General features: G+C 38.8%; 6 protein-coding genes across 10 annotated transcripts in view; 3 read left to right on the top strand and 3 right to left on the bottom strand.

Moving 5' to 3' along the window:
- The window catches only part of kcnc2 (potassium voltage-gated channel, Shaw-related subfamily, member 2), a 46,033-nt gene extending 38,555 nt beyond the window's left edge, over positions 1–7,478 (bottom strand). For all 4 annotated transcript variants that reach the window (XM_030778899.1, XM_030778914.1, XM_030778891.1 and 1 more), the window contains exon 1: positions 6,924–7,478. In XM_030778899.1, the coding sequence (XP_030634759.1) occupies positions 6,924–7,478 (555 nt within the window). The remainder of the gene's footprint in view (positions 1–6,923) is intronic.
- Positions 7,479–15,736: 8,258 nt separating this feature from the next.
- Positions 15,737–18,486, bottom strand: LOC115822948 (uncharacterized). Of its 2 annotated transcripts, XM_030786925.1 has the most exons (7): positions 18,300–18,486; positions 17,848–18,080; positions 17,590–17,662; positions 17,230–17,320; positions 16,659–16,768; positions 16,183–16,229; positions 15,737–16,131 (listed from the first exon to the last, which is right to left on the bottom strand). In XM_030786925.1, the coding sequence occupies exons 1-7, from the start codon at positions 18,436–18,438 to the stop codon at positions 15,877–15,879; spliced, it is 948 nt and encodes a 315-aa protein (XP_030642785.1). In that variant the 5' UTR covers positions 18,439–18,486; the 3' UTR covers positions 15,737–15,876. The 2 variants fall into 2 exon arrangements, with proteins under 2 accessions (XP_030642785.1, XP_030642777.1); XM_030786917.1 differs by having other exon boundaries at positions 15,737–16,229.
- An 11,320-nt stretch (positions 18,487–29,806) lies between these two features.
- On the top strand, positions 29,807–40,878 carry cmah (cytidine monophospho-N-acetylneuraminic acid hydroxylase). Its single transcript, XM_030789612.1, has 14 exons — positions 29,807–30,012; positions 30,121–30,212; positions 30,347–30,462; positions 31,367–31,557; positions 31,649–31,729; positions 31,817–31,883; positions 32,586–32,667; positions 32,960–33,097; positions 35,518–35,653; positions 36,135–36,278; positions 36,445–36,619; positions 37,694–37,810; positions 38,160–38,275; positions 40,770–40,878. The coding sequence occupies exons 1-14, from the start codon at positions 29,807–29,809 to the stop codon at positions 40,876–40,878; spliced, it is 1,770 nt and encodes a 589-aa protein (XP_030645472.1).
- An 8,660-nt stretch (positions 40,879–49,538) lies between these two features.
- On the top strand, positions 49,539–51,357 carry glipr1a (GLI pathogenesis-related 1a). Its single transcript, XM_030778168.1, has 7 exons — positions 49,539–49,542; positions 49,798–49,931; positions 50,213–50,461; positions 50,626–50,744; positions 50,889–50,974; positions 51,065–51,091; positions 51,203–51,357. Exons 1-7 carry the CDS (start codon positions 49,539–49,541, stop codon positions 51,355–51,357), a joined length of 774 nt encoding a protein of 257 aa, XP_030634028.1.
- Positions 51,358–51,667: 310 nt separating this feature from the next.
- krr1 (KRR1 small subunit processome component homolog) lies at positions 51,668–61,161 on the bottom strand. Its single transcript, XM_030780946.1, has 10 exons — positions 61,089–61,161; positions 60,048–60,223; positions 59,778–59,912; positions 59,513–59,638; positions 55,211–55,294; positions 54,878–54,934; positions 53,776–53,946; positions 52,720–52,797; positions 52,454–52,550; positions 51,668–52,034 (listed from the first exon to the last, which is right to left on the bottom strand). The coding sequence occupies exons 1-10, from the start codon at positions 61,159–61,161 to the stop codon at positions 51,886–51,888; spliced, it is 1,146 nt and encodes a 381-aa protein (XP_030636806.1). The 3' UTR covers positions 51,668–51,885.
- Positions 61,162–70,916: 9,755 nt separating this feature from the next.
- Positions 70,917–71,675, top strand: part of LOC115815066 (cAMP-regulated D2 protein) — a 6,366-nt gene continuing 5,607 nt past the window's right edge. Inside the window, exon 1 of the mRNA XM_030778068.1 lies at positions 70,917–71,402. Within this exon, the coding sequence (XP_030633928.1) occupies positions 70,917–71,402 (486 nt within the window). The remainder of the gene's footprint in view (positions 71,403–71,675) is intronic.

The raw sequence follows: 71,675 nt of genomic DNA, 5'->3' as shown, positions 1-71,675 counted from the left end.
AGACTGACACTGACATAAAACAATCCCCTACATCATAACAAGTCTTTTTATTGTACATTTGTACAGCTTAATTGACAAGTACTTCAATTATGTTAGTAGTAGGGTATTATTTAGTATTTGAAATTCTGAGGTCAATTATGATTTGAGATATGTTAGCATGGGGTTAAACTCATTTTAATGATGATGTGTAATGATTAAGTTCTGCCAGATTTTGATTGCTGAGTAAATCAGACCTGAAAATGCTATAATTTCCCCACCATGGTCAGGAAAGCAGGAAGTACTGCACACTTTCATGTACTTTAAATCAGTTTGAAGTGGCACATGGTCAATACATATGTATTCATTTTCCCCTCAGTTTCTCAGATCTACAAAGAGAAAAGTCTGGTTTTGATACATCAATTCTTAGTATATTCTTGTTGGGTGTTCAAAAAGCAAATGTAACAGTGTGTATGTCTATATAATGATTATCAGCAAGAAATTCACTCACTAACTGCACTAAATGCTTTGAAGAAGCTTTGTTTACCTCCATGCTCTGAACTAGCACACATTTATCCTGTCTGGTCAGCACAGGACTTCAGAGTTTGTTTTCATTTTAAACATGCCCAGAAGCTACCACATAAACTCTAATTGGGCCATGCAGCCTGAATGGCTGCATTAAACAGTTCACATTCTTTTTAAGTTGTGCCTTTGAGCTCCACTGAAATGATCAGCAGGCAAGTTGAAAGCAATAGGGGTTCAGATAGGGGAATAACCAGCAGTGCAATTAGCATTTGACAAAAGCAGAAGCCAGAGAGGAAACAGTAACCTCCCACGACAGGAGGCCAGCATTTCAGATCAGACAGATGAATTCACTTCTTTATGTTTGCGGCCTCAAATGATCAGTTCATCTAATAATGAGACCCACTCCCACTAAGCAAGGACATAAAATATCAACTTTAACTGCTGAAGCTACAAGGAGGCCTTAACCACCATAAAATGTTCACATCGCCTTTTCTGGATCCTCAAATTAAACTTCCACTTCCACAAATTCAAATGATGTAGTAGATATGCAGATTTAAGGCAGCTCACAGTGGCAGAATGGGAGCAAGGATCATAAATATCATCCATCCTAAAAATGACCCCACAGAACAATCGTTACTGAAGATGACAGGTACAGAGACTGACTGAAATTACTGAAACAAATTGCCTGGCCCAATTTTAATCCTGTCCAAAGATAGCCAGTTGGAAAGCATTGCTGAAAGACTATCAACTTGTAACAAGTTTAAAAATCACATTCTAATACATGTATGCAAGAGCTAAGGAAGTCTTGGTTTGATAAGGTGTGTTTAAATCAGTCCACTGTACTGTGAGCAAATAGTCTTGTCTTTACAATGAATTAAAGAGCATCCAGAATGCAGAATTCCTCCCAGACAAATAGCATAAAGGCACTTGTGTAAAATGCAGTGTAGCTCAAAATATGAGGTCCTACCTGGAAGGTCTGATATGTCACATGGAAGTTTAAGTGCATTCTGTGCCAACAAACTGTACGTGCATATCAGGCACCTAGTGGAGTGCAAGCTTATATAGTCCAAATTACACATTTTACCCTTCAGGGTGTCGAGACTGGGATGCAGGTAGTGAGATGGGGTGATCAAAGGGTGCTAGTGTAAACCTGGCATAAGTTCACAAATCAAGTCAGTGAGGTCAATTCTGTTCCTAGTACTAGATATGCTACTGGAACAGTCTTCAGCCATGATACCTGATACTATATGGCTTATGTATCTGAACACATTAGTGTGAGGATAGATACAATTCTACAGAATATAAAAAATCAACCAGCAATATTTAGCCCTCATCTCAGCAGTAAGAATAAGCAGGATTAGCCCAAATGCACTCTCCTCTCCTACTGTTTCATTTACATTAATGCTGTCTGGATTTGGTTGTCATGTATTCATGTGGCTAAATGAAGTGGCATTGTTTAGTGCTTTTTGAGATCCTCTCCAAAGGAATTGGTCTGACTCTTTCTCACCCCAAACACATGATCTCATGCCAAGACTGGGCACTCTGATTTCCAAACATTCAACTGATGTGAATCTATTAAGGTGTGCATGCGTTACTACATTCATACATATTCAAAATGCATAACATGCTCAAATCATACGTAAAAATAAATTAGAAACTGTCAGTAATTAAATGACCCTACCCTGAGTTTCAGATTGTCTGACTTTGCTTTGATAGGCTCCAGTTTCACGTGGATGCCAGCAGTGAACCAGCCATTTCCCAGCAGCCATCACTTGTCATGTCCTTCTGATGTGATGATGGCCCTCATTATTTTAATTCTCACGGTGGCTGTCAGGATGTGCCATCCTGTGTGAGTGTGTTGGGCTTATTTAAACTGTGATGAGCTAAGTGATATTTACGGTCGAAGCCGAGAGGCGTAGGATGACTGAAAACATGAGCAGGATGAATCAGTAAATTGCATCTTTGTTCCTCACCCTCACATGTCTGCTGTCTCACTGACACCTGTGAGACTCTTACATGCTTTTGCTGCTACTTCCCTTTCACTGACGACTGGCTGCAATGATGCTCAGATACATCCTTCTGTCACTACCATAACAAACTATGACCCACATGTCAAACTACACAGAACATTTGGATATTTAAATACATCAGTGACACACTATATAGACACTGTAATATGTTTCTTGCCTGTACAATGCAGTATGACACTGTGCATACAAATTTATCAGCAGTTACACTGTATCATAATTTTAAACATAAGACATTGTAAGAGAACTTGCACAACACTTTATGCACTTTGTATACACATAGTCTGTTCCAAGCTTTCTAAGAATGTACTGCATAATTCCATTTGTATATTTCCTGAACATAACATATAGCACCTTTCCAGCGAACAGGAAAACATTTTAATTTGTCTATTTTTGCCCTGCTAGTTAATGTAGCTAGCATGGTGTTAGGGGTACTTTCATTGTGGGAATGTAATTAATGTAATGTAATTGACACGTTAACATAATGAAACATGTGTGTGCCTTAAATAATAGAGTTGCTTGTTAAATGTTAAGCTGCTAATAGGCATGTGATGGCAGAATACTTATTTTTCCTCAAATTAAAGAACTGGACCAAATACTGTGTTTGTGTGTCTCGTTCACCCTATACGAATGAGAGGAAAGTGTAGCATTATACATGCCAGCTAATCTTATAACAGCATACAAGCATTGTTATAACTTTTCAAGTGATGTTACTTCATTTGAACCTGCAAAAAGGCCTGGTTAACGCATTTCAAGCAGTGATGATCAATGTCAGTACCAGTTATAACTGACGTTACAATAAGAGCAAATGAATGCAAGATAATAACACAAAATATTTGTTATGAAGACCTCATAATGCCTTATAGCAATTCTACCATAACTTGATTTAAAAGCACTTTGCTATAAGTTGTTATGACGTATGCAGTGGTGTGTGTTTCTTGCATGTTTGTTACAAAACACTAAGTATGAAGAGTTCATAATGAATTACACAGGTTCTGTTACAATGTCCTGTGGATATAGTTATGAAAAAAGTACGACTGCTGATAAATTCCTGTATCAAACGTTGTAATGCTTTATTTATGCATTACATGGTGAAGGTCTTAAAATACCTAAACAAAGCTTATTGTCTTGAAAATACATCTATCAATTTATTGTGCATATGGTATTCATAGAAATATTCCTATAATATGGTATAGTCATAAAATATGGTATTAAATATTCTGTATTAACAAAACTTTCATCTGTGAGTAAACAACTATAATTTACTAGATACTGTGAGATCCGTGTGTTAAGATTACGGACTGTTTTTTAAACCATTGGATGTTGTGCAGAAAGGGAAAGCAGGAGTGACTGACAGGAGAGATTAGAGTGACTGGTAGTGGCCAAACATGCCCAGTGGTGTACTATCTCTGCCCACACATGTGTAGCCATTGCCCTGCTCAGTGGCTCTTAATGGGGCTGGTGGGAGGTGGGGGGGGGGGGCTGCATGTGCTTAAGACTTCGTTACTGTGCAGCCCTCTTTTTTTTTTTTTTTTTTTTCACCACATTCAAATGTAACACGTCACCCTTGCATGTCTATGTGGCAGAAATCCCCCACTGAAAACAAAGATCAGCCCTTGATCCTACTAACAAGAGCTCCATCAAACTCCCCACACAACACAAACATCTCAAAACATCTACACTGCTGCTCAAGAGAGCAAGTAAAACTTGGATGAGCATGCAAAGGGAAATGGCCTTCACTGCATGTATCTGTAAACACCTTCTCACCCTCACCCCCTACTCTTGTTTTGTAGCACACTATAAGGTTATGTTACAAGGTAGACATGGATGGAGGAGGTGGGAGTGTCATGGTTGAGCAATTCTGAGATCAATCGGTTTTCATGGACCAGGCAGTGTTCAATGAACGAGGCAAGGCATGAGCAATGGAGTTGCCATGACAACAGGCTCTGCTCTGCCTGCTTTGGGTAACATCTTCAGGCGTGTGGTGGTGCCCAGACGGCGTGGGTTTAACCTCTTAAGTGGCAGAAGCAAGCTCAGTCTCAGATGGGCTAATGGATATTTAAACTAGGCCTTGAGAATCAGAAGCTGTGAGACCACAAACATGGAAAACTAAATAATTTGTTAGGTTTACCATCACAGTCCCAGTCTCGTAAACTACAGACACAAAAGGAAAGAAAGAATAAAACGCACATTAACAAAGGACTTCCATTGTTGTTAACATTAAGAGAAGCAGTGTTTTTTCAGGGAACAGTAAATGGATTTCTGTATACAGATCAAATCAGACACATACATACGCCTAATAACTCATATTTCCCCCACTATATTGCTAAATTGCACATCCAGGTCACTAACATAGAGGAGTTCAACTTCTGCGGTATCCTCAATGATCAACCACCCACCTCAGAACAACTCACTGAGAGAGCAAGTTAAGAAGACCAGATCACAGCAAACATGTCCTAACACAGACTGAGTAAAATCCAGGCAGACACTGAGAGCCAACACTGAATCCCCTCCTGAAAGACAGTAATTAACTACATACTTTATATGACACAGCTGACACATCTTTAACTCTCCATCAGTAGACAGAGTGTTTTAGGGATTTTCAGCTCATGAGGCTTTGACCACATGAAACACATTCAGACTCAGTGTCTTTCTCTGTCTTAAAAATGCGAAAGTTGTGTGCCATGGTTAAGTATGCTGTAAAAATCTTCCATGCTTCTTCTGTACTACCGTGACAGGAAGACTAGAGGACGTATGGGAAAGGAGCCCAAACAGGTAAGAGTTGAGCATTGTCTAACGTACGTGAAGGTGAGTAAAGTGGTCTGAGAAGGTGAGCTGAGTTTATTTTGCCATAGCCCTGGTAATGGGAGGTAGTATGTTCAATGTTCCATTAACTGTTTTAACGCTTGGATTATGGATAATTACAGGATTTCTTATCCCATAACACAAAGGTAACCATGAGCTCCTCTGACACCCATAAACTGAGTGGGACTCTTTTGGCATTTGCACTTCACTTTGTCAGAATGATTGAAAAACACTGTGGTGAGGCTGGAACAAAAGGGGCCCTGTGTCTCTCTTTCTGTATGTGTATTTGTATGTGTGTGCATACACATGTGCAAATACGTGTGTTTATGTGTGCGGCACAAGGTCAAACTGCACTACCTCCACAGCCTTGTTAAAAATGTAGATGGCAGACAAAGCCCTGGATTACATGGCTGGGGAACAATTAATAATTGATTAGATCAACAGCCAATACAGAGACTCCCTGTCTCCTCTCTTGATTTGTCTCTCTAGGTGTGAATGAATCAAAATTCGTTTACCATTATGCCAAGACTTGCATGCAATTTTCTGGTACGCACAGACTAAAATAGTCTATTCTTTTTCAGATTTCACAGTCTGTAAAGGAAATGAATGAACTTGTTTTGTTTAGTCCCTACGCTAAGGCAAAATGTACTGCTTTTCTTCAAATAAGATCTGTCAGACTGAGTCTTGCAACCCTCAGAAAAGCTATTTTGAGGCCTAATATTGAGAGATAGGTGAATGGCTATGCAGAATATAAGAAAGTTAGACAAATGGAAGATGTTACTTGGAGACATTTAATTCTTGGGCAGTGATTAGATGCACAGTGACATCAGAGCTGCAGAGCTGCAATCCTCCAATCCTATGTACATGTACTCCATTATTCACAGTCAAACCTCATAAACGAAATACCCAGGGGTATTTCACACTATTATGTTATGCGTGGTATGTTGAATACATCATTCTTGTAAGATTTTGGTATCTGTAGTGGGCTCATTTTATTGGAGAAATGTATAGGATTTTAGGTCATGTCATTAATGCTGCAACTGGAAGTGTGGAGAAAATGCAGACATAAAGACAATACTTACTCATTGCCTCCAGGAACTTCAGCTTATAGCCTACTCCTTTTAGTTATTGCTAACGCGAGGATTGTAATTATGTTATTGTATGGTTAATGCGAATTTCTTAAACGCAGATTTCTTAACCTGAAGGAAAATGAACTTAATGAACTGCGCATGATCACTGTTTCGTGTATTTTACCCAGATTAATATCAAATTTAACAAGCTAACTGACAAACCAACTCAATAAATGAACGAATGAACAAATGAATAAGAACAGGACCAAAGAATGAAAGAATTTACAAATGTAATAGCTGTAAACGTAAGTGATAAATAGAGTATTATCCTGAAATTTTAAGACATGTCCAAACAGGTAGGCCTACGCAGAACTAAGATTCTCTGTTTCCTTTGATCATGAATGGAAGGCACACACTCTTCAGACCAACAAGCGCCCATATTAATCTGAACAGGGAAGCAAAGAAAAACTTTTGGGGGGAGCTTGAGAAAATCGGCTCTGACGCGGCAGAGCGCCCTTACCCTCGCAGCTCTGGAGGAGTAGGGATCCTCGAATAGATTCCATATCACTGGTTGCCACTTTTTCCAACGGCTTAAACTGCCGTCGGCTGAGACTACGTCTTCTATGCCCAATCTTTTGCCTATCTCGTCGTCCTCGTCATTGTCCACATTCATCTCAAACACGTCAAGCGCTTCCTCTGCGTCTCTGTGCTGCCTGTAGGTCATCCAACAGCAGGGCTCCACGTCCGTCTCATCGATACCCCAGAAGGACAGTTCTTCCTCGAAAAGCGGACCACAGACATCTGCCGGGCAGTGAAGTTTCCCGGTCCTGTAGTAGTTGAGCACATAGGCAAAGACGCCTGGATGGCGGTCGAAAAAGTATTCGTTGTTTCGTGCGTTGTATTCGATGAAGCCAGGAACTTGTTGCAGCTGATCCAAAACCGACTCGATATCAGATTCCGAGGCAAGGAGGGCAAGTCGCGTTCCCGGCAAAGTCTTCAGAGTGGTCCGATAGGTTTCGTGCCTGGTTCCCCCAACGTTGAGGATTATCCTCTCGTTGTCATCAAACTTGCCCATCGCTCTGGGTAAGACATGACTTGAAGAAAGTATCGAGAGCGTGGAGAGTTAACTGCAAGCACAGTGCACACCCAGTCCGCTCAAAATGTCACAAGAGACCGCTTTAGAGGGAATGGAGCGAAGTTACCCCGCGTTAAATCGAAGGCTGTCCTTTTAAGTGGCTATGCTATGGCAGAAGTGTAGAACCTACTTTAAGCGGGGAAAGCGTGCCAAACCCGCCGCGCTCTTCGAGCGAGTAATCTAGTCTAGCTCCACATAAAGGCGGCACTGGTGTGTGTGCCTTTATTAGTCTCTCTCCTGTCCACTCCACTCCCTACTCGGACAGGTGAAGTCAAACGGAACGACAGCTCTTCCCTCTATTGATCCGTCACCTTCAGCGTCGTGGCCTTTCGCCCTCGCCATAACCAAGGGCTTTGAATACCAAACAAGCACAATCTAGCTCCCCCGGTTGTGCCTGTGTCTTCTGGAACAGCGTCAAGGGCACACCCTTTCTCTTCTCCAAGAGACCACGGCGCTCTTTGTTGTCACTGCATATCAGACTCTCTCTCACATGTCGCTTATTCTGAGGCGTTTAATCTCAGGGCACATAACATTATCATTTTAAACTAACGGATACTACATCGATGTTTAGGTGGACAATACTTAATCACTGCACGTTAACATCAATGTATATGTATTTGGGCGACAAAAAAACTCCGAAATGGGGAATACGTTTTAAATCGTTGAAGCGGAACATTTTGATATTTTTTGTGAGATTTCAAATAGGTTTCCAAATTTTCAAATATGTTTCTAAACGTATTCTGATAAAACTTTTTAGTGTCCTCATTTTATTCTACCAGTCAACTACGCTTACATGAGTGAGCTGTCCGTTCAGCACCACAAAACATGGTAAAAGATTCCGTTTAACTGTCTTCTTTATTTATCATAGTAGGCGCGCTGGTTTCGTGCTTTCGCGTGGTAAGTACATCGTATGGCTGTTTTCTTATACCCCACAACTTGTGACATAATAGGCTACTAACGATGTAGAAATATCTGAACTGAAATGTGGACATCAAAACTTATTTTCGGGTGATTCTGTTTGAACCAAGAAAGAAAGAAAGAAAATTTTGATAAAAGGGCAGCAAACGTACAGTTTGCTGAAACGTGCGGAAATATTCACAGAGAAAAAAAACTTAAGCTTCACCAAAGATCGTAACTGTCACTTGACGAGGTGCAGGTAAAAAAAATGTTTGAGCTGCAGTTTTAAAATCCACTTGAAAATATACAGAGGTAAGCCGTTTAATTACGCACATGAAATCTCCCTATTGAGACGAAACAGTGCTAATTTATCATTGAACTGTGCTTGTTTTAAAGACCAGGCAAAGAGACTAATTGCTTTTAGATCACAAAAATACCAAAAATAATAGATAGGCTGGGGATTTTGACAGGCTCTGTGAACAGGGTAACGCACAACTCTTAGTCAAATACGCGTGTGTGGGTCAGCGGCACGCATATAAAAAGGACAGAGAGCCTCACTGCCGACCAAGTCTTAATGGGGTAATTCATTACGTTTGGCGGTGGCAGTTCCAGACACCTGCACTCGTTAGGTCTCCAGGCGTCTGGCTGGTTTGAGGGGTCGTTCCCACCGAAATTAGCTAGACCACACAACAGTGTGCGCGCGCAAGCACACTCACACACACACACACACACACACACACACACCGTATACGGTATACGTATACTACACTGCCAGTTCGCGAACCCTATAGTCTGTATATATATAGTGAAGCTAGAAATGTGTACGATTGGTTATCTTAATCAAGGACTGCCAATGACTCAAGGGAAGAGAAAAGCAGACGAACTATAGTTCTCTGGTGAAATGGATGAAAGACGCAGACTGTCACTTAATGATGTCACTTATTAATGAAGAGTCTCTTTTAAGTGTGTAGAGCACCAGACATTTTATGGCTTAATATTTATCTTGCACGACTCACTGACCTGCCATTTAAGGCATTAAAAGTTGGGACCAGGGTTATTTGACTCTTCCTCTGAATTTCACTCTCTTTTTTGAATGGTTTTTTACACTAAAGGGGAAAAATAGCCTTCATTGAAAACTTTTTTGCACAGCTTAATACTTTCATTTTTGGCCTTCCACCACAAGTAGGACTTAATCAGTGCAGACAATTAAGGCAAATTTCAGGAAGCACAACTTTGGCTGTATTCCATTTGCACTAGACTAATATATATATATATATATACAGCTTTCTTAGACTGGATTGAAGGAGTGGAGTATTGCTGTTTATTCCATCACTTTGAAACTGACGCAGCAGAAAGGTTGGGGCTTTTTATTTAATTGCTTTTGTTTATTTTGTGATGGAGAAAAGAGAAGATCAGCAGGTTGAGATGTATATAAGCTGTGGAAAGATTGACAGAACTTTCCAGAAGCTTGAAAAAGATTGAGATTTGAGGAGTTAAAGAGTAAGCTACAGTCTTGTAGCAAAACACCACGTCCTAGGCCTAAATATAGGTCACAGAAATTACTTGCTAAAATGCGTGTGTATGCCTATTCTTGGAAACAAATGCACCCACCTTCTCAAGCTCAGTCATCCACACACATCCATCAATTCGTTTTTTGTTCTGTCTTATGTTATTTTACCATTTATAAGACTTTGCGTGCCTATTTACGCTACTCAATCCCTAAGGGAGAAGCTCAAAGTTCCAGCGAAAGTTTAATAGTAATCTGGAGAGCACACCTTTACAAATCAGCAGCTATTGTTTACTACATAGCCTACTTATCTACTTTGACAGTGTTCTGTATCTGCCCATTTTGTTACAACCTGCAAGGCTAATGGGGTGGTATGAGCAGCTTCCAAACATTAAAGGAGTTGTGTTGCTATCGTACTCATGGTCCTACAGTTGTGGTGGAAATCGCATGTCCTTCTCTAGATCTATATCTGTCCATACAAGATGAGTTTATTGACTGTTGAATGCAAATAATAATAGCATAAAAATTAGCATACAGCGGAATGTCTAAACCCACTGAATAACCCGAAAGCTCTCGCAAACCAAAAGATCATTCTGGAAAAGTAAAGAATCAAATGCGACTCTAGATCCTCCGAGTCGCGTTTGATTCTTTTCCAGAATGATCTTTTGGTTTGCGAGAGCTTTCGTAAGGCTCTACCTCTTCAGCTGCGGTGCCTGCGTTTTGACAGTTTTGATTGCATCAAATTAGAAATCGCGAAATTGCAATGTGGCATACGCTATGATATCCTGACAACGCCACTGCCTTTAGGCTTCCTGTTTCTGTCTCAAACTGCGGGAAAATGGTGCATTTAGTTGCTAGAATTAAGAATATGCCCCCGAACCCCTCTACAGGTGCGAGTTTGTCCCCTCGTCTTGCCCCCCCCCCCCCCCCCCCCCCCCCCACCTTCAAAGTCGATCCGGTGCCGCTGGGCTAACAGTTTAACTAAAACCGAGGTCGTGTGTATATTTCAGAGTTTTCGTCCCTCTGGCCATTTATGTGAGCGACAGGGATCTACCTCCGACGCTTCAACCACTCACCAAGAGGTTGAGTCACAAGTGGAGTCTTTTCAAATACAATTTAGATTAAAAAAAAAATTACCGAGGTTTACTAGTCAATCACAACCAAACAATTTATCACATTTGAAACCTTTGTTCAGCTGAGAAATAACTTGATTCACTGTTGTTGCAACAGTAGCTTAAAAGTTGCTTTTGCAACAACAGCTAAACTATAGCTTAACATAAATTACCTACAGGAGTAATCAGCATGGCCACAGATCGAAACAGACCGTAATGAGAGCTCTCCTTGGTCGCAAAGAAAGGGTTTGGCGCGATCTGCTGGTAGTACCGGCAACTGCACCCCACTCTGAAATAACCTTTTATGGTATCCATACCATGCACTGGGCATGCATTTTTTTTAAAGAAGATTTTCTTACATTGCTTCTAGTGCATGAAAATAAACGTCAAAAATGATTATTTGTATTTATAAATACTACATAATATCTATATTTGTACATAATTTACCTAAAACCTAAGGGAAAAACTGATCAGTTTTAAAAAGACTCACTATGAAATAACTGAAATACAGTTATTTTACCACTGCAATTATTATTACCATTTTTTTTTACAGCTGCAATTCATTTCAGTGTTTCCTTCTGCATGTCAGAAGGAAACGCTGAAATTCACAGTTTTGGAACTCAGGCCTTCCTCAGTGCGCTCAGTTTCATTCAGCTGTTGTCAGTTGAGTCAGTCATGTCCTGCTAAGTTCTTATTTGCAGTGTGCAGTGCTGATGGCTCCGAGTAGGTCATCCTTCACACATGCAAATGCTGTATGATGTTATATTGTGAATACTATGGGGACCATTTTCATTTGCAAATGGTTACCATGGAAAACATTAGGCCAAACTGTCCTTAAATCTACAGTAGCACAAAGCAGATAAAATCATAGATTACAAAAAATTAACATCCATTACGCATGGGTGTTAATACATGTGTGAACAGCGTAATACACCAAAAAAGCGTGTAGGGCAGTCTCTATGTCGACCACGGGCAAATACAGACACCTGTTACACTGTGCTGAGGTACTTCTGAGACTGAACTATCTCTCTCTACCTTGCGGCCATCTGTTACACTCCCTCTTTTAATTGTCTAACAACACTTTCTTGTTGATAAAAATAAATGTACACGTGTACACATTTGTCAGTCAAATGGTTTGGTTTCTGGTTGCTGTCCCAGTGTCTAATCCAATGTGCAGGGTAAGAAAAGTATGTAAACCTGGAATTCCGGTTTTGAAATTACGTGACATTTTGCTGAATTTCTTTGCTTTGCATTGTTTCCCTTTGCAGTGGGGCAGAATCGTGTGGAAAGGTGGAATGAGAACGGAATGTTCTGTAAGAGATATGACATTTTGCTGACCTATAATTAATTCCACAAGCCTAGACGTGTGGTAATAAAAGTCTTAGGCCACCCAAGAAAATGATCTTAAAAGCTGTTTATCTAGGCAGTAAGTGTTCATTTGCTCATGAAATACTATATAACCTTAAGATAAACATAAAAAAATTAATAAGATAAAAACCAACAAAACAAGTCAGTATTTTGTGTGGCCTCCCTAAGAATGAAAAACTGAAGTAATTTACTTCAGAACTGCTGTGTAATTTTTTCAAGTAGTCGTGTGGTAAATTCTTCCAAGCACCTTGCAGGATTTGCCATAAGTCTTCTTTTGACTTTGGCTGCTTTTTGTTCTCTTCCCTGGCCAACTGATCCCACACAGTTTCAGTTGTGTTGAGGTCAGGACTTTGAGATGGCCAATTTAATACTGCAAGGGTTCCATCTGCAGACTTGTTCTTAAGGTAGTTCTTAATTGTGTTTGGAGTGTGTTTCAGGTCATTATCATCCTGAAAGATTAAGTTTTTGCCAATCAGCTGTTTTCCCAAAGGCACAGCTTGATCAGTCAAAATCTGTTAATATTCCTCAGCAATCATCGTTCCATTGATTTGGACCAGATTACCTACACCCAATAGGCGATTTGTAGGGGGATGAGGGGGATACCATCCCCCTTTTGGCAAAATGACCAAAATCCATCCCCCTTGTTAACCTACCATCTCCCTAGATACTTTATAGGGTAGCATCAGTGACAGTTAAAAAATAACAAATCACATACTGCATGTGTGTATTAACTGTTGGTGGCTCAGTCGTTCACTTGAACATTGCTGAAATCTTATGGTAATGTTCTAGAGAATTTATACTTGTGCAATTGTTACCCAAGTCAGTTTGTTCATGCAATTCCTACTCTGTTTTAGTGGCATCAGTGACCATTGGGCAGTCCCCCCTACTGCCTACACCTTTAGCTAAAATTTACACCCAGACTGTTACAGAGCCACCACTGTGCCTCACAGAAGGCTGCAGTCAGGCATCAATATACTTTTCATCATTTCTTCTTCTAATATACTTGCATTTTTGTGAACAAAAATGTTTTTAATTTGGGCTCATCACTCTATAAGACTTTCTGACACTACTTGTTGCTCTATACCTTACAGTCCCTCACTTATTGTAATGTCTTCTGCTGTTTGCCCCACTGTAAGAATGGCTTCTGAACTGCAACATGCCCTATAAGATCGTTGCTTATAAGACTAATTGTCGAAGTATGCACTTTGGTGCAAGATGACTTTGCCAGAGGCTGAGCAAGCACTTCACTGAATCTCCTTTTCCCGTAAGTGCCCTGTGATTAGTTTTCATCAGATGCAGGCAGCTTTTTGGTTCATCCAGTGCATTTTCTATCTTCAACTTGCCCAGTTTCTTTAAGTTTCTTAGTGACAGCTTGAGGTTGACTGGGGTGCCTCGAGGAGAGGTTTGGGGACCAAACCTGTGTTCTTCTAGCCAACTCACAATAAATCAATAAGTTTTTGGAAGTCACAAGAAATTCTTGGTTGTATTAATGTTTATTTGTGTTCACTCTAATGTCATATAGCATTTCAGCAAGCAAATAAAGATTTACTGCCCAGATAAATACCTTAAAACAATTATTTTGGTTGGCCTAAGACTTTTGCACAGTACTTAATATATTACTCTGAACACTCATATATACCATAGTAGTAAAGCCTATCTACAACTGTGAGGACACATAAACACAGAGCTGAGAAAATGACAATGACAATAAACGCAAGAACTCATAGCAGCATGACAAAGTCTAAAACTTAAACTGCACAGAAAAGTGTCATATTACATTGGACTTCAGATTGGGATGTTAATGCAAAGCAAATAAAGTAAAAGAAGGAAAAATACCACTAATCATCTAAACAAAGCTAAATGTCACTTTTCTGTCGACCAAGTTTCAAGCTGCCTCTGCTTGACACAGCAGTGATGTTCCCATAATGTCATCCCTCCATTCAAAACTTTCCACAAAGATAAGAAAACTGGTGAGTGAGTGGTGGCCCATCCTGATTTATATGAACACACACTGAAAAAGTGTTTTAAAAAAAACAAAATGGCAATATTTGGGCACACTCTCCATGGTCACATAATTTGTCAAAGCATAAAACACATACAGAGTGTGCATCACAAAAGATACAAGAAGGTCATATTTAAAACCACAGAATAAGACAATAAAGAAAACATAAATAATAATCTGACACCTTTGCTTGTCAGTTTTCACAAAGAACTCTTCCATTATCTAACAGAGATATGTCCAGTCACTTACAAATTACTTGAAATGTCAAGGACCAAGAAATTTAGGTGGGTGGGGGGATCCTTACAGTGTAACTACATGTGCCTTCAGTCCACATTTTTTGAGCAAGAGCAAATAATGAAACTTTGGTACAGTCAAAACGTACAGCTTTTGTAAAGCATTCACAACACATGATTGTCTTTCACTGCACAGGAACTATCCATGCAATTAGAAACAATAATAATAGAATTTCATAACTTGCACACAGAAAGCTCATGCCAGATATTCATATTCGATCTTTCCATCTGATATATCTATGTCCACTCTAAACAGTCTGAGATGGGTAACTCTTCCTCAGTTATCAAAATTACATGGGGACATTTCCAAGCAAGGTATGATTACTGTACAAAAGGCTGGAGTTTTTTTTGGGGGGGGGGGGGTTGTATTCCTTTACATAACAGACACTGTGGTTAATTGCCGGTTGCCTGATACCTGCCTATATTGTTTTCAGCATCTTTAGGCGTGGCAGACCCAAATAAGGCACTGCCTCACAGTGCAGAGGCAGTCATGGGGTAAACGAGCTATGCCATATTATCTATCTGTGGCTAGTGGCCTCTCATTTTCAGTGGTGGATAAAGCTACGCAAGTCGCTGAGGAGAGCCTTCACCCTGCCTGGTCAGGGCATCTTTGAATGTGATGGTGCAACTCTAAAGAGTATTAAAACTAAACTGAAGAGCAAATGGGACAAGGATTAAGAGAGTGGAGTTGAATTCTGTCTTCAGAAACTGAAGGAAACCTGCTTTTTACGCAAACCAAACTGTCATTATCATTTTCTGCACCCAACACAAAACATATTGCTACAGCCCCAGTGATCTAAGTATTGATGATATGAATGGCACACACTATTTTCATCACTTTAAACACTTAAATATTGACAAGGTTTCAGTACATGTCTTAGAAAGAACAGAAAGAAGCTGTTAGGGGCTCACTGAGAGTGCTCTTCAAAATATATATTAGTCACAATATTCATGTTTAAAAAAAATGGCATCAATAAAGACAGAGGCAATCCACTGAATGAAATTATGGCTGTGGTCGATCAAGTTTCATTCAGTTCAGAGAGAAACAAGGTACCAGTCATGTTGAGCAAAAGGCTGTAGTGTTGCTGGGAAGTGGGCAAAAAGATAATTATAATTCATTCATATATTGTTTGTGTACTTTTGGAAACTAGTCTGCTCTTCACTCAAGCCTGTTGCGTCTCCTAAGCCCAGGTTGGATGTCTTTCTGAATATTCGGAATTATCTCAATGTTATCAATGTTTGTTTCACCAGAGTCTTCCAGGGAAGGCATGCTATTGTCGCTCTCACTTCCCTGGTCTTCCCGCTCTTCTTCAATCTTGTTCTCATCCTCCATAGGTTCATCTCGCACTACCCTATTGCTATAATCTTCGGGTTCAAACCTGAGAGGCTGAGAAGGGACTGTTTGTGTGGCAGCCTCCATTTCCAGCCGGTGCTCTATGGATGGTTCTTGAATAACATCCTGGGCAGCCAAGGATTCAATGAGGTCCTCCAGGTTGTGTTCACAGGACAGGTCTGAAAGTTAGAACCATGACATATTGCCAAGCAATGCAACAGATGCAACTCATATACTCACATATTTCTGAAAGATGAACAATATAAGCAAATATAAGTTGCATTAGTGGAATTTGTTAGTGACCAGTACTCTTTTTAACATGAGTCTTTTGTCTCATTTGGTGTGAATATCAGCAACAAGTACTGTCTTGAATTAACCTGGTTTTAATAGTGTGCATTTATGTACATGTTTCTGACTTAAGTTTGTGCTAAAAGTGGATTTGTTTGTTTTATATCCTCTAATCTCTACCTCTAATTTTCTTGTTACTAGGGTTAGACACCTTCCAATTTCCATCAGTGTGGCATAAATAAAGACTGGATCGATGTAGTTAAAAGGACCCTACATTTGCTGAGCATAAGTGTGTGGTATATAGGAAGTAATCACAGTACCTTCTCTTGTCATTGGTGGACATTCCATTCCTCTTTTCTTCATCAGGTGGCGGATACACTGTAACTGAGACATGAGTTCATTTTTCTGCTCAGTGGCCACGGACTTCACACTGAGAAAGGGAGAAATAAAAAAAAAATTTAAAAAAAGATGACCAAACATTATGAAAATTTCAGTTAATACAGCTTAAAGCATCTGTTAACACTGAAATCAGTTTTGTTGCACCTTTGCATTCATTTATATACCCATTTGCTGTATTTACATAATGAAAGTTATTGATAGTGTATTATCACAGATACAAAAATGATTTAAAGCTATTCATTTAAGTGATTCATACCAAAGTTCTTCAAAACCTTGGAGCTTATTTCATCGTAGTCTTCTTAAATAAGAGGTAATACTGAAGGTTTCCAACACAAAAGCAGGGAATTCAAGCATAAATAACTATTATGGGCTAGGCTGATCTTTTGCACACCCACGCTATTTGGGCTAGGCTGATCTTTTGCACATCATGGTACTTGTTGTAATAGACATTGCTTGCAGACAGGCCCATCAGGTGGGTTTTGTAGTGCTTACCAGTTGGTTAACGGGTCTAGCTGGGTGAGGATGGAGTTGAGCATTTTCTCTGTTTGAGCTAGTCTCTGCTCAAGTTCATTCAGCTGGTTCTCTGCAAAAGGACAGACAAATGTAAGAGCTGACAAACAGGTAGTGACAAAGCCTGTGTATATCCTCAAAAACTACAGTACATCACCGTTGGACAATAATGTAGGCATGCAGATTTGTGTTTTAATCCTGATCAAACACACCCAACAGACAACACATGAATATTAGATTCAGTTATGTCAGTTTTTGACTTTTGGGTGACATACAAAAGTGAACCTTCAACAAGAGAACTCCCTACCTTGGAGACAAACAAACCAGTCAGGCAGTACCTACCTGTTTCTTCAGATTTCTTTGCTCCTAGAGTTGCTTTGACTCTTTGGGCATTTGAGTCATCACCAGATTTAATCTGCAAACAGGAGACAAAGCTTCATGAAATGTGAGGCTAATCTTTGGGTACCTTTAAATGTTTGATCAAATACACAAATGCTCAATCAAATACACTGGGAATACTTCAGTTTCTGCTAGCATTTGTGCTAGCGTAAAGCATAATTTAATGCATGCATAAAAGGACACACTGATAATGAACACTACCTTGAGAAACTTGTATGCAGCAAACACTCCCACGCCAATGGCATAGAGAGGCATTAGGGTGAAGACATAGCCTTTGTTGCTAGACTTGTATTTGTCACTCTTCAGCTCATGTTCCATGAGTTTCTTCATCTGATGAATGTTTTCCGCGCTATGGCCTTGAGGGCCAGCAGCATTCATACTGAACTTCTGGGGGTTAATCGCACCTGGGGGAAGTCCTGAAGCTGCTGGACCAGCTAAACCGACAGTAACATAAAAAAAGAAAAAGAATGAATAGAGGGGTACTTGAAACAATCAAAGCAACACGTTTCTCATAAGGAATGTCAATGTCAGCTCCGAATAGATTACGCAATGTGCTACAGTGCACATTCAAGTGCCACTTGTAACGTTTGAAAATTTGAGCACAAAACAAGACCGTAGCTGCTGCAATGCAATTTTTGTGGCATGCTGGCTACCTTTCCTGTTGTATCTTGCGTCAAATGCTCTGGTATCCCTCAACCCAGTGCCTCCTCCGAACATTCGAGGAAACACTACGAACACAAACAAAACAGCAGTGAATGCGACCACTACTTGCTGTGAAGAAGTGAGAACCATCCTTCTTAACAAAAAAAGGTGGAAAGCAAGAACAAAAATGTGATTGCGTAAAAGACCGTATAATAATGTAGTTCGCTGTCACATTCAACGCTTTCAATGAAAAACGTCGAGAATAAAAGGACATGAGGGTTTTTGTTTTGGTTTTTTTTTTGAACAATTCGCATCCACCCGCTCACAACTTCCCGACTTCTCCATAACCCTCTGCTTCCACTGCTCTAGTTGTCCTGTTTTTAAATTATATTCTGCCATCTAGTGTGTCGGATGCTAACTACTAAAACAGAATAGGAATCGCATGAATAAACTGACAAGGAGAACCAATCACCCAAGTATAAATTCTCTTTAGAACATTACCATAATAAGATTTAAGAAAGGTTTAAGCGAACAACTGCGCCACCAACAGTTAATACACACACGCAGTGCGTGATTTGTTATTTTTTAACAGGGGGATGGCCCGATGGTCACTGACGCTGCCCTATAGAGTATCTAGGTAGGTTAACAAGGGGGATGCATTTTGGTCATTTTACTAACAAGGGGGGGGGGGGGGGTGGCATCCCCCTCATCCCTCTACAGATCGCCTACTGCACACACGTATAAACTATATAAAAGTTCAATTCAAGAATGACGTTATGGTAATTAACCAAGTATTCCTATACTTGATGGTGACATACTGTAGGTTCTCTTCTTCTGAATATATGAAGATATTTTTTGTTAGATGAGAGTGTCTGCTAAAGAAAGACAAGTGACTTGGACCCTCATATTTGTTGTTGTGTGACTATACATTATAGATCATACTCAGTAGAAATATACAGTCATTGTTAATACAGTGTCCAATCCTTATTTTAGCTTGCACCAATATGTGCTACTTGATAGCGTTATAAGTCCAAAACATGGTAGTTTAATACATCCCGTGTGAATCTACTAGTGCAGGCCTCCTGTATTGGACTATTCTTTCATTGTTTGATTTTGTTTGCCTAAATACATGTTTAAACCTTTGGTGTTTGTTCATTTCCCGGTGCACTTTATTTTATAAAAGTGATCTGAAATAAACATGAAATAAATGCAATTAAAAACTGAAATGAAAAATAAACATGATATAAATTAAAGTATACTAAACATTAAAATCAAACGTGTCATTATGTGACCACATCAGAAAAGTTTTTGCAAGCATTAGCGATGAAAAGCTTGGGGGAAAAGGGAAATTGAATCAAAAAGAATTTAAACATTGCTCTTTTTAGTGTAAGTCAGAACATAGAAGAAAGCCCTGGTACCCCATATATCTAAAAGAGGTACAGCTGCTACAATATGTAACCATACACTAGTATGTTGTAATATATATATACTGCATGTGAGGACTGAGTGACTTGGAGAAAAATCGTTTAGAAGGGTGACATCAGCACATCTGCCTAGGCTATAGCCTATATAAAAAATCCATAATAGTGAAAATCTAGATTAAACAGTGCGGAAGACCTCACTCACAGCAGTCTTCCGTACTGATTAGTCCATAATCCGACATCTCTCCTGTAGCGTTTTGGGCTTCGGAAAAATACGATACCCCGCTCTAAACTTTGAGGATATCGGCGGTCGGACTGCAGGTTCCATATGCACACCTTTTCAGCATTCCCCTTGTTCTGAAAGCTTGACAGGCCTTCCGCGTTACGGTTGCTAACGTAAGACTGGGCAGTGGTCGCTCTACGGTGGGGCTTATCAAAGGGAAATATTGAAATACCTGGACAGAGCAGACGCACCCGCTCCTGTCTGCCACTGTACGCGCATTGCATTGAACCACTGAAGCGGGAGCAGAGGTGATGGCTCAAGCTACTCGTTGGTTGTTAGAAAATAACTCAGAATTACGAGAAATAAAGTCAGAACTGATAGAAATAAAGTTGGAATTACAAAAAGTAAAGTCGAAATCTTGAGAAAAAAGTCAGCACTCCGAGAAACGAAGTAGCAATTAAGCAAACTTTTTATTAATGTGGCGGAAACGGGCTTCCACATACAATATTTCATCTTGACCGCCTGGCATGGAATGAGCAACTGACTTGCTGTCTTGGCGTATGAGATCATGTCATTTCCTGGCACATAGTTCATGGAGGCTTTTTTTACTCTGTAATGGAGGCAATTCAAATTGTAGCGAAGTAAAATCCCTCAAAATAAACATACTTAAGTAAAAGTAAAATTACAGCTTTAAAAAATACTCAAAAAGTATAAGTAGGCCTACACAAAAAATCAACTTCGTTACAGTAACGACAGTAACTGTAATTCGTTACTTCCATCCCGGAGTGACAGCAGCACCGGGAGTCAAACATTTATCTTCAAACAACGTGGATCGGGCTGGCTATGAGCTCCCTCGCTTACGAGCGAGAACGTGTTTCTGCTTATATTCGTCCAGAGTTTATATGGAAATGTATCTACCTGCACAAATCAATGAGACTGTACATTAGAAGCGAGCTAGGTTACTGCTGCAATGGTTAAGTTCTCTCACCGTCTTTTTTGGCATAATGTAGGAAGTGTCGTTTAAAATAGTCCAAATTTCTTAGTAACTTTAACAGAGCTGAGTAAATATTTAACTTAAACAGAACAGAGTAAATAGTCGTCGAGAAAGCTCATGCAAAGATGAATTGTTGTACTTCATCTTTTATCCAGGTTAACTGCAAGTGTTTAACAACCACCAAAGCAGTTCGGACGTTGGCGATAGGCTACTCATGGCTTCATCATGCGTACGCATGTAACAGAATGAACAGGGGGTCTTGAAGCTTACCATCAGATGACACTCAACATGCCATGGTGCGTAAATACTTAACAGTGTGCACACACAATGATTAGCTCATGAAGATGCAGATACCGTTCCATCATTTGAATGTTATACTGGCTAATCCGCACTTAGGTGAGGGTGTTGGACCATTGTCCGCCGTTAGGCTGTGTGGCAACCGCGACGCCTCTCTCAAATGGGAGGTGCCGGCGTTCAAATGTCATATTGAAGGCTGCATAATGGTGTAAAAAACATTCAACTGACTGTGTTAAACGCTGTCTCCATCGCCATGCGATCGTAAAATAAGCCAGAAGTCATGTTCCTGTTCTGTTGGTTTCTTGCTACCCTGGCCACCACTATTTCAAACCTGGATACCACGAACAAAAAGTAACAAAGCGTTAGGGGAAGTGCATGTGAAGTTTGCCCGTCCCTGAAGAAATTATTGTAATTTTATACTTAAGTACAAAAACTGTAAATAAACAGTGTGCTACTGGCAAAAATGCTGCCAGTAAATTACTGTAATTTTGATTCTGGTCTATTAGTTGCTCAAGAGTTAAAAAGAAGTCCGCTGACAACCGAGCCTTTTAATACCGCTCTCCCTTCCTCTGGAATGGTTTACCTACAGAAATTAGGGAGGCAGACCCTCTCCATACATTTCAAACCAGACTAAAGACGTATCTATCTTCTCTAAGTTTTGGATAATATAATTTTGATTTGACTTTGTCATAGACATGTAAAGCCCTTTTGAGACTTTAAATAATGATATTGGGCTCTAAATAAATTACTATTATTATTATTTTTATTATTATTATTATTATTATTATTATTATTATTATTACAGACAAATTATTTAACATGGCACACCCTATGCTACGAGGAAGATCTTAATGTCCTGTAACACATAATGCCAGCACACATACGTATGCTACGTCAAAACAATGGCCTGTTTTTTTTTTTTTTTTTTGGAAAATCCCCTCACAGAGCTAACGTGTCACAGGCTAATTACAAAACTCATTGAACACAAATAAGCACGGACAGTCCAAATATCTCTCTGGTTATTACTACATAAAAATGAACAAAAATATGTTTACATTGTGTGTCTGTTATCAGGTTTGGAGTGAAAATCCCCTGACACGCCATAGCAAATGTGCGTCAGAGACAAATCATAAAACTGTCGTCACACAAAACTAAATGAATAATACAAATATTTCTCTGATTTCTACTCCATTAAATTTCATAAAAAGATACTTCCGTTGTGTGTTAATGAATAGAGTACAAAAGCGGACATAATTGCTGTTATTTCTAGATTTGTCAATACGAGCCAGGTACATGCAACTCAGTCACATGCAACTACATTAACTCAGCAACATTCCGTGCGTGCTAGCTGCTTTGGCGGACTTTAGAATTTAGTCTCTCGATTTGCTTTTGCTGTTAGGTTGCCAAGCGATGACAGCCTCAAATAATCTTTTACATTTATTCAGCGGACCTCAAATCCGTGCATTTTTCGTGTCACTAATGTAGTTTGTTAATTTACATTTGCACATTAATGTTTTGGTCCCCCCCGCCGGCACTTGGTGACCTACGCACAGCGCGTGATGCGCGTGTACCTAGCGACGGTCCTGCTGCTGCAGCATATATATTTATTTTAATATATTATTCCAGCATTGCAATCCCCCATTGTAATGCTACATTTTTTAATTTGGCTCCACGTTCCTACCCATTTTTAATCGACCTAGTATGATGTGTTGTTCAAAGGTGTGTTCTTAATGTAGCGTTCTGCGGGATTTGGATGTCAGAAAACAAGTTGACTTAGGTAAATGGCTTGCTTCATGAAAGCCATGATTATTTGGCATTGAAATTATGCACATAGCCAGTTATCACACCTGGTCTGACCCGTCTGATGCATGCTTCACTGTAGTTTCATCTTAGTGTTTTGAAGTCAGCAACGCCAAATGCACCTCTTTTCGTGGATTACCTAACACAGAAAATGTGGTTTGGCCAGATATTCTTGCAGCTTTGCCATTATGCAAATAAAACAGTGGCTGTTCTAAAAGCCCCCTTCCTCTGTTCACGTACTGGTAAGAACGCATTTGCAAGAGCCATCAGACGACAACATATGAGATCCTCTTCATTCCAGTACAAACAGCACAGATTCGTTTTTAACCAGTGAAGGTAAACATTTTTTAATCACTTTTTCTTTCTTTCAGTGCCTTTCTTTCTTTCCATGTGCACTTTATTATTTTTATTTAAAGGAAACTAGCAACAAACAGCAAGATATAAAAAGACAAAGGAATATCGATATATTACGATATGTTTTATTTGAATGAAAATGCTAATATTATATGTTTAAAAAATGTAATGGCAATGAGAGAAGAATCAGTCTACTTGTTGTAAGAAACAGATGATGGAAAACGAGAGGCGAAGGAAAACGCGCTATTCACAAATTCACTTAATCCTTCAGCGAAGCATCAAATGCATTTAAAGTTAACATATTTGGATTATTTTGAATGTTAAATGAATTTACAGTACTCATACTTTGAATACATTTTTCTAACTTAGTCTTTATTACGGAGATTCTTTGAGCCTGCATTATTTTACGCAAAAATAACCTAACGTTTTCTTTAAAAAATGACAGGAAAAAATAAACAAAATTTCTCCGGCAAATTACACATAGATGAACAAAATTCTGTTTTGCAATAGCATCGTATTTGTTTGCTTATGTTTACATGCTAAATTAAGCCTATGATGTATATATGTGTATATCAGCACACTGGACGAAAAATCTTATTCCTCAGTATCATGTAGGGTCAGCTAACAAATCCCATCAGTACCTGTTGTCTATATGAAAGTATAAAAGTCATCCGGACGATTCGTGAAGATCATTTTAAGGGGCAAAGCGTAAGTTAACATCTTGTTTTCGAAATGTATTTCTTATCATTTCACTCGGAACTGATAGTAGTGCAAACGTTTTAAATGCGAGCTGCACGCAATAACAATAGATTTGTCTTAATTCATTGTTTTTAGGGAAACAGAAGTGTCCCCAAATAACATATTAAAGTAGTATTTAATGTATTTAATTTGTATTAGAATTTGAATCAAATATAAATATGCTTAAGTTCAAATAAGTTGTTCCAAAACAGTACATTTCGTACACACTGAAGTGCGATTAAAATGTGGACATTAATAGTACACATTTTATAAAATGTGCTTTTTTTTCTCTAAAGTGCACTTTAGTACACTTTTTCCACAAGGGTAATGATAATGGTATCAATAACAATTATAATAATAACAATGAAAACACTATAAAGTAAATGGGCAAATCATTATGTGACGAGTACACGGTCAACTCCAGCAACCGTGTCCACCACCATTTTTACAGTGGAGCAAAAGATAAGCAGCGCCATGTATCGCTTTCCTGTGCTTTCGTATCATGATCTTTTGTAAGAATTATTGCGTTTATGTTCATCAACCAACTCCATTTGTTACAGCTTGCCGAACTTGTTACACATTATACTATGTTCAGTTCACCTTCGATAACGAGCTGCTGTCCTCCTACGGCTCATCCAGCAAGTCTAATTCAGCCATTTGATTCTTATATGCTGTAAATACAGCGGGCATCATATTCAAACATTTTTACTTCGGATAACTAAACTATGGTTGGTATACACTGTCGCTTTACATCCAATGCATGAACGGTAGCTGAGATGACATACAGGCAACAGATGAAGAAGCATTGGGAACTTGTCGCTCCCTCCAAACTAATTTGACCTATGGTTTACATGGGGGAGAGGGGGCGCCGTTAAGGGATCATTACGGTACATATGTACAGTAGCCTATATACGACAGTCAGTTACGGTTGGGCGGGGAGGTTCAGTGTAATTACATATGTATTTATTGCAACCCTTACACCAAAAAATATGCACATTCTGTGTTTTAATGTGGGATAGGTGATTCTGAACGTATTCAAAGGCTTTTGCAATGGAAAGTAGCATATGTCTATTCCAGGATATATTTCAGTAGGCACAGATTTATACAGTTACACGCCATCGGCATGGCTTAAATAGTAACACGTAGCCTATCAGTGGGGTGGTTTTGCCCCACTGATAGGCTACAGCCACAAGCCACAAGCTACAGCCGTTTTATCTGAACATGCCTAGCCTATAATTTAACTTCCATCTTACCACTTCAGTCTGCTCTTCGAAAATAGTGTTGATGTCCACTTGATGATGATAATGCCGAAACAGTATGCTTCCTTTTTTCTCTATTTTTTCGGGCCCTCTTTTACCTTTTGACATTTTCTGGTCCATGGCTTTCGTTGGCCGTTTCGCTGCTGCGCGCTACTTTCGCATTAGAATGTTAATGCATATTAACTAATTTGGTTGTGATTTGCCAGGGAGCCCAGTCCCGGAGCAGAGCTGTTCATCGAACCAATACATTGCAGTTATTGAAAGGGGACGTCCTTCGTGTCATCTTCCTCCCCTGCATTATCCCGGGTTTGAATTCGAATTCTTGGAGGTAACAATAATAATAATAATAATAATAATAATAATAATAATAATAATAATAATAATAATAAAGGTGTAAATATCTGTGTCTTCTCATGTTACTGTCATTAAGTCCAAAACTAACACTTGTATGTTGTATTGTTCTGCTGAACACTGCCTTTGTAAAAAGGGGGCGGAGAACTACCCCAAAAGATTAAAATTTCTTTTTTCATTCTCTTTTATCGAGTCACCGTAAAGATCGTCTGCTCAATAGTCTATGCCATGACAGGTATTTTAATGCAGACAAAATGCAGTTAAATGACTTGTGTTTCGAACCATGACTGTGTTTCGAAGATGCACAGTATAAATGCTCTAGCGTTCGATATGTTCAGCGTTCGATATGTCCTCCAGCAAACTTTTATTCTTCAATGACTTATGGTTTCCTTCCACCTAAGCATTTTAACGAAACGCCTTGTTGCTATCGGTGTGGCTTTTAGTAGTGATTACACATGCGGAGCTAATCATCACACCTGGTCTAAATCCGTCCGACGCATGCTTTAACTGCCGTTTCACCTCACCATTTCGAAGTCAGAAATGCCAGCTACTCCTAAACTAGGTTAAAAAAAAAAAGATAAAGGTGTGTTAGTACGCTATATTACGATATATTTTAAAAGAATGGAACCGCTAATGGGCCTATTATATATTTAAAACGTGTAATGCAGCGGGAGAAAACAGTCTACTTGCTGTACAAACATGGAAAAGAAGAGGCGGAAGAAAATACATTATTCACAAATTTACTTCACCCCTCGGTTCCTCTATCATTTCATTGTTTCGTGAAGTACCGAATGAATTTAAAGTAAACCTATTTGGATTATTTTGCATGTCAAATGAATTCACAGTAGGCTACACATAGTTTGAATACATTTCTAACCTATGTGTTATTGCTGGGACTGCTGACTTGCATTATTTCCCGCGAAAATGACCTAACTTTTTCTTTAGAAATGACGGGTAACATGTGGGGTAAGCTAACAAAACCCACCAGTACCACAATGTTGCCTACGTGACAGTCATCCTGCCGATTCGTGCCGAACATTCTAATAGCCAAAGCCATAAATCAACATTTTGTTTTCGAAGCAGCGCAAACGTTTTAAATCCGTTCGGCACAGAACAAACAATTTATGATTAGCAATGGGCAAATAATTAGGTGCAGAATAGCCTACACGGTCAACTCCAGCAACCGTGTTCACCGCCGTTTTTACAGTGGCGCAAAAGATAAGCAGCGCCATGTATCGTTTGCCTGTGCTTTCGTATCATCCTCTTTTGTGAGAATACTTGCGTCTGTGTTCATCACCCAACACGCCCGAAAAAGTCTTTTCCCTCGTCCTTTTAGAGAAAAGTGTCAAAAGTGGTCAGATCTTGTTTTAATGCGTGCATCTCTCTTTTCTTTCTGTCATTTTCCACGCTCGATTGCCCCACCTTAGACATTCAGGTTTCGTAATTATCTCGAACAAACGGCGGCTAAATGAACACGAAACTCTAGATTATTATTATGACAGGTTAACTGCATAGCTTACGTTAACATTTCAAAACGATCTAGAAGCTTAGGGGCTGCTCGATGCACACGAAACTACACTGCAAACATTACAGCGCCATTTAGTTACACTGATAAAAAATGATGCAGGGGCTTAGTCAATTCAACAAAGATAACCCCGTGATTTGAACAAAAAAATCTGTTTCCTACTCTACATTATTCTTGCATTACCAAGGGCAAATTTCATTTGTTTATCTTACATGATTTAAAAAACATTTTTCTGAACAAACGAAGCTACATAATTTCAACATAATTATATTGTTGTATTTTTCCACTTGTATCTATTATGCTGCATTTACTTAAATATAACTGTGATGTTCAGAGCACTCAACAGAACAGCCACCTTTTTGAGGAGGACTGAAGTTAAATTTTTAGTGCATTCGATGGTGCTCATGCATGTAGCCTACTTTTCTGTCTGGTAAATTTTGCTAAACCATATTGTTTTATTGTTTGTAGTTACCAATCGAATGCAATGTTTCTCTGTGTTTTGTAATCAATATGCCATGCAAACTTATGATTTAGCGACAGCTAAGTTATTGTCATGCTTGCTAGCCAGTACAATTAGACAGGTAACCTGTAGCTAACTAGTTAAACTGGTGTTGAGCTCCACTGGTAAAGATGATAGAGGTGTGCTGACCGTGCTTTTGATATAATGTTTGAAGTTTAACTGTTAAAGTCCTGAGCAATTATTTGAGAAATAAATCTGTTGTAGTTTATCTTTTTTGTAAATTATATACAAGGCAGACTATAGACTTTTTGTTGTTGATGATGAAGTGTCTTTGTTGAAAGCAAAAAGTACTCAGTGAGATTACAGTGTTTTCTGTTGCACCATCTTTGATTGATGTAAAACAATGTGGGCAAACAATAAAGTGAAAATTACTGCATTTCATACTGTGTACTTTTTAATAGCTGACCTATAGAAGAAAGTATTGTAGCTGTTGGGAGATGGATGGGCGAAGCTTCCCAGCATGCCTTAGGGCGATGGACTGTTGTTTAGCCCCAGTTCTTTTGTTCTGTTAGTGTTTCCCATTGTATCTTGTAGAAGTGTATGTGTATTGTTCATCATGTAGTCTTTGTGTTGTGTTAATTCTTGTGATAGTTTCATGTTGTCTGATTATTGTGAATGTAATTGTCTTCATGAATGAGGTACTCCCCTCCTATCCTGTCAGGAAATTAAGTGTGTTACTTCTTGATTGCTCAATGAAAGTGTTGTTGCCAAAGAGAGCAAAAGCAGTGTCATCACTGTAAAACGAAGCCCAGCTCACAGTATTGAGCAATGGGAACTAAATGCAAGTTAGGCAACTATATGCATTCTGGTTTTATTTAAGTAGGCTTTAACTGAATAAATCATCTTTTAAACTTAAATAACATGCTAAGAGTGAACTTGTATAGATTATGTCACCTACAATTAGAATGAAGTAAATCACACTTAAAAATTAAAGTCCTGGAGTAGTAGTTCCAATTAAAATATGGCTAACTGATAAGAGATCAAATCAAGTTGGCTCTACTGATTTGGTTGAATGTTGAACAGAAATATTTGAGTATATCACAAACAAAAAAAATTGTTAGGATTACTTACAAAGCTGATGCAAATAGTTGCTTCAATTGTTTTTTAGTAGAGCAAGCTCAACATTTTTTCAGTGTATGCCCACTTATTTCTTCTCTTTAAGACAAAGCGCTATGACAAATTTTGGATATTGAACTCAACTGTATGAACCTAGTAACAGTGTGTGTGAATGTCAGAGTGTGCACAGTCACCATTCTAGATAAGCCTAGCGCCTCATGTTAACCACAGTAAATGGCTGATGAAATGAGACTGTGTTTTCATTTTACGTATAGCCAGTAAAGATGGTGGCAAGATTTTGAGCACTTTGAAATGTTCTACTGCTGTTTCTGTTTGTCCACTATTATGGTTCCTCTGAACAGATGAATTACAAAAGATGTCATTTTCTTGTCAAGTTTAAATCCTCAGAGCTTGAAATGTGAAGCATAGTTAATGTAGTTGAGTAATGTAAAATAAGGAAAGTTTTCTTTCATGAATAATGAAAGATAATAAATTGTTTTAACTCACAGTATCAAGTTGAAACAAGTGATCAAAAGTTAAATGAACTTTGAAAACTTAAAAAACAATGCTAAGACAACAAATGCTTGGTAGTTAAGTCAACTTTTTCAACTTTAGTTTTTGAATTGAAACAATGGTATTTTTAAAGTTGACTTTACTCATGTTTTCAAGGCAACAGGTGAACTTAGGTTTCAAAGTTTAACCAACATGAAATGTTCTACAGTATACTTAGGAAAGCAGTCTGAAGAGAGCAATTCATGTTCAAAGGGTCGGTGAACATAGATTTAGCCGTTTAAAGGGATGGGGGTTGTTTTTATTATTTATCTTCAGTAGGAATCAAGTAATACATTACACATTTTTGTTTGTTTGTTTGTTTTTGGTGAGGGGGGGTGTATGTAATTTATTGGCAGTTTTTAAAATGTAAAAACAGATTTATCTTTCACAACTTAAATATTTTGCAGATCAGGCTGCTAATTATCAAGATGTCAGGTCAAACCTCTAAGACTGTCTTGACATTGGATGCCGAAGCTGTCCTTTCCCTGAAAGATGGAATTAATTTCAAGAAAAATCCTCAAGATGGCAAATGTTACATAATTTATAAGGACAAAAATGGCCTGAAGGCTTGTAAGAACCAGTGCAAACATCAGGGAGGTCTCTTCATTAAAGATATTGAGGACATGGATGGCAGGTAAGGTTGCATGTGATGCAAATAGAAAGGCATTGTGAATTGTGTCACTCCTTCAAAACTAATTTGGTCAATAGTTGACATTGACTTTACTCTTATTTCCTTTAACAGAACAGTTCGTTGTACAAAACATAACTGGAAACTGAATGTGTCAACACTGCAGTATGTCAACCCACCAGACAGCTTTATGCAGGATGAACTAGGTAATAAAGCAAAGGAATGGCTCATTTTGGTGGGTGGGTTCATTAATGTAATTTATTAAGGTGAGTTTTAATATTGTCCACTCCAAGTGCATTGTTATTTTTGAGACATGGAATATTGTGTGTTCTGCCCATAGAAATTGTGTGGTTAGATGCAGCAAATGGGGGCTTGGAGCTTGTGGAATTAAATCCTCCAGACCCCTGGGTTATAGATCCCAGAGATGCAGAGGAGCTGGAGGTTGGAGAAGTGACTGTGAGTATGACAGAGGTTCACTTAAATACCCATGTGACCTATATTATCCTTTAAGTCATTGCACCCCTTGTTGTTTACTTTCAAATGATTAGTCTGTTTGTTGGTACATGGCTAATGAGACAATTCTTGATTCAGTCTCACAACCAACACTAAGTTTAAATATATATTTGTCCAGGAAGCATAGCCTCGGACTTGATTGAACCAGCCAAAGTTGGGATAAATGTTTTCTTCCTTGTAATATCTAACTACAGTGTGTGTGTGTGCGTGTGTGTGTGTGTGTGTGTGTGTTCAACAACTGAGTACTTTTCAAGAATGACTGATTGAAATGATCAAGTTTATGAAGTTATTGAAGCAATATTGCAATTACATTCCCCCATCTAGATACAACTAATGGATGAATTGTCATAGATTTTCAAAGTGGCTTGCACTCTTTTGCAAGAATGGGACATTTCTTCACTTTGATGAGAAGTTTAGCCTTTTAGTGTTTTGGTAATGGTATAACTGTCACCTCAGACACCATATCTGTTCAATTGGATTTGAGATGTGGTTACTGAAACATAAACATTTAGCAGTTTTATTCTGATTTACCTTAGATTTGCTAGCCAAAATAATGGATGACTGTATCAGTCCAGAACATTTATACATGCCTCCATGCATTATGCAATGTTAATTGCTCTGTTAACTCAGAAACCACGCCAGGAGTCTTACTTTCAGTGTTGTATTCCTGATTTACAGAAATGCCTCTTTAATTTTGCCTTGTATATTAAAAGAACCATATCATATCTCTTTTAGTTTATGTAGAATAATAATAAAAAAATGAGTGTGTCTTTCTGTCAAAAACACACGAAACCAACCAAGGCAGTTTTCAGGATTAAGGGCTCAGTTGTCTTCATCTCATCTTCAGTTAACCTATCTGACTCATGCTTGCATGGAGCTGAAGGCTGGAGACAAAAGCATGATGTTTGACCCTTGGCTGACAGGCCCTGCATTTGCCCGGGGCTGGTGGCTACTCCATGAGCCTCCTGCCGATGCAATGGAGAGACTCTGCCAAGCTGACCTCATCTACATCAGCCACATGCACTCAGACCACCTAAGGTGTGTGACAGACAGATGCCAAAATTGCATGAATTTACATTTTTAATTGTATCAGAGATTCATTAAGATTCATTTTTAATTTCTTCAACAGTTATCCTACTTTAAGGCTCATGTCCAAAAGGCGTCCTGACATACCAATATATGTGGGAGACACTTCAAGGCCTGTGTTCTGGTGAGGAGGTCAAGGTGTTAAATTTTGGGGACACCAAAATTTCAGAGTTCTAGTTGACCATTGAAAACGTTTACAATTCTCATGCAGGTTCTTGGAGAAAAGTGGGGCAAATCTGACCAATGTAAACGTGGTTCCATTTGGTGTCTGGCAGAATGTGAGTCAAGAGTTCTTTTTTGTTGCACTAACCCAGTATGCACCTCTGTCTCATTTCCATATGCATTATGGTGACATTGTCTGTCAATGTAAGCCAAACCTTCATGGAAATGTAGACACTGGTTTCATGGCAAAATTTAGGGAAAAAGGAAAGACACTGTTAGTCGAACACTTCAGCAAAGTCAAGGCGCTCTGTGAGATTTTCAAATAGCAATGTTGTTGACCAAACAATCACCTGTAATATAACCCCATCATGTAAGAAAACACTCTCTAACCAGTATTTATGATTGCACTGCATAAGTGTATGTATAAAGTGAGGGGGGCCTCCACTACTTGGAAGCCAGAGCAAATAGTTTGATATGAAATTCAAGGAATTTTTGATCATCATAAACTGATTCAGGACAGACAGTGTTTGGGGCGGAGTAAAGAGGATGGATCTGAGGTTATACTTGATAGCAGACAAAGATCCAGTGATAGCAAACAACAGCATAAAGTTTGTATGAAATTTACAACTTGTAAAAAAAAAAAAAGTTCTTTCAACTATTGAAAATACATGCTGCAGAAATATAAGAATTTAACCTAAAACATCAAAAATGGAATAAATTATTGTTACTAGATAAAAAGAATGTAATGAATATTGATTAAATTAGACTAATTAATTGAAAATCAAAAAATAAGTTTGTTCTTTTATCCTCTACCTTAGGTGGATGAACATTTGAGGTTTATGATTCTGATGGATGGTGTACACCCTGAAATGGACACCTGTTTAATAGTAGAATATAAAGGTACTCCATTTCCCTTTCTCTTTTGGGACTGTCAGGTGGACACTGGTAGGGTCCCAACTGTTTCTCTTCAAGAGTGAAGATAGAGATGCTTACACTTTGATATATTTATACAAAATGCAAATGACATAGAGGCATGAAAAACCATACTTCAAGAGATTACATCTACAGGATGGTCACTGATAACTTTAGCAACTTTATATCTAAATTAGCTGATCAGTGTTGTCAGTGTAAATAACAAAGTTAGAGTCTGCTAATTATTCTTCATGCCACTACTAACTCTCCACCCTGCCAGGTCACATGATTCTAAACACAGTCGACTGCACTCGGCCAAACGGGGGACGACTGCCACATGGTGTTGACTTGATGATGAGCGACTTTGCTGGTGGTGCCTCAGGATTCCCAATGACCTTTTATGGGGGAAAATACACAGGTGAGTTTCTCAGGGTAGCCTGTTCAGACAAGAGCAAAGAGTTTTTCATATTCAGGGGGACATGATGATCTTTTACCATTAAGTATTGCAATGACATGTGCCCTTGTTAAGGTGGATCGTTCTTTTTTCACTGTAAATCAGTGCGAACTAATGTGATCAGCCAGTGGCAAGGCCCTAGTAAAAAAATATAAATGTAAATCTCCATGAGCACAAACACACACCGTGAACAGTGAATTTGTCCTCGACATCCAACACCCCAGTAGTGAACACACACACCAGACACAGGAGCAGTATTCCTTGCGTCTGGGGAGCACTGGGGTTAAGGGCCTTGCTCAAGGGCACACAGCCATGGATGTCGGCCCTGGGAATCAAACCAGCAACCCTCCGGTCATGAGCCCAGTTCTCTAACTGTTAGACCACAGCTGCCCATAACAGTCAAATTGTGTCAACAATTTGTAGGCATGTATCTTTAACCAGCAAGAGGAGTGCCCACACCAGGGGTTGGCAAATTCAAGAATCTGAGACATGATTTTAGTATTGCTTATGCATTTAATCTGACTGACAGCAAAGAATTAGAAAACAATTCAGCATAACCATAGATTACCTTGTATTTACTGTCACCACAGTAAAACACAAATACAGAAAAATAGAAATGTTCAACTTTATCTGTTTGAATAGAAAACAGCAGAAAATTCCAAAATAGCTACATTAAATTGAGGGAATAAGAAAACAAAAGTATAGCCAGAGGAGGGTCACCACAGCTGACCACACATGCTCGACAATAAAGGGCAATGACTTACTCACCACCATGCATACTAATGCCTGTGATCTGAGTCATGCACACACTGTCAAAGGGAAGAAAACAAAAGCAGCTCCTCTTAACACGTCAGTCAGTGAATGTGAGCATGCAATGTGGTTTGGGGGGGGCAGGGGTGGGGGGGCAGGATCAAAGCAAGACAAGACAAGACAAGACAAGACAAAAAACAAAATTCTCTTATGGCAACATAACGAAACAAAACATATGAGAAAGAAAACAAGCAACAGTTGCAAGCAACAGGTATGCAGGCTGGATACACAGTATTGCTGAAACTCATTAACACCACATAAAACCGAAAAAAGCTACAACAGAGCACAGAAAGGACAAAAGATCAGAAAAGAACAAAATGAAGAGACAAGCAGACAAAATGACCAAAAGGTAAATCAGCAGTACAAAAAATTGGCCAATAACTACGCAAAGAAAAAAGTAAAGGTAATAATAATAATAACAATAATAATAATAACAATAATAATAAAAGTTCATTTAGAGCCCAATATCATTATGGCAACATAACCAAACAAAAGGTATGAGAAAGAAAATTGATGCAAGCGGCAGTTATGTAGGCTGGATACACAATATTGCTGAAACTCATTAACACCACATAAAACCAAAAAAGGCTACAACAAGAACACAGAAAGAAGAAAAACAGCAAAGGCAAAACAAAAGATAAAGACAAAACAAAAAGACAAAGGCAAAGCAGCAGTGGTATAGACAGCAGGAATAAAACAGTCCAACATCAGATGAAGGTACAACAGGACAAGAACATAACCCCCCCCCAAAAAAAACACAGTTCCCTCTCTTCAGAGCAATGCTCCCCATACGTTACCACGCATCTCATAGGGCCACTCAGACAATACCTTCACACTGTGGTAACAGACTATACGAGAAAAGACTGAAAGCATTTACCACAGAATTGAAAACGAAAATTTAAACACCTTAAAAACATCAAATATCTCAGATGCACAAACACACTCTCATGAAACAGCTCAGCTTTGTAATTCTGTAGCTAATGGAAAAATACTACCAGTCAGCACCGGTTTTGGCATTTTGAAAGGTGAAACAGCAAACATCTTGAGCACACCTTTAAGAGGAGTGCACAGCACAATGAACACAACGACAACAGGCAGACCACATAGCTTAGAGAAGACCAGTAAACAAAAGAGACATGCACAGTGTGCTGGCACTAACTGGGTTATATACATAGCCAGGCTAAAAAGCGAATTAGTGAGTCAATGCTTAGTGTGTCACATGATGGCTGCACAGTAGAGAAAGGAGCAAAATTCCTCCGCCTATTACACTAACATTTGTGATTTACTACCACTTGCTCACATGTTCTCATTGCAGAATTCACCAGTCCCAGCATATAGCAAAACTCACCATAAAACCCTGTTGTAGTTTTGAGATATTAGTGATTGTTTTCCCCTTCTCACATCAATACATGCAATAATACTTATGGCTACTTAAATGGTTCTGACAACAATATTTGGAGTATAAAGCCCACTGTTAGCTTTAGACACTTTATAGACTAACCCTCTGCCTTTTGCAGCATGGAATTTGTCATTAAGTAATTGCAAGGAAACTGAAGTTTTTTACCTGTCTACAGAGAACTGGAAAGCTGAGTTCATCAAGAATGAGAGGAAGAAGCTCTTGAACTATAAGGCCCAGCTGGTGAAGTCCCTCCAGCCAAAGATTTACTGCCCTTTTGCTGGGTACTTTGTAGAAGCACATCCATCAGACAGGTATTCTCTCCTGTCTTTGCCCATGTGTTTCTATCAGTGCATAGAGATGAGAACTGCCCCTTTGAGACACAGTGAATGTGTAGATTTGTTCAGACCTAATGGTACAATGCAATTTGGCCCATTTCTTTGTTTTTCTCATAAAAAAAGTATTGTCTTTCTCTGCAGATTATGCAGATTATGTTCAAAATGCAAAAGGTTTGTGTGGTTCTCATAGCAGAGCTGTTTCCCTACATAGATTACATAAAATTGCTACATTGTGAACAAAGCATAAAATAAAGTGAGATTTTGTCTAACAAGGAAAGCAATTATCATAATTTTAGACCCTTAGTTCAGTGAGACAATAAAAGGGTCAAAACTTGTGAAGATTCACATATTTTGCTGGATGTTGTTAAATCTGAAGAGCCTCAAGACTTTGACCATCCAAGTACTACAAAGACAGTAATAGCAGTTGGGCGGTGTAATCATTTGTATGACTAATCAGGTATATAAAGGAGACAAATACCAAGAACAGTCCTGAGGATCTCAACAACCTGATCAAGAAGAACTGTCCAGACATCACAACATGGACACCAAAGCCTGGATCTGTACTTGATTTAGCTCTCACACTGAAAGACCCATCCAACAGGTACATTCACTTTTGAAATGAGTGTATATGTTTTATTCATGTGTTGCTTTTTGTGCACCGGTAGAAGCTAAAACATAGATGAGCATTCTCTGTTTGCACTGATGACATGTCGAATATGCCGTTAAGTCAACTCTGTTTTGCTATGTTCTGACCACTACAACAACAGGAACGCCATCAGTGAACCTCCGGCCAATGGAAAAATCTACAAGGACAATTGGGATTTTGGTTTATATTTGGATGAACTGAACTCTGCCATCAATGCTGAAATATTTAAACATAAACACTGGATCCAGTTCTATTACAGCTGGGCAGGATTCAAAAACTACAATCTTGTTGTTCGGGTAAATGCAGTTCTCACTCACTCACTCACTCACTCACTATCTAAGCCACTTATCCAGATTAGTGTCGCAGGGGGTGCTGGAGCCTATCCCAGCGCTCATAGGGCAAAAGGTGGGGAAACACCCTGGACAGGTCGCCAGTCCATCGCAGGGCAGACACACAGACAAACTCACTCACATTCATACCTAGGGGCAATTTAGTGTCTCCAACTCACCTAACCTGCCTGTCTTTGGACTGTGGGAGGAAACCCACGCAGAGAACCTGCAAACTCAACACAGAAAGGACCCTGGCTGGCCGACTAGGAATCGAACCCGAGACCTTCTTGCTGTGAGGCGACAGCACTACCCACTGCGCCACCATGTCACCCCTAAATGTAGTTCTGATGCAATAAAAAAAAAACTTGTTTCTAATAAAACTGTTGGGAGTGAGTTGGTCTTGACACACCTACCTCTATCTTGCAACAGCTTGCACTCCTGCACTGACTGAATCATTGAATGAGACTGTCCCTTGAATAGCAAACCTCTCATTTTGAAGGAAATGACCATCAGTGTGTGATTGCGACAAGTTGCTCTATTATTTAAAGTCTCTCTTACTTTTTCTCCTTTTGAAATTCTAACCTGATCCCTGTAGTATTTAAGTCATGGAAATTGTTACAAATATCCCAAATTTTAAAAGTATTGCTAAAAATCATTTGGGGCATGCACTGTAGAACAGACATTATCCATCCTCTATGAATATTGTTTACCTTAAATAACTCTATTATCACTGTTAGTGACTGGGTATGAAACAATTTCCAGAGCTAACCACAGATGATATTGCTGTATTTTTGTATAATAAAGAAAACAAGCAAAAAATTTGGAAAAATTCATCTGGTGGCAGCTTATTATCAGCTCATAGTTCTCCAGTAAATGACTGTCTACCCCCTGTAATTTGAAATAATGGCTAATGAAACAACACAGGGCTTTGCTATCCTGCATTATTGTGCTAAAAATGTAAGGTGTGGTAGTTATGAAACTACATACTTATTTTGTATCTGCAGGATTCCTTTAAAGTGACATTACAACATTATATTTCAGATAACTGAAACAGATGATGATTTCAAACCAGTGTCAGGAGGTTATGACTACTTGGTGGATTTTCTGGATCTTTCCTTCCCTTCTGAGAGACCCAAAAGGGAACATTCCTATGTGGAGGTAAAAAACAAACAGAAGCAAAACAGAATTTTTTTCAGTGTAGGTGGTGATCTGAGCATTATATATGTCATAAAGAATGTCTGGAAATATTTTTTTTTGTGGTATGATATATTTGTGCTTATATTGTTGTGTTCTTGCTGAGTCATGGACAGGTAATGCAGAAACTAAACATCTGTTGTCACAGATGTTTTTAATCAATATTACATATAACTCAACACATTACTTTCAGCAGCTATATCCATGTTAGATTTCAAATATTTTTAATAGATAACTTGTCATACCTCATAAATTAAGGTGTGAAGAACCTCAATGTTCTTGTGTTTAAGCATTGCAACTATTGTTTCTGAAGATTAAAAACAGAATTGGGGTCATGAGGTACGTAGTGCTGAAGGGACTGCTTTGGGACGACCTGTACATCGGCTTCCAGAACCAGATCAGCAGAGACCCTGACATTTACCATCACAAGTGAGTCTAATGTTCACCTATGCACATCATGCACACTATGATACAAAAGACCAAAATACGCACCTATGTTCCCATGATCACCAGTGTTTTTCATGTGAATAGATGCTTTCATAAGTACAACAGAAATGTTTATGTGCACACAAACAGCGGTCGTGTAGAAAACAGGATTTTTTGCCCTTAGGCCTAAACACTTTCTGTCTTGGTATCTGACATTTTTGGATGTACGCCAGATAACACTACTTGGTTACAATAGGTTACCTACTTGCTTTCATTAATCTGAATTTACAAACTGAATTTTGTAAATTCAGATAAATTCAATTGTGAATTGAATTAAACTGACAAACTGATCTGTTCTGATCTGCTTATAGATGTATAAGCATTCTTTAAACTCATCCAAAGAGACATCGAATCTATGCTTGTGGTCGCCATTGTCATATTTTTTCAAAACAGGTCTTTAGACTTGAAATGTGTTAAAATTGAAAATCAGTGATGAACACTGATATCGCAGATACTGATGTACTGATGATGATTAATGAGCACCATAATGGTGTCTCTGAGGCAGAATTATAGTAAACCTCTATAAATTCATTAACTTTGTGAACTATCTCTATGTACAAAGTAACATTTTTAAGAACAGACAGGATGCTAGCCTAGAAGTGGTATCTGGCGCTCAGCAGGAAATGGGCCTATCTGACACCTTCCAGAAACTCTCTGGAGCTCACCTTACCATTGAGTTTCCCCACATTTTGTCTCAGTAAAAACATGTTATCATTCTATTCTTTCTTTCAGAGAATGCCCGTAGTCTTTTGTGATGGGGTACCAAATGCAACAAAATCCATAATTTACTGTGTTTCAATTACTTTGACCTGTAACACCTGTGAAAAGTTTTCTGATTGATGAATCAGACTTTTTCAGACAGTTAACAGTTAGCATAAAACATCTATCATGTATAACAGATGTGTGAAAGGTGTGTATTACTGCTGTAACAGCAAATTAATCTGGGATCTTAGAATGTTGCCATTCGTATATTGCATTAAAGCTACATTAAAACACAAAATAACAAGATAACAGATTAAATTACTTTGTGAGATTAAGGGTATTTCACACTCCTACTGTAACATAGATTCATTGGCATGTTGGGTATCTAGTAACAAAACAGGGTTACATAGCACTGTTGAAAGACAGAGCAGATACTAATGCAGGAGGAATGCTGTCCTCTTATTATGCAAACTGGCTTTTCCCCTCGCCCTCTCAGTTCCACCGACTCATTATCTTTTCAAGAGGAGACAATACACTCCATGCAAACCCATATGCAAACTCTTTCTGTTTTGTATAACTGACTACATACCATGCCAATTTTGATTTTAGAGCATTCATACGGAATCTCTTGCCCCTCCTTAGTTTTGTAATACCTGCTGTACTCACCAAGATAATTCACTCCTCCCTACTTGCTCAAGTACCACTGTGGGAAAAATATCACTTTGCTTTATAGCTGTAACTCTTAGAAGGAAAAAATTATTGACAATAGTCAATAATATGATAGGGATCTTTGCTTACTTATTTACTATATGCTGTAAGAATGTATCTGTATGTTAGAACAATTATTACATTCTACAAGAATGTGTCTGTGTGTTAGAGCAGAGAGCAAGTATCATGTAGAAGACAAGGCCTGAGTAAAAGTGTTTAATCTGTACCACTCAATGAGTGGTGAACTGGGTGTCTGTACCACTCGAGGAGCACACATCAATTATTCTGTGCTCTCTGAGGGGTCATTTTGGGGCCTCCGCACATGTCCTCAGATGCCTGTCTTAACATATAAAAAGCTTGGCATTTCTTAACCTCAGTGAGAACTGCACTTCAGCTCTGAGGTGTGCTTCTCCTGTGCACGTAAAATAAAGAAGAGATGATTCATCACATCTAAAGTTTGTAGTCTCTGAGACTTAGCAACTCTCCACACAGAAGACTTCAAATTTCCCTTACACCTCACAAACTATCAAAGCTTCACAAGCTGTGACACAAGCTTTTTGTCTGTGATTTATATTTAATATACAGGTTTATATGCTTCATGGTATAACACTGGATAATGCATTCCTCTAGAAATGCATATTTTAAAAAAGCACTTAGCAGTACCTTTCTCTTGAATGTACTATGTGCTATGAAACATGTTTTTTAATAAGAATGCTGCACTTTGACTAGTCAGAATAAAATAGGTTGGTCTGAAATGTTATTTTACAATCCTCCTTTGTCTAGTAATTTCTAGTAAGAACTACTTTTGACTAATTGAGACTAAGCCATTTCTCATAATGACTCATTGTTGTTTCTTGGAATGGCAAACTGATTGTCCATTTGTTATACCCAACTCTTCTTGAGCACATACCATCCTATTATTTGAAGGCAGCACCTCATAACTGTCTATTTCCTATGCTAATACTGCATTTTTTGATCTGAGAACAGATGCAACCTCAATATGTATCTGTTTTTTTGTGTGCCACAGGTTTTGGAACCACTTCCAAACAGAGCTGCCCATCTCTGCACCAGATTGGGACTCTTTTCTCCAAGAATTGCCACCAGCAGAGCCTGGGTCCACTTGTGTGCTTTCCTAAATCAAGATGTCACTTCAAGATCTCGCGAGTCTTTCTATTAATGTGCTAAGACAGAATGATGAAAAGGAACTAACTGCACTTTTTCTTTTCCTTAATTCCGTGATTAACTATTTGTTTTAATTAATTATCTAATGTCAATTAACTAATGGATTCCCCTCTCTCAATAGCTAATATTATTGCGGTCTCTCCCTTGTCTAATAAGGAAAATCAGCTAGAAGAACTAGTAATATATATATATATAAGAATATGAAGGAAGGAGGGATTGACTTTATTTTTAGTTGTCTTCTATCATGACTATATTTATGTTTGGTTTGAGTAATCATCTTAATATTCATTCCAGTAGAATCTTGTGCCTGAGTATTTAAATTTAATGAAGTTTCTAAATTATTACATTATTGCATTACACTCTAATTCTTACTTTTTTTATTTACAATGATGCATGAAATGTGTATGATATTTTAGATTTTGGCAAGTTACTGATGTCCTGATATTTTAGTTCTAAGAAATGTGTATTGTAAATGTTTAAAGGGGTCTTATGATCAAGAATATCTTGGTAAGCAATATAAATAAACTCATTATCACACAATAGAATGTAAAATAAACTTATAACAAACTTGATTACTTATTCACATGCTCTTTTTGTTTAGTTACTAGCATATCCTTCACATTATCTCCATCATAATGCTCCACAATTACAATCTGAATCCTTTTTAGTATTTTATATATATATATATATATATATATATATATATATATCATGTTTTGGAAAATGTATTCAGAAACAGATCTTCCATGATAATTCTGGATAATTACCAAAAGCACTTGTACAACATTTTACACCAAACACATTCATAAGCTAACTTACTCAGCTCTATCAGATAAAGAAACTATAATATCAGAAGCATACTGAGTGAAAGGTTAGCTTCACAGATTTAATCCACCAAAAGCAGGATTATGACAACTATTGCCTGCTATGAACCAGGGTTATTATAGTTTTGAAATTTTCATTAGCTTTTACTTAGTCTTTCAGTTTGTTTTTTATTTCAGTTTCGTTTTAGTTAGTTTTATGAGTGCATAAGTAGTTTTATTTTTATTTTGAGGAACTGATTAGTTTTAGTTTAGTTTTTAATTAGTTTTAGTGTTAGTTTTAGTTTTTCAGATATTATGAGGAAGGCCTTGATTTATAGAAGGTGAAAAAGGCAGGATGAAAGAATGTATGACATCAAATATGATTTACAAAACCACTGTTTATTACATGGCTTTGCACAACATGGGACCTTTAATAAACAATCATAACATTTTTATTCTTGTACACCATGAATCAGGGGTGGGCACCATTTTTTTCCCAGAGGGCCATATTTACTTTCATAAAGTAAGCCGAGGGCCACGCACTGGACAACTGAAATGAAACATGAAAGGCACAGTGCTGGTATGTTAAATGATATGACTTTGATATACATGACAGATTACTCTACAGTAGTCTGTTTGCCAGCCTATTCGAAGGTCTGAGATTTTTTACGGATTTATGTCAGTGTGGTGTACTCTGAGGTTACAATAAAAAGATTTACTTTCATAAAACTATCCACTTAAATGCAGCATCAACTATTACGTTACCCTCCATATTATTAATTGTCGTTGATCCCGCGAATGAATATAAGTAGTTGGGCAGTGCTTTCGTCACATGCCGAAATAATCGGCTCTCGCGTGGTTCATATTTGCATGAAGTTGGGGATTCGCCATCTCAATTCCGCTTGCTTCGCCGGATTCGCACCGATTTCCTTTTTTTTTTTTTTTTTTTTTTTTTTAAGCCCGCCACCACCCCTCCAACATGGGAGTCACATCATACTTTTCTCTCTCTTTTTTTTTTTTTTTTTTCTCTTGTTTCTTCTTATAAATTTTATTGTGTACAGAGGAGACAGGTGGACAGGCAAACGAACAAACATGCAGACAGACAGGTGACATACTGTAGAATGACAGACAGACTGGTGAACAGGTAGACAAGGAGACGGACAGAAGGACAAAATCAATGAAAGGTAATAAGGGAGTGAGGGAAAAAGAAGAAAAGTAAAAAAAAACAAACAAACAAACAAAACAAAAAAAAAAACACCTATACATGGGACAAGACAAAGGACTGAAGCTGTGATGGGGGAAGCAACGCCAATAATTATAATATGGAAACAGTAATAATTATAGTAACAACATTGATGACCATAATACTAATAAGGATAACAACAATACTGACAATAATACCATCATAATACTAGTACTACAGTTACTACTACTGCTAATAACAATAATAGTGATAGTTTCTTTGAAGTATGCGTGTGTGTGTGGGGGGGGGGGGGGGGGGGGGGGATTAGCTAGCAGGCAAATTCAGTGAATCTATGAAAGGGGCCCAGATTTTTTGAAAGTATAAGTTTTTGTGTTGGAATGAAATTCTTTCCATGGATATGTGGTCTATGAGAAGGTTTAACCATTGTGTGATATTTATTGTGTTTCTTGTTTTCCAGTTTAAGAGGATAGTTTTCTTAGCAATTGCTAGGGCAATGAGTATGGGTTGGGGGTTTTGGATTGGTGGGCTGATCACAGAGGTATCCCCAAGCAGACAGAGGGATGGAGAGAGCGGGATGTTACAGCTCATAAAAAGTGATATTCTGTCAGTAACTTGTTTCCAAAAGTTGTAAGTTGGTGGGCACAACCAGGTAGAGTGGAAATAATTGTCTGGGGTGTTCATTGTGCAATGTGAGCATATGTCTGAATCTAGGAATCCCATCTTATACATCTTGTGCTGGGTGATATGTGTTCTGTGGATTACTTTATATTGTATTAGTTGAAGATTAGTATTGTTTGTCATTGTGAAAGTGTTTCTACAGATTAGAGTCCAGAAGTCTGCATTGGTAGAGAGTGATAGGTCTTTTTCCCAGTCTTGGATGGGGAGGGATATTGTTTGGTCAGAGGATGATATTAGTTTGTATAATTTGGAGATAGTTTTCTTAGTATTATTTATTTTTTCCATTTCTTCCACTAGTGGGGGTGGATGTAGGTTGTTGTTAGTTTTATTAATTTTGGATTTTAGAATGGATTTTAATTGTAAGTACTGAAAGTATTGCTCTTCTCCTATGTTATACTTTTGCACCAGGTCCTGGAAAGTGATGAAGGTGTTATTCTGAAAGATGTGTTGAAGCTGTGTGATACCTCTTTGTTTCCAAGTGGTGGAGTGGAGTGGTGATTTGTTGAGTGTAAAGTCCGGGTTGTGCCATATTGGGGTGTATTTACATGGTGACACTGTGAATTTAAAGATTTTATTAATTTTCCACCAAGCTGTCAGGGTTGTTGAGATTACGGTATTTTTGAAGCAATCGTGGTGTTTTATGGAAGTGCTAAGGAATGGCAAGTCGGAGATTGAAATTTCTTTGCATTCTGACTGTTCTATTTCAATCCATGGGTTATTCTGTTGGTTGGGATGAATCCACTTTGAGATATACTGTAGTTGATTAGCCAGGTAATAATAGTAGAAGTTTGGTGCTTCCAGTCCTCCTTGAGATTTGTGTTTCTGTAAAGTTGCTAGTTTAATCCGGGGTGGTTTATTTTTCCAGTAGAATTTAGTTGTCAGGACATTCTTGCCCAGTGTTTTTATCCATTGAATAAACGATTCCCCGAATCCAAACTTCTGAAGTGTTTTGAATAGAAATGTCTGGTTTACTTTATCAAATGCCTTTTCCGCATCTAAAGAAACAAGTATTGTTTTTGTTTTACTTTTTTGGGATATATTGATTAAATTGAATAGTCTGCGCATGTTATTTGATGAATCTCTTCCTTTGATAAATCCGGTTTGGTCTGAGTGGATTAGTGATGGGGTCACTCTTTCAATTCTGATGGCTAGCGCTTTACTGATAATTTTGAGATCGGTATTGATGAGTGATAGGGGGCGGTAGCTAGAACACAGGGTTGGGTCTTTGTCAGGCTTCAGTAGTACTGAGAGGAGTGCTGTGTTCATATGTGGCGGGATTTTTGAGTTTTGTTTAATATCAACAGTCATTCTAAAGAAAAGTGGGGAGATTGTGTGCCAGAAGTGCTTAAAGAACTCAGCAGGGAAACCATCAGGTCCTGGTGCTTTATTATTTGGTATCTGGTTAAGGGCGTAATAGAATTCTTCCAATGATAATGGTGCATCTAGTTCATTTGCTGTTTCCTTGTTAAGCTGAGGAAGGTCAGTACTACTGAGGAAGGAGTGGATGTCTGTCAATTTTGGTTCATGATCTGAGGTGTATAATTTAATGTAAAATTCCCGAAATGTATTATTTATATCTGTAGGTGTTTGCATGGTTTCCCCTGCTGAGTTCTTTATGACCGGGATAATTGATTTGTCTTTGGCTCGTTTTAATTGGTTTGCCAGATATTTACCAGATTTGTTGCTGTATTCAAAATTGTCATGTCTTAGTCTTTGCAGTATGAATTGGTTTTTCTTGTTTATAATAGTGTTCAATTGAAAGTTGGTTGTTGTTAATTCATTCAGAAGTTGTTCCGTGGGATTATTAGCATACTTGACATTTAATTCTCTGAGTTTTTGTTCCAATTTCTTTTCAATCTCATTTTCCTTTTTCTTCTTGTGTGATGAGTATGATATGATTTTTCCTCTCAGTACTACTTTAGCAGTTTCCCACAGTAATGAGGGTGAGATATACGGGGAATCGTTTATTTCCATGAAGGATGTCCATTCTTCTCTGAAGAAAGTGTTAAAATCAGGATCTTTAAGCAGCGAGATATTGAAACGCCATCTGGGTGAGGGTTGTTTAAATTGTTTAGTGTTTAGATTGAAGGATACAGGGGCATGATCGCTAATTATGATGGGGTGGGTGTGAAAGTCTGAAATATCAGATATAATTGAATTACTGGTAAGAAAAAAGTCTATGCGAGAGAATGACTGGTGAACCGGTGAGAAGTACGTGTATTCTCTGGTTGAAGGGTTTTTTAATCGCCAACTATCACCAAGGCCAAAATCTTTCATATACTGCTTTAGTGTTTCAGTGGAGTGCCAATTTCTAGAATTACCTGATATGCTAGACCTATCTAGGTTGGTGTTGATGACAGTGTTGAAATCACCTCCAATTATTATTGTTGAATTTGGGGTTTCACTCAGTGAAGAGAAAAATGTATGGAAGAAAGTGGGATCGTCAGTATTGGGGCCGTATATGTTTGCTATGGTGATATTGTTGCTGTTAATGGAAGCGTTGATGATGACATATCGCCCTTCAGGATCAGTAATGGTGGTTTTATGAATTAATGGTATTCTTTTGTTTATTAAAATTGATACGCCTCTTTTCTTTGAGTTATAGGTTGATGAGAATACTTGATTGAAATGTGGGGTTTTTAACTTTTGAGATTCAGCTGCTGTTATATGGGTTTCTTGTAGTAAGCATATGTCAGCCTGTAATTTGATTAGGTGGTTGAGAATTTTAACTTTCTTCGCCTGTGAGGAAATCTCACGGATATTCCAGGTTATGAATTTGAGCGACATGTTTTATAAGGGTTGAAGTCAGTTGTAAAGCTGAGTGTTATGTAGTATTGTGTGTGTTCTATATAATAGGAAGAGTAGATATGATTGTGAAATTAGTAGTGGGCTGGTGTTTGTTTGCAATACCACATTTGGCAAAAAATGAGATACCTGCAGTAATAACGATCCGTTAACAGTAAAATGAATAACATCATAGAGAAGTGACTTTGCCATAATCATCCTGCTTACATCATAATACAGTGTCGTCCCAATTAAGAGGTTAATTGCATATCCCCATTTTCTCCCAGTTTCCCTTCTCTCCCAATTTTCTAAACAAAGATAGACACACAGATGCAGAGAAATACAGAAAGAAAGACAAAGACAAACAGATAACAATGAGATAGAATAGAACATAGAGAGGGAGAAAGAAATATATATGTATATATATATATATATATATATATATATATATATATATATATAGATGTGTGTAGGTAGTGTGTGTGTATGTGTGAGAGAGTGAATAAGTAAGTAAGATAGAGGGTGTGAGTGTTGGTGTTGAGGTTGTCAAGACAGTGGAGTTAGTTACACAGCAGTAGGAGGGTTAATTGTTAGCAGCCGGCATTGTTGGTATAATGGGGTCTCATTCGCACCGATTTCCGATACAGTATCCCACAAATGTTACATTATTTACTTTTGTCTTCTACGGGGTTGTAGTCAAAGTATTCCCATATGGGCCTGTGCAGCTTTCTGCCCGCAACCTTAGCCATTTTCAGAAGATGTCGTTCGCACGTGGTTGGTGCTAGATTGGATCAGGGGGAGGGACGCTCTGCTGTCATTGGTTCAAGGGCGTATGCAGGAATCAATTTTAAGGTATGCACAGCGACCACTGTGCGAATCTAGGGGGGAATTGAAAACGGAACTGATTTTACCTACAATTCTATTTCGTTTTAGTTTGTGTTGCATTGTTCATTGCAGTTTTGATTTAGTTTTCGTGATTTTGAAAACTGTTGTTTTTATTTTTTATTTCCGTTAACAAAATTATTATTTATTGCTAGTTTTAGTTTTAGTCTTAGTTTTCGTTAACCCTGCTATGAGCCTTCCGGAAGTAGCACTACTACATGACAATATTATTCTCTGTGGTGATAGTGGTACTGAATCGTGAGACTTTGCCTGCAGGAGTTTTGATCAGGGTGAAATTCCAAAGACCAAAAAATGTTTGTTATTTTGCTCCAGTCATGATGATCTCCACCCTTTCAACCTCTAATGCAAGGTCACCTAAACCCATTAAAGGAGTTTAACAGTTTAAAACAGGTCATCAACATGAAAATATACTAAGAAAATATTGCTGAGTCACACTTGTAGACTGTAAAACAAATTGCTAAATAATCACTTTTCTCTTAAACGTGGAATTACCATTCTGTTTTTCCCAGGCTAGAGTGAAATGATAACCATGAGATGATATCACAGCTGTTGTCCTTATTTTACATAAAATCTTTTAGTTTGAAATCTTTCAGTTTTCATAAAGTGAATGCAATAATATCCATTTACACAAACAATTTGCTAGCAAAAGCAGCAGCTACAAAAGCAAACAATTTTCTCCAAAGGAGCTTGAGTCGCATCTTTTCTTGGACATTGTAAGCCTTGCAACAGACACATGATGTACACTTCTGTAGTCATAAACCAAGCCATTTGTTTCATCAAAGGATCTGTTTCATGGGATGCCGGAAGTCAGAGGCCAAATTGTAAGAAGGGCTGCCACTGCACGACATGCAAAAGATTATGTCTCCCTTTGTAATGCAGAAGCTGATTACTGTGAGGGGTCAAGTCAGACTGATTGTTTCTGTTTTCAAGTCCTGCTCCTGGGGAGTGTCAGTGCTGTCAGGTCTCTCTCTGTTCTAACACACCTGATTTCACTCATATGTTTATTATCAAACTAGACCAGGTGTGTTTGAGCAGAGTGAGACCTAAAATATGCAGAGCTGTGCATCCCTAGGGGCAGTGTCAAAAAACATTGCTGTAAGTGATAGAATATTTTTTTCTCCATTCTCTCAACTTCATTCTAGGAACAGATAGAATGACCAAGGTGATCTACCCTACCAATTTAACAGACACTGAGAATAAATGGCGATGTCTACCATAGCATTTTAAACAAAATTCTGTAAACAATGTTTTTTTTAAAAAAGGACATAAATAGCTTGTAATTTCTGAGCACCTTTGGTTTCCATTACATGCTGTCAAGGAGGTTGTGATTCCAACAGAACAAAGTGTGTCCAAATGATAATGAGGCTGCTTCATGTCCCTCAGATAAAAATGGTTTTAATTAATGGATAAATATCAGACATTTTTTTCAGAACTAGCAGAACTATGTTATACTCAAAGAATGTGGATGCACAGCTAGTGTTTGCCAGACAACACCTAGGTGAAGATCAGGGCTATTGTAACAATGTGCTCTGAAGTCAACCATCAATCTCAATTTTGACTTTGCAACAAGACAATGACCCAAGGCACTCAAGCAAATTCACAAAATAAGGCTCAGAAAGAACAAATGGAGGTTTATGGAATGACCAAGCCAAAGCACAGATCTTAACCCCATAGAGGTGCTGTGAGAGACGGTTAAAAGAAATGAAAGAAATGGTTTCTATCAAAGGAGGCAACACCAGTTATTAAAGCTAGGGGGTGTGTTTTTTCCCACCGTAGACAATTGCATTTTTGACTTTTCTGTTGAAAAAATTATTTGCAAAGCAAAATCTTCACTTTTATTCGTTTAAATTAACTTTTTCAGTATTGTTGAGATTAAAACCAACAGCCATACATGCGAATATATTGAAAAACACACATCTTTTCATGGGATGTGCTTTTTTTTTTTTTTTTTTACAACACTGTGCACAGCCTCTCAGGTTCGATTCCCAGCCGGGCAGCCTGGGTCCTTTCTACGTGGAGTTTGTATGTTCTCCCCATGTCTGCGTGGGTTTCCTCCCACAGTCCAAAGACATGCAGGTTAGGTGAATTGGAGACACTAAATTGCCCCTAGGTATGAATGTGTGTGTGAGTGTGTTTGTCTGTGTGTCTGCCCTGCGATGGACTGGCGACCTGTCCAGGGTGTTTCCCTGCCTTTCGCCCCGTGAGCGCTGGGATAGGCTCCAGCACCCCACGCGACTTAGTAATGAGTGAGTGAGATTGAGTGAGTGTGCACAGTTCCGTCTATAAAACGAAACTTTCTGCAGCTGAAACATTTTCACAATTTGCTCATTTCCTTCCTGAAAACCAAAGGCAAGGCATCCACAGTTCAGTTCTGACTCTGTTTACGTGCCTCAAAATTTGACATATCTGCTCTAAGCAAGGTGCACCCCTTGTCAGAACAAGAACTTGAATCATGTCAGCATGTTTACATGTTATATTCTCTATGATGGTTTTTCTGTCAGCAAACAAAGGAACAGTGAAGACTGAAATCCACTTCCCAGAAATAACAGACAAGAAATTCATCGACGAGTGTGTGAACCTACACAACAAACATCGATCTTCTGTGAATCCACAAGCAAGCAACATGCGTCACATGGTAGGTGAGACAGAATGCTGCCTTTTTTGAGGAAAAACTCATAGGTACAAAGTGTACAAAAAGCATCGCGTATTTTGTTCAGTGTCAGAAGTGTTATTGCATATGAATTGAGGCAAAAGTCTCGTACAATAAGTAAAAGTGGTGTGAAATTCCATTGTCTCCAGGTAGATTAAGCTTTAGTCAGTTTCCTAAAAGATACAAGAGAATGTTTTTTTTTCAGAAATGCAGGCAATGGTTACTTTTTTCAAACCACCTGCAACTTCCTGCCTTCGCCTTTGTAGACATGGGATGAGGCACTTGCGGTAACAGCCAGAGCATGGGCAAGGAAGTGTGTCTTTGAACACAACATCTATCTGGGAGAGACAAAGAGGGTTCATCCCATCTACACCTCCGTGGGGGAAAACATCTGGGCGGGAGCCCCACCTGCACATTTCAGTGTAGAGACTGCCATAAATTCCTGGATGAAAGAGGTCAAGTACTACACCTATGATAGCCATAGCTGCACACGTGTTTGTGGCCACTACACTCAGGTAAGCTGCTCCCTGCTGAACACTACAGGCAATACGACATTGTAATATCTAACTTCTAAAACAAGCAACCCTAAATTTAGCGAGGGCATACATCTAGGTCAAAAGGTGAAGCACCACCGTATAGCATCGTGTCAGAGTGGCTTCCTGTGTGTTTTCACATGTAGGTTGTTTGGGCTGACAGTTACAAGGTTGGCTGCGCAGTCCAAGTCTGTCCTGATGGAGTGTCAAAAACAACGTTCTCCTCTAAAAAAGGCGTTATATTTGTTTGTGACTACGCAACAGGGTGAGTGTTATAATACAGATCGATGTATTAGAAATATGCTAATACTACTGGGCTAGTACCATGATATTCAGAATATCATGTTGGTTACTACAAAGTGCTGTCAAATCATGTCAAAGTAACACCATGTACACAATGCCCACGCAGGGGAAACTATAATGGAGTGAAACCATACAAGACAGGGAAATCTTGCAGTGCTTGCATGGATGATACATGTCAAGACAAACTTTGCTGTAAGTCTCACTTAGCCATTCCAGAGCAAAATCAAATGTAAGTTGTTTCAGCAGAACTGTCTAAAAATATATTCCATTTCTCCATTGCAGACAATCCTGAACGTGACAGACTGAAAAGCAAGTATTTCTCATTTAACCCCACCCTTACTTTCTTCCTCAGTCTCTGATGCACATGTAAGCTAGATCACTTAGTATGTCTCTGAACTAACAAGTCTTTGGTGTGTACAGGATACAACTGGAGACCGGACTGGGACCCAGATTTGGCTTCCTGTGACTCCTTTTGTAAGGCTGTGCTGGCCATCAGACCCATCACCCTTGCCTTGACATTCATCTCAGTGTACTGCCTGCAGATCCACTACCCTGATCTGTTTGCCTATGAGTAGCTGTTCTCATGAATGACAATGAGAAACTCAATGTGTTTGCAGAATAAGTGTACTCATAGTCACTGTTTATTTATTTACATTAGAACTGTCAAGCGTGTAATTCCTGACAGCAAATGTGGCATTATCATCAATTAAACTATTCCTGCTTACTAAGACTTTGTGATGTATCTTCCACTTTTGCAACTGCCTTTCAAAACCATACCAAGATATATACTTTATAGAGATAGGGAGACACGAAAGACCATCTGAAGCTGTCTTCTATATTTGCACAAAAATAAAACAAGTCAGCCACAAACCTGAATAACAATTTTATACATATATGCAGATATAAAAAGAGGAACGGGACAAAATATGCTCAAATAATAACACATATATGAAATGCCATGAAAAGGGAGACTTTCAGCAACTGTTCATGGCCAAACTCAAAGATCAATCAATAATATACAAAAAGAACAACTCCTGGGTACAGCTACAGTCACAGATGTAGCATTAGACACTAAGTTTTACAGTCCAAGCAAGTCTCTGATGTTAGCTCATCTTTTTCTTTTTCTTCTTCTCATGGGTGGAGAGTATGCTTTGAGATGTCTCATCCAGGGGAGGAGCTCCAAGCTTCCTCATTTTTGCTTTCTTCACCTTTTCCTTGATTGCCTCAATGTCAATTTTTGCCTCTTTCGGAGCTTAACGAGTAACAAGAAAGAAAGATCAGTTGGTTAGGTGTGATTCAATGTTGCATTTAACATTTGCACTACTCCACATTTATAATCACAGACAAAGGTTAAAAAACTCCAAATGCATCCCAATCTCATTTATTTGAAGTGATGACTCACCATGCTGTACCAAGCTGACATCACTTAAAATGTACCTCTTGCCCACAAAGTTAAAGGTTTTTTATTAACAAAAAAAGGTCATTACCCCAAATCAATCAGTAAATACAAATGATCTGAAATGCACTGGCAATAGTCCCTGTCTAAACATCCTTGAACTGAGAACCACGTCCAAATGTTCAGGCGCTACAGCTAATAAGCCTTGGCTCTATTGGTGAAACACATTTGTTCCTCCCGTCAGAACTGTTTTGAACCACTGTGATCTGTGGTACCTGTTGTGGTCTTCTTTGCAGTAGGTTTCTCTTTGGGAGGAATAAAGGCCTTGTTTCTCTCTTCTTGTTTCTTACTCAGTACTTCAGCTTGTTTCACCTATAACCAAGAGATGGGTGCAGGAGAAGATACTCAGGCATCAGTCAAGAGCAAAAGGGGAAAAGGCAAACAGCTACTCCCTAACTGAGCCCCAAACCACATGACAAAAACATAATAATCAACCTTTATACTGCACATAATAAAAATTGAGCAAAGGATGTTTATTAACCTTTATCTCATTCATTTTCTTCCTCCTCTTCTCACTTTCTCGCAGGAAGAACTCTCCTGTGGCCAGTTCTTTGTCAACCTTTACAATCAAGAAAGATGCTTTGATGAACTCACTGGAGAGATGACACAAGCTGCATTCAATATAGGTAAGATTTCAGACAAATGTTAACATTTTATACTGGATTAGGTCAAAAGTTTGAAGACAAATAAAGGCAGTTAAAAAATGACTCCACACAGCAGCACCATGACAGATTCCATGTCTGTAAAGCTCTCCAGGTGCTCAACTGTAAATCTGTCCACAACGCATCTAGTCTCCATCACCTATCCTTCTCAGTTTACAATGCAAACCCTACTGAGCATTACATTAAGAAAATCTATCTTCTTTACATCACAGAATGTATTGCACTGCAATAAAGGACACTATCAACACAACATTAACTCACACTAAAAAGTTTGAGTTGCCTTCTCTCAGCATAATTCTGCCATTAGGCTTAATAATAATAATAATAATAATAATAATAATAATAATAATAATAAATACGTTTATTTAGAGCCCAATATCACTATTTATAGTCTCAGAGGGCTTTACATGTCTATAACAAAGTCAAATCAAAATTAAATTATACATAAGTTAAAGAAAATAGATAAGTTTTTAGTCTGGTTAAAGAAAACAACATGGAAAAGATGGAAAAAATATAAATAGTTTTAACCAAATTGAAGTAGCCGAGGTAAAGTTACTATTAATCCCTGTCTTGTCCACTAGTTTTACTACCCTCAGCCAAATCAGTGGCAAACAAGCATATAAATCTCTAATATTCACCGGTGTTTACAGATGTACTGGTATGTGCATTCACATTGCTCTGCTCTGTACTGAACTGAGGAGACAAGACACTTATGCCTTTGGAAGATTTTTTGTCCTCAAGACCTAAGGGCATTTGAGGACTCCTTTTTTCCACTGGCAAACTCTCGTCTTATGAACACATTGAACAAGTCTGGAAATGCAAGTCTCTTGGTGAACAAAAAAAAGGTGGGTCCTCTTGCTGCCTGGGGTACTAACCTTGCTTTCAGGTTGTGGTGGTGGGAAAGGCGTGTATTCCTTTTTCATCTTCTTCTTCTTTGGTTGCTTTCGTTTAGCAAGACTCTTGTGATGGAACTTGGGCAGGAACCTCTCCCAATTCTGAGTGCGTAGCTCTGGGTCATTCGCCAGCTCACGTTTAATCATGAGGGTCTAAAGACCAAACCCAACAGTCAGCTCAACAACAATTTTCAGCAAAGTCTGACCATTTTAATTTAATTAATTCAGTAAGGAAGAATAAACCAGGCAGGAAAAATAGAAATGAATAAAACAGACTGATGGGTGGCATGTTAGCATGTCATTTCACAGTAATATGCAAAGCACAACAAAGGCTAAGTCTCAACATGATACAGTACATTTGTTTCTGCACAAACAGGATATAAATTTCATTTTGTCGTTCACGAACAACAACAAAAAATTTAATTCTGCTTTCATTGTTCATTCACCAATCCATGGTGCACTTGAGCAGAAAAAGCAACACCAAAAAACTGAGGGGAAAGAACAAACTTTTACTTGTCTTCACTTGCCACATTCAGGGTACAGGGTTGGCCAGATTATTTGTACTGAACGCAAAGGTCACAGCAACAGTTAGTCACAAAACGATAAAATGAAATGTACTGAAGTCCAGGGGGAGAAGAAAGGTGCCAAACCTTACCCAATAGTTCTGCAGTTATACTAACTGACCTCAAAAACCTCTAATATGTCGGTAAACACTTTGAATAACGTTTTGTTAACCTGGCGTTAACAAAAAAAAATGCTGACAAATGAGGTCTGGCTGACTCAACAAGGCAAAGCAATAAACAGAGACAATAAATAATCTTTCCCAAAATTCTTACTGACAGCTGCTGCAGGCAGTCATAGTTGCAAAAGCATTCAACATACATTTGGCATTTTGTTTTTTACCTGATTTACCTAACACAGACCAGACTGGGAACGCAAACTGCCATATGTAATAAGCCATTTTGTCTCATACTACATTACTACTGACTTACATTAAATTAACTCTGTCCAGCAATTAAAATCCTCTCTCACGAGGGCTGTGGAACCACTAAAATGGGAGAGAACACATGTAAAATCTAACTACCTTTATATTATAAATGGGGTGTACATTCTTCATAGTGTCCAATACCACCTTCCGTACCTGTGAAAGAACACAAGAGACAAAAAAAAAAAAGACAAGAGAAACGACAAAAAAGCATCGAAGCATTAAAAACTAACTGAAAGATGACACAGATTTTTTTCCCCCACAAAGACTTTAACTCTAGAAGTTTGAAAGGAAATTTAAAAACAAGTAGACAGATGGGTAAGTTAACAGGAAGATAAATAGATGAATTAGCACACATTGTTCTCGTGTTCTTTGTGAGGGATACGAAATACAAATGCAGAATTTGTGTCCGGAAATCTTCAAGACTCTTACCTCCTTCAAACCACTGTGCGGACCCAGAGCAGACACTGTATTGCCTTGCACCATCACATAACAGTTGGTGAGAAGCTCTAAGGCCTGAGGTACCAAAATGGGGGAAAAAGAAAACGTTCAAGTGAAAACAGGACTCTCTAAAATCTTCTCAAAACTGCACAAGAACTGCAGTACTTTCATTAACCACCCCAACCCACCTCCTAAGGACACAAAGCACTTCAATATGTTAACGAGTAATGTTGGCAAGTTTCAGAGGTGACGGGGGGGAAAAAAAAAACCCAAATACTGATATGCACACATTCTTCTTCTAGTTATTCAAAACATTCAACTAGTCATGCCATTCAAAATGCAGGATTCTGTGGAACTAACATATCTTGCTTGCCTTTCATTTGACCAAGCAAACAGAAAACTTAAACAACAGTTCTATTGCTATAAGTGTCCATATTATTGTCATATTATAAATTATTTTAATCTTATATTCAAGCAAACTTCAGAAAGAGTGATGATTACGGGAGTGGCGGATTTGGGCATGGGTGACATGGTCAGCCACCCAGGGCGGCATCTTGCATTTTTTTCCGGTTTGTGTGAAATCCTTAATACAAGGCCAGTCTGCACCTGGGATCTCAGAATCTATGCACTTTTGGGTCTCAGAATCTATGTTAATCAACACTGTCCACATTATGCCAAAAGACAGAGAGAGAAGTTAACCATGGCAGCGGTAACCTAGCTCGCTTCTACAGTGTTGTTGAATTGTGCAGGTAGACATATTGCTATGTTGAGGGGGTCACCTGCTTTTCTTTAGCTGATCCATATAAACTCTGGAATAAGCAGAAACATGTTCTCATTCATAAGTGGGAGAGCTCATAGCCAGCCCATTCCACATTATTTTTGGATTAATCTTTGACTCCTGGTTAGGATGTAACTCCACACCACCAGCCAATCTTATGTCTAGATCGCAAGGAACGTAACGTGATAATGTTTAAGAAGAAGAGTGACACGCACACTGGCTGTGCAATGTATTTTGTTGATTTGGAATATTGGAATGTCCAAAAGAGATTACTTGATTGTAAAGCACAATTTCTTGCAATTCCATCTAAAGTAACCTAACCTAGATGCTGAAAATACATTCCTGTCCTGAAGGCTCCAGCTCTCCAGCTTAGGCGTCTGTGTTTTGATAGTTTTGATTGTATCAAATTAGAAGTTGCCAAGTTGCAATGTAGTAGTGATGGGAACTCAGGTCTTCGAATCTCGTTCAGTAAAATGAACAATTTTTTTTCCAAGTCATTTATGCGCTGCATTCATTGGAACTAGTGTGGCGATGTCGCTGTCACCAACACTTTGCTGGGCTACAACCAACAGCCGTTTACGTCAGGGGCTGGGGGCGGGATTATCGCGACCAACAAGACCAAAGCTGTTTCTCAATATGCGTCCTTCTCTGTACTTGCGTTCTCGTGGGCTTGTGAAATGTCATCAGTCACGGCCGAAATACTGTTCCTATTCAAAGCTCACATCTAGCCAAGAACAGATCAAATACCCAGATGTGTTCTCGATTGGTGGGGTTTATCAGAGCCCATCTACATAGAGCCGGTCCACCTCCTATTAATGCTGTTGTACCGAAACTGGCTGCAATTCACCTAGAGGGCGCTCACGAGAGTGTCCTTAATGAATGAGAGTGAATGGAGCTGAGCAGCTAAAATAATTATTTACACCTGCTTCCTAAAAAAAAAAACGCAAATTTCATATCAGTACTTGCAAATATAATATCAATTATATATCAGAATTGAAATGAACAAAATATTAATGTCCTTTCGTTTTTCTTACAGAGAAGACGATTTTGCCCATAAAACGCTAGCATTTTGCTAATGTTGGCTAATTGGTCGGTTAAGGGCTTACGACTGATTGCAAATGTAACAGTATGCTAACTAGTAATGGTGGCGTTATGGACTACTCCACGCAGTAATTAATATGACTTGAGTACTGTGGTTTGAGTGTTGTGTTCTTTGCATATCTACGCGATGCATGAATTGTCATTGATTGAAAACTGCTGATTAAGAATGCCTTAACAATCAAAGCGATAACTGATTTATGATATCATGTTATCTTGCGCATCATTTAAAAACTAAGCTTTGTTTCAGCTAATCGTTCCATGACTATCAGTGTCAAAATATCGCATTACATACATGGCGGAATACCCGACCACCTCTAGAAATGAAAGTCTCTTTGGCTACGATTCTGAACTTCTATCTACAACTAAGACTCTTATTTAATTAATGTACATGGACTTTATAAGCAACACATTACATACGAACATGCGTCGTTGACTGAAAATCGCTGATTGAGATGCCTTAACAATGAAAGCGGTAACGGAATTATGGTATCTTGCGCATCATTTAAAAACTAATAAGCTTTATTTGAGGTAATCGTGACCTCACTATCAGAGTCACAATAACGCATTACATACGCACGTGTGTTATTAGTGATGGGAAGTCCGGATCTTTTTACTGACTCGGATCTTTGAATCTCGTTCAGTAAAATGAACGAATGCTTTTTCAAGTAATTCGTTCATTTCGTTCCTTGGATCTAGTGTGGCACTGTAGCTGTCATCTGAGTAATGACAAAAATGGTTTCTGAAACACGAAGAGCAACATGGTTTGCTTCACCTAGTGAAGTACAATACACAAGTTCACTTTTGTTAAGCTCTTAAGCAAATTTTTGGACCATAGCGTACTGAGTTATTCAGTTGAAATGACTGATTACTTCATATGCCCGTACGAGAGATATTGGCTTTAGCCTACCTGGTCGCTGAAGACCCGTAGTGTATGAACTCGTTCCAACAGGGAGGCAATTTAAAAATCCATTCAATATCTACATTACACACAGCTAGCTAGCTAGCTACGGGAATGTTCTGGTTGACCAGCTAACGTTAGCAAACTCTCCTCATCAGTAATAATAGCACTGATCATGTTACTGCTGTAATCATGTAAATAATAAACGAAAGACTCGTAGTTATGAGTCGTGAACAATATCAGTCGTTCCTACACTGAGAATATGCAGCGGTCATGTGACAAATGAACGAGAGACTCGCTGACCCGAGGACCTGTATTTTTGAGTCGTGAACAATCAGTTGTTCCTGCACTGAGACTAAGCAGTGGTCATGGTACAAATGAATGGGAGACTCGCTGACCCGAAGACCTGTATTTATAAGTCATGAACGAATCAGTCGTTCCTAAACTGAGAATGCGCAGCGGACAAATGAACGGACGGACCCGTTCGTGAACAAATCTGAAGCTATCACAGACAAAAGAAACGAATGGCGGCCCAGGGAAAATGAATGACTCACTCACTCAGACTACTCGTTTCTCCTGAGTCATACAAAAGATTAGTTCAAAATGAACAATTCATTCACGAAGACACATCACTCCCTGGGTTTGCCCAGGGCGCCATACAACCTAAAACCGCCACTAGTTTACGGTAAGACTCAGTAACACTGCCTGAGAACAAGATGTTGAAGAGACAGTTTAAACAAATTAATGTACAACGATTCTTATTATTTTAACTTTCATATCAAACTAAATAGCGTCACTCTGAATTCATTTTGTAATTTCCTGTCACATTCAGAGATGTTATGACATATGTTAAGACACTGTGTACTCTGCTTTGGTCCCCAAGGGCTGAAGCCCTTCAACCTTCAGACCTCACTGTAAAACCAGGAAAAGATTTCTACCTAAGTACCATGTATATACATTCCTCAAGCAATCTAAGACTTATGCCGACTCATTCTTATTTTAGTAGTTCAGATTTCCCCTAGAGTAAAACTCTGTCTGAAAAATATATCCATATGTTTTCCAATACCTGTTCATAAATGACTAAAGTCTTTGACAAAAATCAGTTAGTCAAAACACTCATAGAGATATCTGGTCTCTGTATTGGGGAGATTTGTAACAGTGGTTCTTCGTACGTGTTTTCAAATGTGGAACATTTAAACAGAGGTGATAAAAATCATATTCACTAATATCTGCCAAAGTCCTAAAATGAACCTAGTGGGAGATCTAAAGTTAAAAAAGGCCTCTTACATCCAGACATATGACTGATATCATTGAAAAACACACTGTTCTGTTCTACTGTTGGCACATACTCTGGTGAACTGTTCATACAGGCCACTGACTGACAAATAATGAAAAAGTACAGCCCTGTACAGACAAAATCCAACTGACTTTACAGACCTGTGCATCCCTGTCATGTACCACTTTGTCGCCACCTAGTGGTCTTACAAGGCTAAGGCAATTTCACCAACAGTCTCACCTTTAGAGTTGACCCTTTGGGGCCAATTAGTCGCTGTCTCCTCTTCACAAAGCGTTCCCTGTTACGGACAAGAGTACCAATCTTGATGATGTCACAGGCCATGTCATCCTGAAGTATTCGAACAGCCTGATATTAAGACAAAGCAGACTATGTATGACACACAAACACTGATTTCCGTATCTCAGAGGGAAAGGCCTAACAATCAGTTGATCTTAAACAGTAACTGTTTCAGACAGACACTAAGAGACTGTGTAAGATTTCATACCTGCTCAAATGGTACACTTCTGGCCAATAACTTTATTAGGTCTCTTGCTCTCAGGATGGCATATGGGTCAAAGGTCTTCTTAGTGGTGCTTACAGTTATGCTCCCTTCAATCAGGTCCAGTGTGGCATTAATGAACTTTGAAACAAAGATGAAAACAACGTCTGTGAGAGACAGAGAAAAGGAGGGGGGAGGGGGGCTGCAAGCATGCAAGAGAAAGTGTGAATGCACCAAATATAAGAGTTCATGTTTTAGTCATTGAGGTCAACCTACAATATCTCCAAGGGCTTTCTGCACCAGTGACCAGCACTCTTTCAGGTAGGCCTCTCTGTATTTTGGGAAAAGAGTAGCAAAGCTGCTTTCCTCCAATAGACCTCTGGGATTGTCCTCTCTTGTGAAAGTAGGTTCTTTCCATCCCTCAGGCACAGTCAGCAATTCTGATTCATCCACTGTAGCCACATCACATACACATTATTGCAAATGATTGTGTTACTGACAAACATTCAACTTGAGGGAAGGGCCCTACCACCCTGGTTAACAGTCAGTGCATTCTTTTCCTGAATACTGATTGGACATTAGGTGTGCAAGTGAAACACTGCATTGTTTTATCTTTTTGTTATATGTCTATTATGCCTGTGTGAAAGCATTCACCTTCACGTGTTTACTGCGAATACAGCCAGCTTAGCCACATTGTTAGTGTCACGCTCGATATTTCTAATTCAACTGTGGAAATTAACGTGCAAAACAGAAACAAAATACGAAGTCACTACACTTTGAACAGTATTTCAGAAACACATTTACCTCAGGAAATTCTTCACTTTGATAATTATGGATTAGACTTTGCCCTCTACAGATTTAGAAAGAACAATCAAAACAACGTTCAACAAAACGGCTTGCAGACCATGACAGTAATCTTAATTATCTCGTTCATCTTTAAGGTGGCCTCACGAGGTAGTTATGGGTCCTGATAATATACTGGTTTCGTGTGCTCAGTTTGGACTGGGGATGGTGTCTGCATCAACACATATGTTAAGTTCAATGGACAATCATTCAAAAGACAATGTTAACTTGATTCAGGTTGCCCAGCTTCTGTTCATCCAAGTACTTATATACGTTGGGAGGCCGAAGGCGTACTTTTTCTATGCTATGAATAAATGGGTAATCCTTCTGTGAGTACGATTCATAACCTTAGTGCATCCGAAATAAGTTGATTAACTATACATAAAGAAAACGGACTTTTAAACTCAAAAGGTGATTGCACTAATCCAGTAAATGTTTTCTAAATGTCCTAGTTTCAAGTTAAATGATAAATACCTTGAGTTTGTTTCTTTTTCCCCTTTTTATCGGACTGCGTGTCCATCATGCTTTCTGCTGTGGGCGACGCCATTTACAATTTCTAAGGAAATGCGTCATGGGGGGGGGGGGGGGGGGGGGGGATGCACGCTCTCCACGTTTGTGTGGTGCCACCTACAGGAGCTGGAGTTAAGTACCAGCAAGTAAAACGTGGAGTATGGAATGTCATGTAAGTCAATATTAAATAAATAAATTAATACATAAATAAATATACCTATGAAATAAATCCTGAAATAAACAAATGGAGCAATAAATATATAAATAAATCTACATATAAATATATTTTAATGAGTCAGTATCGTTCAATAAATAAATACGTTTTTATTTCAAGATGACATTTTTCAAAGGACTACTTTCATTTATTTCAGGGGACTTTTATTTCATAATTCCACATTTACTATGAATTTACTTTCAGGGAACTTTTATTTTCTAAGGCCACATTTATCTCACAACTCTTTATTTCCATCTGTTATGTTCAAATGAATGGAGCATGGTTATCTCACAAATTCACATCCTACAATAGTAGCTAAGCAACACCACCAGAAGACCACTGAATCTTCCACACGAACACAGTGCTCATTCAGTCTCAATTTAAAACTTCGACAACCATATCTATATCTTGAAGAGCTCTTATCTACCCGAGTATTTCTAAAAAGTCTTCAATACGGGCCAAAATGGTATCTGCTGATAAACCATGTTGATCAGTTTGATCTGCTAAGGACAGCATAGTATTTCAGAACCCACCATGTCTTCCATCGTCTGTGCCACAGCTTGCATATATAGATTCAGTGCTGTTCTGGTTGCGTGTGTAAGTTAAATGTAAACTCAAATTCCATGGCAATATTATAAATAAATATTAGATGGTTTAGGCATAGTGTTTAAAACAAAAGCTACATTGTACAGCCTGCTAAAATTTGTGCATTGATAATGTCCAGAGGAGTTTGTCAATTTACTGTGCTTTTAATGTTTTGCATCAGGTTTCAGATAAGATATTTCATCTCAAGATAAGCTTTATGCTAATTCTTCCCTTTTAACCTGAAATGTTTTGAAAATTCACTGCTTTTTTTTTTTTTTTAAATCAGAATTCATTTAAGACATTATTCCACATGCAAGTGGACACCATTCTGTCAAAAAAAGAACTCTTCTGTCCCCTGTAGTTTTAGATCATGCAGTTTTACTCTCAGCCATTAAATTGTGATATTGGTTAACAGTTGCACTTTGTTTGGTTGCTTTGGTGTCCTTTGACTTTTAAATCAGCCATCTTGTGTTTGGCAGTCTGTCTAAAAGAAAACACTTTTTTGAGCTGCAGAGACTTAAAATATCTAAAGCTATCCTTTTTTGTAATTACTTGTAGAAGCTCAGTTGCTTCGCTTGGTGCCTGTCACACAGTTCAAATGGTGGTGGACCATCTTTACTGCCTACTTGAGGAGGGGGAACGTTGAAGTAAGCATACACCGAGACACTATGAGCACAAAAGGATATACTGATGTCAGATTGCTGGCCCTTTCACTTTCTGTTGAACACTCACACCAGAGATAATTGATATTTAAATTTATTTTGGTGGTCAAACATACATATGATGATTAACATGTGATAAATTAATGTGATTCATGAATGAGATAACTGAGAAAGTAAGATTTCTAACATCATAAGAGGGTTTTTTTTAGGAGGCTCTTTCATAATAGGTGAGAATAGCTTTAGTTGAACTCAGAACCAACATGGTAAACACCAATAATCCAATGGTTCCTCCCAGAACAGACAACAATGTCACAAACTCTTGCCCTGTGGAATAAAAATAGTATTGTAATCAACCACAGCAAGACTTCCAGAATACATCTCCTTTGTAGCACTTACAGTCTGTGAGTGCAGACTCAGTGTTTGCCTTCAATTCTACAACCAGAGGCCCAGCTGATACCACAGCAGTCAGTTTAGTATGCAGATCTCTTTGAACTCTGGGTAATAATTCTGAGGGGCAACTCTACAACAAAGATTGAGAAGTATGATCTTTTCATAGCAGAGGCAAAAACATGTGAAAACTTGCTCATTGTGGCTAGGACAGCATCGTTTCAATAGAAGACTGAAATCTTTACTGTGGTGCAGTCTTCGTCAGGACTACAAATCCTTGTAAGGCAGTGAATATAGATAGGCAGCTCTGCTGACATAGTGAACATCTGGATTGCAAACCGTGTCCTCTGTGCGACCCCGTTTTCCAAGATCCAATAGAATGTCCTGTCAATCGGACAGCTGGTACACAAAGGTATTACTGAGTGTGAAAGATTATTAAATAGCAAATGGGAAAATGATCAGACCATACTATCAAACTAAGACCTCTGCCACTTACAGCATATACTCAACAACAAACATTTTCTTCTAAATGTTTTTTGGTATAATCTGACTTTCCAGTATTTACCCTCAATGATCTTTCACGGTCAGCTCAACTACTGAAGATGCAGAACAATCATAATCTACCATCCCATATGAGGAGGGTTCAGACATTACTAGGAAAAAATATAATTGATCTGAAATATGCTCTGTCACTTAAAGGGAAAAAAACACATTTTGATGGATGTTCGTTACACTTGGTGCTGTCCTTACTCACCCGTCCTTGAGGAACAAGCCCTTGCGGTTGTCCTGAGGTTCAGGGCTCTCTGTGGCCCAGCAGGAGACAACCTCCAGTAGCAGGTCTGAAGCGTAGGAGCTGTGGGACAACAGTGCCACCTCCAGATAAATGTAGTCTGTTTGGTCCAGAGCAATAGAGTCTGTGTAGTTATAGGTGAATGACTCATCACTGTAAAGAGTCATGGCCACCTCCAGGATGAGAGAGGAGTTATACTCAACCAGTGTATGGGAAGTTATCCTGATGGAATATTTAAGTAAAACAAATTATCACTGAGGTCCTTTTGATGTTGGTCACTAATGCTTAGGCATTAAAAGAAAACAAAACTCAAATTCAAACCTTTTCACAATTATGTGAGATAGTATGAAATGTGACCAAATGCATACCACTTAAGTAAATCTGCTAAACTAAACAAAGGACAATAAATGAAAAATGGGCAATTAAAACAAAGGAAAACACATCTTGGGTTGTGCTCACCACTCCATATCCACATCCATCTGAGTATTGCGCAAGTAGTTTAAAGGGTAGACACACTTCCAGAGCACCTTGAGATCATGACGTGTGATGCTTCGCTCCCTGCTTGGTGTTACTGTCAGAGTGTTACGAAACTCTATGTGTGTTCTGTTCACCTGATACACACACAAGTTCAGAGAGACAGCCACACATTTAGTAAACCTTCCAGATAAGCATGGTTTAACATATGCAAAATTTAAAATAGATTTTAGGAAACAAAATTATATTCTTATAGTAAATTATACAAATGAACTAAGGTGGTTCATTCACAAAATGTACAAAATTTGAAATACGTACTGTTGTAGCATAAGCATTGACCTTTTGCATATAAAGATTTCATTACAGAAGATGCTTAGAAAAGTGATTCTTAAGCTGCTAAAAGAGGCAGAGATGAACCTGAGCTTCTATCTGCACTACAGAGACACAAATACACATACCAACATACCAGTCTTTGAGTGCCACAATGAGAAGGACGATGTGACAAGCGGAAGTAGTAAAGCGTCTCACTTTGATTCACAGAGCAACGGCCGTCGTTAAACACCACGTTCACACTGCCCTTCAAGTATCCTGTGAGGAAGGCTTTAGCCACGCTGCCCATCATATACCTGCCCAGGCAACGAGTGAACATCCCCCTCTCTGTAAATAAATATGGGAGTAGTCAGTTTTGAAATGCTAAGCAATGTCGATTTATAACAACTCAAGGCCAGACCGTACCAACATGAGTTTTATCAAGCAATACAGCAACTGTAAAAGAGAAAATAAGAGAAAAAATTGAACAAAAAAAGGGGGGTCCAATTCCCTCATTGTTTCAGACAGAGTTTCTATTTAAACCCAATTCAAAGGGAAGTCCTCAGGCAAAAAACTAGATGGATTGGTAAAGGGTATGTATTATACAGGTGATGTAACAGGTGCCTCAGCTTCCACTAAAACGGTCTACAAATGGTACAGGGCATTCTAGTTAAATATGTGGAGAAAAGTGGCATGGTTGGTTTTTACAAAGCTCTAAAATAAAATATATATATGGCGAGATGTACAAATTATACATATGTTGTTCACAGAAACAGGGCTCCAGGTCCTAATAAATAAAAAAAAATCTTTAGAACCTGAAATGTACACTCATGTATGGAATTAACTTGGTGGTGCAGCCCACTCAGCAGACTGGACCTCTTACCATGGCAGGCTTGAGTGGAGCTGAAGAGGGGGCTGATGTCATAGAAGCCATTTCGACACACACATGTATAGGAGTCTAAGGTGTTTATGCAGATGGAGTCAGAAGAGCATTCATCCAGGCTAATGGTGGAACACTCATCTGTGTCTGCGGATATCAAAAACAGATGGTTTCTTTTCGGAACTGGTACACACACACAGTAAATCTGACCCAAATAGTTCAAATAAAGTCATTCTAAAGAGAATCCTCTAAAAATCAGGAGAATACGGCATATTCACACAGTCTGTACACTGGATTGAACAGACAACATTGTAGCACTGCTGTTCCTTTACCATTCCAGTAGATAATCCCATCTCTGACTTTAACATTGGTCAAGTTCAGTGACTGAATAAAAAACAGCTGATCCTCCACTGAGAGAGGAACCACTTCATCTGTGATGGAGGCGTCAGATGTCTGAAAGCTGATTTCTGTTTTCTCTTCATTTCCCAGATCCTCAAATCCTACAAAGTTCACTTTGGCAGGACGAGGGAAATCTTTAAGAAGCTCCACCAGCTGGGTACACAAGAGAGGTAAAAACATGAGAACTGAGTAAGAAATAAATAATATTGGGGGAAACTGAGGAGCACTGAAAGAACAAGTTTGATTTTTGTGTGTTAAATGCAGGAAAAGAGCTCACTTTTCTTTTGATAATGCGTTCCAGCTCCACACGAGGCTCTGATGTTGGGTCTCTGAGGTCTGCAGATAACTTCCAAGGCACTACAATAGCCAGCTTAGGGCTCACAAAATCAAACTCTAACCCTTAATACAAATGTGTGGGAGAAAGTGCTCAATATCATGTACACCTCTGATAATATTTGTTTTCTCTGTAAGATATTTATTTATGGTCACATCAGGTAAAATTAAAGCAGTGAGGTATTTTCCTAGCATTTGATACCTTTACCCTACATTTATTCAATTGGCAGACACTTTTCCCCCCCAAAGCAGCTTACATAATGAACACATACAAAGAATGTGTAGTTAAACTGACATGAGACAGTAGGTAATCCTGATAAGGGCTGTAGCTATAAGTGCCACTGTACAGCTGTAATGGTCAAACAACAAGGCAGAAAACCTAACACACAAAAATGAACTGATAGAAGATGGTGCTGCCATCTGTTCTCTCAGTCATCTGACTAACTGTCCTAATTAAGAAATTAAACTTCTAGGCACTACATTTAGACACAATAACAACAACGTATCAGGATATCATCACACTTAAGACTTCTATCACAGACATCTAGCTTGGAATACCAAATTAAATTTGTCTTTTTCGTTATATAGTGTCATCTCGAGTGGAGAAGTGACCTACCTGTGTCTGAAGGCTCACTCTCAGCAGTGAAACACAATAAAGAGGGCTGGTTGCTGGTAATGCCCCCACAAACCTCCCAAACATCCAAGGCATAAAACTGACCCTGGATCAGTCCTGTTAAGAGCAACGCCGGCTCTGACAGCTGGCCCTCACGCACAGCAGAGCCATTCTCATAGGAGAGGTGGTATGAATAGGTCACACCAGAGCCTGTTCCACTGGTCCAGATAGCCATGGAATTTTCCCCTTGGTACTGCAGGCCAAGCACACCCCTAGGGCCTGGGAAATAAAGGATCTGTAAGGCTTTAGTGTTAAGCTTATCACTGCTTTCAATAAAACAAGAAACATTCTGCCCGACAGAGCCAGCTGAATGCATGTCTGGTATCTTAATAGTTAATCCAGATTTATTCACCAATTCAAGAAACCAAGCCCTGGACACAAAATTGCTATGAAACCCAGGTCAAGCAGAGTCTTGGGAAAGCATAAAAACCCAATGCATTAATTTCCTTAAGCTGGACAAATCAAACCAATGATTCTCATGTTCAGTTATGAATTCTTCCATAAACCTTTTGTGAGCATTCTGCAAGGTGAAAGCAAAGGGAGAGGTCGTTGCACCTGTGTATGTTCGTATAGTTTTCATATTCATGACTGTGTTTTCCCCACACACAGCCTCTACCCTGGCAACATAATGGCCACAGGGCTGCAGCTCTGTTACGGTGTGTGTTGTGAGGAGTGTTAAAGTTTGCAGCACTCCTTCATGGAACACCCTGAATGCTGCAATGGAAGACGTGTTCTTCACAGACCAGCTCAGAGTGTAATTTTCTGCCTCCGTGTTAGTCTGGTGCATGTTCTCAATCTCTGAATAAGCTGTGAAGAGATACATAAGATTATTTAAAAAATGCTTGACCCTGCAAAAGGAAATAAACTCTTTAATAGCATTTTAAAGTTATGCAAGGGCCAAAGCAGACAGGTAATGGCTACAGATTCCTCAACGAAAGATCTGAGTAAATGTCTTAAGGATTGTGAACATGTGGTTTAAGGAGAACATTACAGAAAATCACAATTAACCCAACAGAAACTATTTACGATTGACTGGAATTCAGAATAAATGCAAGTGAATCACAAAACATGATTTTTTTAAATGCTGTAAGAGAGACAATAACTACTAGCTTTCTACCTGGCACTTAAACATTTTCCACAATAGTTATATGCTAGACATGGTCTGGAGACATTTTGCTGGACTTATGTGCCATGCCTTTATGTAGTTGAGTGTACTTGACCAGTTCTGAGAGGATTAGCACTGTAGTAGCACTTTGAAGGTTTGTTGGGATTCTCTTACCAGAGTTGCCATCAATGATCACCATCTTGCTACTACGGGCCTCAGCATCAAACTCGCACACAGTTTGGAGACCAAACTTGACACGGCTGCAAGGTGGCAAATTGCCCTCTGTGAAAACAAATGTGTCCCCCATGTGCCTGTGGGCCCTCTCCTCCACTACATGGTCAGTTCCATTGAGGTAAAAGACTGTGACAGTGAAAAGGGAGAACTTGCGGTTCAGCGGGCAGTTCCAGGTCACAGTGATGCTGCTGCTGTTCCACTGCAGAACCTGGAAGTGTCTTGGTACTTCAGGGTCTGCACACACACACACACACACATAAAGCAGGCACTACTGAGAAGGTCTACAAAATCCAAATGCCTTATTGCAATGTATATATATATATATATATATATATATATATATATATATATATATATATATAATTGCTTGCTCAGATTAAAACACTGGATTGGGCTAACTAGAAAGCTGTGATTTCTCCCACATTATCACCATTACATTCATTTTTCATCAATCCACTGGAAAAACAGACAAAGAAGGGAAAGAAAGAGGGAGGGGGAAAAAAGAAAGTTGTTCATCTGAGAGTACTGGAATATAGTTTGGGCTACCTGTGTGAATAGAGAGACAGGTGACAGAGGAGCCTCCATGTTTTTCCACACAGGCAATGTAATGTGAGCAGGAGTCCAGAGCAGTGAAGCGGTAGTAGTGGGCATCTGTGTTGTCTACACTCACAGCAGTGAAGGCTTTCATCTCAGTGTGGAAGAGTGTGACGGAGTACAGAGGCTTGGAACTCTCTTCAGCCAAATCCTCCATCCAAGTTACCAGTAACATGGAGGAGCTGCGAGATTCCAGTTTCAGCGGATAGCGATCAGTGTACCCTGAGAAAGTCATATACAAAACATACAACACACACAAATTCTCAAGAGTAAAGATTTTCACCCTCTGCTGCCCCCCCCTCCCTTCACACACACGCTACAGATAGCACATGACTCACCCAGTGCAAGCATTAAGTTTTCATCTTGATGGAGAAAGTGTGTTCCATTCTCACAAGCAAATACTTCATCAGGCAAAAAAGAGTCCAGAACTTCCTGCAAGAAAGACATATACATGCTTTAACCCATTTTGCAGCGACAGTCACAGCTCAAACTACAGAGCCTGTCGTGCTTACCAAGGTTGAGTTTGCAGTGTGCTCAGTGGGCTTGTACTCATCTCTGAACTTTACAGAATGTGAGGCTAAAGAAAAGGAATCCAATTTTATAGTCCACTGTGCACTGAAATCCATATAACATATTGCAGGTTTGTTTGCAGACGAGTAAATAATACTAAACGATTTCTTACTGTGGCTGACAGAGAATCTCCACCTCAGAGTAGTGACCTGATACTGGAGTTTCAACACATGTTCAACGGAGCTCGCTATTGTCAGAGAAGAAAATGCGCCTATTTTACCGATGGACACGAATCCAGTGTCGTTAAGCCACATACTGACCAAAGATCTGTTGAAAATCACTCACACAAATAAGTAATCATCATTTATTCAAAAGACTATACGTTTATGAATGATAAGAAATGCGATTACCTGTCAAATAAAGTGGAGTTCCTGATAAACCAACAGATGGAAAAAGTATAGTTCGTGCAACTTTCTGAAAAGCAGCGGATTACACGTGCGTTTTAGCGTTAAGTAAAAAGGATATTTGCCAGAACACATTTAACTTAAAAGTAATGTTCGTGCAATCAAATCAGTTTTTCTTAAAGACTCACCTAAAGAGAGGGACAATTGCACAGGGGTGTAAAATAGAATTAAGAGAGCCAAGAAATCCCTGTAAAATTAAGGTAATATTGTTAAATTCTAGCGAGGATAGTTCTCAATAACTTCTGCATTTTGGATTTAAAATAAGAAAAAGGTTGTGATATACATGCTTTGGAGTATCGCACAGCATCGAGAAAGTCATAACGCTGACCAATTTCGCATCACCAATGCCAGTCACTACTAGCGCTAAATGACGTTCAGGTGTCAGACCCTCTGATGAACTGTCTGATTATTTAATTATTGTCTCTAGCAGAATCCAGGAAGCTTAGATTTGTTTGTCTTGACATGTCATCAAAATGTACTTAATTTGAGAGACACACACAGAAAAAATGCAGTATGGATTAAGTTGGTAAATTTAATGTACATTAGCGGTATATTTGACAGAACATTAGCAATTAATCAATTATGGTGTCAAACTCTTCACAGCTTTTGTCATTTCAAGAGAAGTTCGTCTCCATTAAATAGATAATCACATGTGACAAGAAGTAATAGCTAAGTTATGTCTCCCCCCTGTTGCATATGGATATATTTAAAATTAGCCTTATTTTGTGAGTGTGTGTGTGTGTTTGAGAGAGTGAGAGAGAGAGAGAGAGAATCAAAAGGTCCCTCTCCAAAGGCACTTGTATTCTCTGACATTACTAGACTGACGATTCATATCATGGGAATCTACGTTATCTGATTTGCTAAAGAACAGACCAGTGGCACTCAATTACCAAATTGTCTCATCACAGCATCCTTCCCAAACCCCTGTCATGAGTTCACATGCACTAAAAAAACACAAAAGACACCCTGTCTTAAGAGCAGCCAATGGCTGAAAAAGAGGTAATAAGAGTCACAAGAATTTATGCAGCTCCAATCAGAAGAGGCTGGTGCATCTGTGCTCAGTGTTTCTCTAATTCCACAGTGTATCAGTTCTGTCTGAACTAGCATAGACTGCAGGAGACTCCATGACCTAGCTCAGCAGAGACACTGTGCCCTGCTTGACTGCAACAAACTGAAAAGATGACAAGCTTGAAGTGTTTATTGGTTCTTTGCATTGTGAACTCCCTCCTGCTCCACGTGGATGCTAACAACAATGAGGAGATCAACCTGGCAGCATTGCTAAGGAGCATCTCTTCAAGGATATTTGTCAGTGATGAGCCCATGGTGAATGATAAGTGGCTGCAGTTCAAAGACAAGTCACCAAGCGAGGAAAATAATGAGGTTCCAGTGTATGAGGATGAGGGAAATTCCTTTACTGGACTGAGCGCTGGACCATTTACAGATGGACCCAAACTATTGACCAAGTCTGGGATTGTCAGAGGGCTGATGGTGGACAAGGCATACATTTTTTATGGCATTCCCTATGCGGACCCTCCTGTTGCTGCATACCGATGGAAGCCCCCAAGACCAGTAACCCCATGGAAAGGGGTGTATGATGCCACTTACCCCAGGCCAGCATGTATGCAGGGCTGTATTGGGCCTATCTCTGACGAGTGCCCAGACAAGGTAAGAATGAAAAGTTTAGTTTCAAACCAGATGATCATAACACTAGATGGTGTGCTCAGACAGAGTGAAATTTTATTCTGGACTAAATCCCTATCTCAGAAGCCAACTCATCATGTTTAACATATATTGCTTATCTTTGGTACATTCTCATGAAAAAGAAGATACCTTATTAATGTTAGTCATGTCTTGTGTGATATTAATAATGTAAACCTGATATCAATTAATTTTAATTTATTTTCAACCATTTAAGCATAAGACATATTAATTTACAGG

Source organism: Chanos chanos, chromosome 1, assembly GCF_902362185.1.
Source record: "Chanos chanos chromosome 1, fChaCha1.1, whole genome shotgun sequence".
In the NCBI taxonomy this organism is placed as follows: domain Eukaryota; kingdom Metazoa; phylum Chordata; class Actinopteri; order Gonorynchiformes; family Chanidae; genus Chanos; species Chanos chanos.
This window is presented reverse-complemented; position numbering and strand designations above follow the sequence as displayed.

Excerpts from the sequence above, each read along its gene's own strand:
- krr1 (XM_030780946.1), bottom strand. The coding sequence starts at position 61,161 with ATGGCGTCGCCCACAGCAGAAAGCATGATGGACACGCAGTCCGATAAA. Across the intron at positions 53,947-54,877 it reads ACCCCATTTATAATATAAAG|ACCCTCATGATTAAACGTGA; the intron begins GTAGTTAGATTT and ends TTTGGTCTTTAG. Across the intron at positions 52,551-52,719 it reads AGAAAATGAATGAGATAAAG|GTGAAACAAGCTGAAGTACT; the intron begins GTTAATAAACAT and ends TCTTGGTTATAG.
- cmah (XM_030789612.1), top strand. The coding sequence starts at position 29,807 with ATGTCAGGTCAAACCTCTAAGACTGTCTTGACATTGGATGCCGAAGCT. Across the intron at positions 31,730-31,816 it reads ACTTCAAGGCCTGTGTTCTG|GTTCTTGGAGAAAAGTGGGG; the intron begins GTGAGGAGGTCA and ends ATTCTCATGCAG. Across the intron at positions 35,654-36,134 it reads GAAGCACATCCATCAGACAG|GTATATAAAGGAGACAAATA; the intron begins GTATTCTCTCCT and ends ATGACTAATCAG.
- LOC115822948 (XM_030786917.1), bottom strand. The coding sequence starts at position 18,438 with ATGGTTCTCACTTCTTCACAGCAAGTAGTGGTCGCATTCACTGCTGTT. Across the intron at positions 18,081-18,299 it reads CGCAAGATACAACAGGAAAG|CTGGTCCAGCAGCTTCAGGA; the intron begins GTAGCCAGCATG and ends CTGTCGGTTTAG. Across the intron at positions 16,769-17,229 it reads CTAGACCCGTTAACCAACTG|TGTGAAGTCCGTGGCCACTG; the intron begins GTAAGCACTACA and ends TCCCTTTCTCAG.
- glipr1a (XM_030778168.1), top strand. Across the intron at positions 50,462-50,625 it reads TTTGTGGCCACTACACTCAG|GTTGTTTGGGCTGACAGTTA; the intron begins GTAAGCTGCTCC and ends TTTCACATGTAG. Across the intron at positions 50,745-50,888 it reads GTTTGTGACTACGCAACAGG|GGGAAACTATAATGGAGTGA; the intron begins GTGAGTGTTATA and ends ATGCCCACGCAG.